The sequence below is a fragment of the Centruroides vittatus genome, unplaced genomic scaffold (assembly GCF_030686945.1).
Source record: "Centruroides vittatus isolate TY-2023 unplaced genomic scaffold, ASM3068694v2 contig_337, whole genome shotgun sequence".
Lineage (NCBI taxonomy): Eukaryota > Metazoa > Arthropoda > Arachnida > Scorpiones > Buthidae > Centruroides > Centruroides vittatus.
Window position 1 is genome coordinate 90,091 of NW_027122161.1, and position 72,089 is coordinate 162,179.

The 72,089-nt window shown below is 32.8% G+C and overlaps 1 protein-coding gene across 1 annotated transcript; it reads left to right on the forward strand.

Moving 5' to 3' along the window:
- The first annotated feature begins 1,870 nt into the window (after positions 1–1,870).
- Uba3 (Ubiquitin-like activating enzyme 3) lies at positions 1,871–50,698 on the forward strand. Its single transcript, XM_067268789.1, has 15 exons — positions 1,871–1,923; positions 7,099–7,189; positions 7,726–7,806; positions 13,303–13,385; positions 13,462–13,542; positions 14,727–14,770; positions 14,868–14,932; positions 22,484–22,642; positions 23,700–23,802; positions 34,197–34,310; positions 40,988–41,078; positions 41,160–41,241; positions 45,705–45,805; positions 47,682–47,800; positions 50,506–50,698. Exons 1-15 carry the CDS (start codon positions 1,901–1,903, stop codon positions 50,607–50,609), a joined length of 1,341 nt encoding a protein of 446 aa, XP_067124890.1. The 5' UTR covers positions 1,871–1,900; the 3' UTR covers positions 50,610–50,698.
- The last annotated feature ends 21,391 nt before the right edge of the window (positions 50,699–72,089 follow it).

Genomic DNA, 72,089 nt, shown 5'->3' on the forward strand with positions numbered 1-72,089 from the left:
TTCAAATACTTTTTCGTTTTTTATATACATAACAAGTTGGGAAAGTAAAAAGGAGTCGGAGTCTGGGGGATTTTTGACGACTCCGACTAAAATACCAAAACTCCATGACTCCGACTTCACAGCTTTGCATTTTAATCAATCTACTGAAAATCTGAAAAAATCCTATAAAAACATTATTAAATAAACTTTAATTTCGTGCAAAAGTAAGGGGTCCGAGCTTTCTGACTTCTCTTACGATACTGGTCTGATAACCGTTCTGTATCGCTCGATTATTAGCTACTACAGTGTTTCCCAAACTTTTATACAAAGGGTACACAGATGTCAATTTTCTTAATGCTGGGTACCCCTCGTCAAAAAAATTGCATATACAGTAGAGACTCGTAAATCGGAACCCCGGTAATTGGAATCGCCGGTAATCGGCATGATTTTCAGTCGGACTGTGTCGTGCTGAATCGAACGTTTTTGATACTAAATTTACTTCTAAAGTATAATTTTCATGTTTTTATATTCTTCAATATATTTATTTTGTTTGTACAAAATGCAGAAATAATTTTTAACGATACGATAGCCTCGATTATTATTATAAAAATTTTCGTTAGGCTTAAAATCGACGAAAATTCAACACGAAGAGTCACGCGACGGAGAAAAATTTGAACATTGGACAGGTTAATATATTTTTTCATACATAAACCGTAATCGGAACAAATCCCTAATCTGAACAACCCCAGTCCCCAATTGATTCCGATTTTCGGTTCACTACTGTACTTTAAATCAAAAACCAAAGATAACGAGGATATTCCATTTCTATATGCTACTGCAAATGAAAAATCGAAAAAGCCAAAATAGCAGACTATGTGGAAAATATTGTTCCTAGATATAGCGATATGGACTTTAGGTCTCATTTTCGTCTTTCTAGAAGCACTGTCAAAATAAGTCTCTGCTAAGAATTGTTAGTTGTAGTAACTAGCTACAGAAAAATTTGTTTATTCGGCATTTTTAGCTTTTTATTAATACTAAAGCACATAACAAACCTTTCCTGTTAGAAAAATCGCACAAAAGCTAAAAATACACACGCGCACATTGTAACAATTCAATGTGTAGATACTGGAGGTTTTTGTGTGACACTGTTGTCTTGGCCATAGAGTGGAGGAATACACAGAATCACAGCACCCGGTGAAACCGCTAAAAAGTAACGAAGTTTTTTATTATTTTTCTATGTTTGTAATCGAAAAAAGTAAACTGCTTGTTGACCAGGAACAGCCGAAGCACGGTGCAGCGTGTACCCCCACTAAACTCTTCCCGTATCCCTGGGGGTACGCGTACCACACTTTGGGAAACACTGAGCTACTAGATAGCAGCCCACCGCTATGAGAAACTGGTTCGGTCTGGCTCGAAATTTCAGAAATTTTCAGAGTTGAATTCATCCGAATACGACCTGTCATGTCTTTCCTCATCCGATCCTCTCTTGACAGCCGGATGGTCGAGCGGTCAAGATGGCAGCTTACCGCTCTGGGGGATTCGGTTTCGATCCGGACGGGTCGATAAATCCCCAGGAATTTTTCGGGGGGTGGTCCGTCCGGATGCGTCTGGCACCGTCCCTTACCACCCGACCGCCCCATTGTAGACCTGGCCGGGCTTGCTAAAAGAGGCCATCTTAGTGCCCACGGAAGAGGGCACTAAGAATTTTTCAACTCCGCCCTTGGCGGAAAAAGTTAAAAAAAAAATTAATTTATCAGATTCAATATATTGTATTTTATCTGTTGGAAATTTAAATAAATTTTACAAACTATTATTTTATTATTATTATTTTTATTAATTAATGATGACAATAAATTAATTATATCATTTTTTATATGGAAAAAAGCGCCATCTGTGATTGTGAAAGGACAAAACATACAAGATGGCGTCGTCCAGCGATGAAAGGTGTGATTTCATAAACTCTGTAATTAAGATTCAAAATAATTAGATTTTGTAGTATTTAACGATAATTTTTATTTGTTCGATTGCAATTGCAATAATTTAAAAAATATTTTTTAATATTTTCTTTTTATTACCGATTTAATTACGAATGAATGATATATATTTGAGGTTAAGTTAGTAGTATATCAACAGAACCGACTTTTGTAACAATTGGTCGAACGGCCTAGGTGTGCATAGCAAACAAACCTTTTCATTTATAGATATAGGCTTACTTCTTTGGCGTATTTATTTATATCAGTTATGAAGAATTATTCCATATGAAGTTATTTAATCTTGAAATAGGGTCTAGGTGGAATAATAGATGATTCTGAAATAAGTGCACAAAACAATGTATTTTGTTGTATTAGAAAATGACAATGTCATTCTCAGCAGGCAGGTAGCCTGCATTATATGGTCTGCTATTTTGATGCTAACATTTACACATGATGCAAGGAATGCATGGAAAATGCAATGGTTTATTGACTCGAAAGAAATATATACAGAATTCAAAACAATTGTTCAAATTACCACTATTTTTATTTGTTCATAACAATTTCCACAAAGTGTTTTCCTTCTCTAAAACATTATGTGGGACAGATTTACCACTGAGTAAACTGCTGCATGTATAATTTCTTACCAAGAAATTATGGTGCAGGAGAGAAGCAAATGCTGATTTCTTATGTAAGAAATCAGCATTTGCTTCTCTCCTGTACCATATTTCCCAATAACAACAAACCTGAGTTGCTGCAGGTATGAGCCCCAGCCACCATGCAATTCCAATCCCGTTACCTGCATTTTGTTTCAGCCATTGTGGCACCTACCATATTGACAAGAAAGTGTTCATTTCACTAACATTCCTTAGAATATGCACACTTATTTCAGAATCATTCTGTTTTAAGAATGGAATAAATGATAGAAGAGTAATAAAAAGAATATTCTGTTCCTGAGTATATTGCATTTTCTGTAATTTAGAATTATTGCAATCACAAAATGAGTTTTAATTATTTATTGTTTTGTATTAAAAAGATAAAAATAAATATTACAAGTATAATTTCTTGATTTTATTCCTACAATTCTAAGACACATTGTGAGCTTTAAATTGAATTTTAAGGCTTTTTATAGAGGATAAAATTTTAAGTTAATCAATTTTATTAAGTTTTGTTAAGTAACAACAAATTATAAAAACTATAGAAATGTTATGAAATACATATTATTTGACAGCTGCATTTCTATGCTCTTCTATATATACAATACCTGACCACCAAATTAGAAACCTTTATTCAATATTAAATTGGGCCACCTTTACAGTTAGGCATGGATTCCACAAGATGTTTAAGTGGACCTATATCTAAAGAATTCCAGGCATTCAGCATATTTGCCTTTAAATTACTCAGATTGGATGGAAGTGAATGTCTGTTGTAGACCTCTTTTTCAAACATGTCCCTTATGTTCTTTATAGGATTTAGGTCTGGACTGTTAGGTAACCAGGGAAAATGCTGGAAGTCACTATCATGCTCCCAGAACTAATCATGAAGAATTCTTGCCTGATGGGAAGTGCAATTATTGTCTACAAAACATCCTTCTCCTTCTGGATAAAAATGTAACAATGTAAAATGCACTTGATTCACTGCAATATTCAGATAAACCTAGAGTTTGCATAATCTTCTAGCAATATCAATGGATCTATTCTGTGCCAGCAGAACATACTTTAGACCAGGAGTGTCCAACCTGCAGCCCAATAAACGTGTAAACAAAACTGACAAATTGTTTTATTTATTTATTTCAATGGCATAAACTCAAAAAAGAAGTTTCACAAAGCTGTAAACCTTTATACATATTTATTTTTGAGTGGAAAGGAAATATTTTCAAATACATGGAAATGTGTGAATGAGGAAGGAATACTAAATAAAGCTGAAGTTGTGACTCAAAGGACCTAAATTTGTGGAAAAGAGTGAAAGGCCAAAAGATAAAAAGTAGTGAGAAAGATTAAATAGACTTCTGTTATGTAAATATTGACCCTTAATTTTCCAACCTTCCTCACTTCTTTATCTTTTGTCCATTCCCTCCTTTCCCCACATTTGGATCTATAATCCTTTGAGTCCCAAGTCCAGCTTTATTTAGTATTTTTTCCAGCATTGCAAGATTTAGCTACTTTATGCCAAATTTGGCTACCTTTTTTTAGTTTGACATAAAAAGTATCATTTGGTGAATTGACTATTTTTTGGCTACATATTATTTAAAAATTTATTAGTTGAATAAAAATGCACTTTAGAATGGTGTTTTGTCATTTTTTATTAATTGGAGACCCAAATAAAACAAATATTTGTTTTCCAAATAAATTTTTGTTTGTTTCCTTTATAATATTTAAATAAGTAATAAATGAATTTATCTATTTCTAAGTAAAAATTGAAAGTGTTTGTAGAAGTAATTTTTTAAAATATCCTTTTTTGTGATAAAGTTTTAATACTTAGTACTATAATCTAGACATGTTAATCCTTAAATATAATTGTATATTTAAGGATTGGGCCATAAGTATATATAATATGCTTGTGGTCCAATGACTTCTTCCAATGTGGCCCAGAGGAACAAAAAGGTTGGACACCCCTGCTTTAGACCATTTACCATTATACCTTTTCCAGACTCTTGAACTGTATGCACTAGGCAAGCTAGGATTCTTGCCAAATTCTGCCAATCATTGGTATGTTACAGATGTAACTTACCATGACTTGTCAGACAAAATGACTTTTTACTAATCATTTATTAAATAAAAACAAAACCTTTAAATATCAATAACAGAATTTTAATGAAACTATGAACGTTTTTGGCCTTCACCAAGGCCTGCCTCAGGTTTTCATTAAAATTCTGTTACTGGTATTTAAAGATTTTGTTTTTATTTGATTGCTCTAGTAATTTGAAAAGGTGATAGTTATAATGATCATTTATTGTTCAATGACTTGGTTTCTGTTCCTCTCTAAATTCTGTGATTTCTATTTGGACTTGTGATTATTTATGCCAATTTTCTGCACATTGTTTGGTATGAAATAGTTCCAGAATCACCTGTATTAAGTGAATCTCAATTGTTGCACACTTAAAATTCTGTTGTTCTTTACAGGTCTCTTCAGATGATGCTGGTTTCGTTCATGACATTATTTTTGGATGACAATTATGCCTTTTAAATTGGCAATGTGAATCATTTTTCCAGGCATTAAACATTCTGAAGATCTCATCTTTTGAAATTCCAAGTCAGCTTGGTAGTTTTTAAAAGTTTTTAAAATTGTGGTTTCAGCAAGCCATGCTCCACAGTGAGCACTTTTTCAAATTCTGAAAGGTGTCATTTTCCCACTGTGAGAAGAAGTATTAACAAATTAATGCTATGCTGCAGTTTTAAATAATAGTGAAGATCATGTGCTGATGCTTGTCAGTTATGTAATTTTCATATATAAGCAGTGAATAATCATAGCATTTATTTACATAAAGGTTTCTAATTCAGTAGCCATATATTTGTGTTTCTTATTGTACACTCTAATAGCTTAAATCTAACAAATTTAATCTGAAATTTATATTACCATCCAAAACCTTTACTCATCCAGCAGATTATTTCTTTAAATAAACACCAATGATCATTTTCAGCTGCCTTCATCGCCCATCTTAAAGTTTACCAAACATCAACGGAGTGAAATGTTATCAACAAGATCTTGTAGATCATCTCACTTTATGATTTGAAAATAATGTTATTTGATGTAGCATTTAAATATAAAATTTTTAAGTACATAATTAAGTTTATGTTCATTATGTTCCACTTGGTTGATGTTTGATAAACCTGAACATAGTTGATGAAGACAGATGAAAATGTTTGTTACTGTTTACTTAAATAATCTGCTGGATAAGTAAAGGTTTTAGATAGTAATAAATGATAAAACATATATCTGTAAGCATTTGAAAGAAATATTTTATGTATAATCTGTATTAAATTTAGATATGATATATTTAAAAAATAATCAAATCAAATACCTAACTATAAATTATATATAAACACATCTTTTCATATGTTTCCAGCAATTCTGTATAGTTCTAAAAACACTTTAGACTTGATTTTACAGGTCTTCTTCAGATTAGGAGCTGTTCTAATTAGATGGAGTTAAATTATGTTCCAAAATGAAACAATTCAAAGTTTCTTTGAGGTTATTTAAATTTCTTATGTTGTAACTTGAGATTTATAAAATTTAAATTTATAAATCTCAAGTTACAACATAAGAAATTTAAATAACCTCAAAGAAACTTTGAATTGTTTCATTTTGAAACACAACTCCATCCAATTAGAACAGCTCCTAATTGGAAGAAGGCATGTAAATCAAGCCAAAAATGTTTCCTATTAAATTTTCTATGGTAGCTGTATTATGTTGATCTAGTAATAGTCTCTTTAATTCGAAAAATATTGACGGTAGACTGCTTCACAGCTTAACAGGTTCCAAAAAACTCCTTTATTGCCTTTTTACAAATGCATTTCGGATCAGTATTATTTTTTCTGACCCCTCTTCAGTGCTTAAGTTTTTCATATACTCCTTAACACTTATACAGTACTTTCGAGTTCTGTTTACATTGCCTTCTAAAAATACGGTTATTTTCCCTTGCAACAGTGCACTACAGCAATAAGGCTTTCTTTAAAAATATTCCAAAACCTTATACATTTTTTTTTTAAATTAAAAACACTGTGTGTAAGGTTTTGGAATATTTTTAAAGAAAGCCTTATTGCTGTAGTGCACTGTTGCAAGGGAAAATAACCGTATTTTTAGAAGGCAATGTAAACAGAACTCGAAAGTACTGTATAAGTGTTAAGGAGTATATGAAGAACTTAAGCACTGAAGAGGGGTCAGAAAAAATAATACTGATTCGAAATGCATTTGTAAAAAGGCAATAAAGGAGTAGTTTGGAACCTGTTAAGCTGTGAGGCAGTCTACCGTCAATATTTTTCGAATTAAAGAGACTATTACTAGATCAACCAAAAATGTTTATTTGAACTATGGAGAATTGCTGGAAATGTACAAAAAGGTGTGTTTATATATAATTACAAAAATTTCTGCTTAATGATTTAATTTGAAATATTCAACAATAAATTTTAAGATAATTCTATATTTTCAGAGGTGATTGGCCTGGTAGATGGAATCATCTTCGTAAAATCCTTGAAAGAACAGGGCCATTAAGTCATCCTCAGTTTGAAGCAGGTCCCCATGTAAATATTTTAATATCTGTTTATTAAATATATGTTGTGTTGAACAATAAGTATTTATAATAGGAAACATAATAATCATATTGATAAAATTAATTTTTTTTTAAATTTGTTCTGAATGATAAATATTTTTAGTTTTTTTGAAACATTTTCCTCAATCTAATATTTTAGTAGCTTTAATACACTATTATTATTATTATTAATTTTTAAATGTTTTAAAAAGTTTTCATCATTTTGATTATTCTAAACTAGATTAAGTTTCTTAATTTAATATCATAAAAATTATTATTATTATTATTATTATTATCTCCTGAAGATATGCTTGAATATATCAAAATTGAAGGAATGAACAACTTATTTTATATTTATTTTATTATATATTAATTTAAATACCATAAAATTTTTAAAAAAATTTCATTTAAATATTTCTGTTGTTGTCAAAAAAACAATTATATTGGAAGACATTATCTTTACTATTTTTGTTTTGTGTAAAATATTTCTTCTGCAGTATATTAACTTTATTATATTTTTATTTTTAGGCTTTAGAATTTCTTTTGGAACAATGTCGAATACTTGTTGTAGGTGCTGGTGGTTTAGGATGTGAATTATTAAAAAATTTGGTAATTATAAAATTTGAAATAATGTTAGGATGATGAATGGATGTTATTAAAAATTTTCCAAACACAAATTAATTATGACTCAAGTACTTTTAGTTAACCCAGTCCATTCGGGAAATCTTTAACATTAAGTAAACAGGTGGAATTTGTTATGCGGTGCATTTTCGCAATTTTTGGATAATTTTTTAAATTGTTATATTTCACTTAATATCAATATTGCGCTATGTTCAATCTGGTTTTTGTGTTTGATTAAAAAACATTACAGTTTACGATTGTTTAATTTTCACTTTTATACAAATTTAAAATAATATTAAAATTTGAAGTTTACAAACAAAGAAAAAATTAATTTACAGAGAATTGCTGAACTTTGTACATCTATTAGGTAGACACATCTGTCTTCTTTTAAACAAAACAAACCGCAGCTGTGTAGCTGGAGCGGGGGAGAAGTTTTGCCATTATTTACACTATGTCTCTAATTACTTAGCGGGGAAAGGAGTTGATTGTTATCATAAAGCGACATGTTAAAGTTTATCATCATATATTTCTGCTTGAAATAGTGAATATGTAACACTTTTTTATATTTTTTCAATGCTTTATACAATTATACTCTAAAACAAGTTATTAGTTAATTTTTTCCTGCAATTACACAATATCCAGAAGTAATGAGTTTCGCGGTAAATTTTTTAGCTGGAAGCTTTTGATAAGAAATCATCTTGTCAAAATAGAGTCAAATAACATAAAAACTAGTAGAATTATGCTTTAAAATAAAGAATATAGCTATATTCTTTAATGTTTGTTTATATTGTTTCTGACTCTAATCATGTGGATTGGTTCTTTGCGGGAAAATCCAGACCAGATGGTTCTGAAAACTCTTATTCATCAAAGTTCATTTAGTCATAATATAAATTACCAATTAGAGTGTAATAGGCATAGAAACAAAAATTTTAAAATCAATTAACAGCAAGATCTTCCATAGACTTACTATAGGGAGGTGGAGTTTTCCAGGATTATTTATTGTTAGATAGTTTTGAGAACATATTTACTCACCTAAATATTGTCGAATCAGCTAATTTAATGCCTAAGTACATTAAATTAGTTAATTAGAGCTAAAAAACGATTTAAAAAGCAAATTTATTGTGATTGTTTACATTTTACTTTGAAGGTTGGAAGTGGGGCTTTTTGCGGCAATTTTTCCTTTTGCAAGTCTGTGATTAGTTAAAGTAATGTCAACAAAGATGGAAGATACCCAATAAAACCTTAGAAGGAGTTTCCCTTTGATTTTTTTTCAGCCAACTGTGTAGTTAACTGCGAAGATTTACTGTAGAATAGTAGGGGGTGTATTTACCGAAATATTTATGGCCCAGGGGTGGTAACAAAATACTTATTGGCTTAAACAAAGTCAATTGATTTACAGAAGAGTGAATCAAAGCTAAGATCGCAGAAAACTCGAATATAATGCAAATTAATCAAATTTTTTGATTGATTACACCTAAAGACATATTTTGCATCACCAATTAATGGCAAGTCACGTGACATACACCTAAAGACACATACCAGCATGAAAAGGGTTAAGTCAATTTAATTTTCTTCAGGCTAGAATATAACAAAAAACATTTTTATGTTAGGCTCTAGAAGCTGAAAGATTCATGATTGCCATACAAGATCATGGTATAAACACCAAAAATTACAGAATATACATGTTAAAAGACAACAAGTTAGATGATACCTACAGAAAATTTCTCATCTGATCTGAGTAGAACACATTACATGAGAGTGCAAGCTCTTAGTAAACAGATTTTTTACATAGATGAAACCAAATAACAAATTTACAACAAAAGGTTGAACATGCACATAAATTATTGCACACTTAGACATGAACATAGTCACAGATAATATCAGGTCAGTCCATAAGTTCATGCATATTTTTATCTACAAAAAAAGCAGCAAAAAATTTTAATTAAATTTTATATCAATCTATAATGTATTCACCATTATTTTGTACAATTTCTTGCCATCTTGATGGTAGCTTTTTAATCCCGTCTTTCGTAAAATGATTTCGGTTTTGAATCAAAATATTCAGAAATAGCCTTTTTTACATTATTCTCATCCTCAAAAGTTTTCCCTTTTAAAAAATTCTGCAAACTGCAAAAAAGATGATAATCACTGGGAGCAATATCTGGCGAATATGGTGGATGAGGTAAAATTTCCCAGTTGTAGTTTTCACGTTTCTGTACAGTTATTTTTGCAGCGTGTGGTCTGGCATTGTTATGCTGCAAGAGAACCTGCTTTCTGTTCATTAACGACAGTCGATTTTTTTTCAATTTTTCAGTTAAACGCTCTAATTGCTCACAATACATTTGAGCTGTAATTGTTTGATTAGGTTCTAACAGCTCAAAGTAAATTACACCTGACATATCCCACCAAACAGACAAAATAAAATTTTTTGGATGCAACCCACCTTTTGCAGTTGGTTTTGGCTGCTTGTCGCGATCCATCCATTGTCTTTTTCTCGTCACATTATTATAGAGGATCCATTTTTTGTCTCCAGTAACCAGCCTACCAAGAAAAGGTTCTAAAGTAATACGGGATAAAAGAGACGTGCAAATGTTTACACGTTGTTGTCAGTTAGCTATTGACAGTTCATGTGGTATCCATTTTCCTAGCTTTGAAACTTTTCTGATTTGTTGTAGGTGTCTATGAACAGTTCCATGGGATGAATTTAAACGTTCCACAATTTCATCAACTGTTAAAGATTGTTCTGCTTCAACTAGTGCAGAGAGAGCATCATCATCAAAGTCAACGGGTCTTCCAGTACGAGCCTTATTCTCCACACTAAAAGCATTGTTTCTAAATCTTTCAAACCACTTCTGCGCAGTCCTTGCACTAATTACAATTTGATTATGTACAGTATTTATTTTTTTGGCTGCATTTGTAGCATTCTCACCACTTAAAAATAAAAAGTATAAAACATGTCTTTTATATTCATCGGTTACTTCCATTTTAACGAAAATAAACAACTGAAATGTTCACAATTGTGAACAGTATTATATGAATGAGATCCAATTTAACACTTTAGTGTAAAAATTATCACATTAGGCTGACATTTTTAATAGCAAAACAAGATTTTTCTCAAGGTCATAAAAATGCTCATGGACTTATGGACTGACCTGATATTAGAAATAATACATACCAAATATACTGTACTAAACAGAACTGCAGATGAAAGCATTTACATCGCAATACACTGCAATCATTCACAAACAAATAAACTGATATTTATCATAGACAACATATGAAACATCCATAATACATAAATTATTCTACACTGAAAAAATTATTTAATATATATAGCACTTTCCTAAGAAATTTGTATCTTTGGAAGATGGATAAATTATTTTTATAGTTCTCTCTTCCACAGAAGTCATACTATATATATTGATCAAAAGTTTAGAATCATTAGATCTTAACAACATCCAAATTATATTACAGAAAGCTGTAATATTAAATTTATTTTATATTATTAGGAAAAATTATTTACTTAACCAGATATTTAGCTCAATAGATAAAATTATGTAGAAAACAGACGTTTTCAACTGCTTTTAGCAATCATCCTCAAGTTAACAACTTATTCAGAAATGTATAATGTATGATGGAATGTAATAATTTCAATTATAACACAAACATCTGATTGATCATTAGGAGTCACCCGTTTGTATCCGGATGTAAATATCTAGATATAACATTAATACTAAATATCCAATAACATCTTGCAAGCTGAGGATAATGTGTTGTCCTTGTAGTTGATAGCCATGTTGATTTTACTAGCCTTGCAAATTTCCAGTATTTCCAGGTATTTAAGTAGAGAAGGCTTCTGTGTGTCGTGAATGACACGTGCATTATCCAGATAAACCCACACATCCTCATTCAAGTATATGTGGCTGAAGTCATAGTGGTTTGCCCATCGTACCTCTGTTGCATATTTCCTGGATATCAACGTACGTATACAGGATGACAGAATTTACACATTGGTGTACCACAAACCCTCATACAATCCAATTTTCATTCCATTGTTGTTGTATGATCATTTCCATTCCATTGTTGTTGTATGATCATTTCCATTATAAGATGGCAACTTTTAGAGCCTTAGTAAAAAGGGTGTTCACACACTCCTCCACTACCAAGGAGAGATCTCATGAATTGCGGTACATAAACCAGTTGGCTGTCCAACACGGGTACCCACCTAGATTAATAAAAAATTTAATCAACAAGTATGAAAAGCAACACCAAAATATAGGAATGATGGAATATAAATTCACGATTGTGCAGTGTAACAAGACACTGATGGCTACATTTAGAGAAATAGGAGATTACAACAACCTTTTCTTGACTTATAGATTAAACTCTACTATCTATTTGCTTCTTAGGAACAGCAAAGACCCTGAGAATAAGTTGTTTTTTCTGGAAGTATACTCCATACTGCTGCAGGACAACAGAGATGGCTGGCATCTACAGTGCATTGAGGCTACAATATGTCATTAAAGCAAATTCTACAAGAATATCTTGTGTTGTTAATAAAATGCAAACCACTATGACTTTAGCCACATATGCTTGAATAAGGATGTGTGCGGCTGGATGGCCAAGTGGTCAAGCTTAGCAGCCTGCCACCCTGAGGGACCCGGGATCAAATCTGGACGGGTCGAAAAATCCCCAGGAATTTTTCGGGGGATGGTCCGTCCAGATATGTTGGTCCCCGTCCCTCACCACCCGGCCGCCCCATTGTGGGCCTGGCCGAACCCATAATGGGCTTGCTATAAAAGGCCCTCTTAGTGCCCACAGGGCAGAAAGAGTTACCAAAAAAAAAAATGAGGATGTGTGGGTTTACATGGATAATGCACGTCTCATTCACCACACACAGGAGCCTTCTCTACTTAAATACCTGGAAATGCTGGAAATTTGCAAGGGTAGTAAAAGCAACATGGCTATCAACTACAAGGACAACACATTATCTCCAGCTTGGAGTTGGTGGATATTTAGTATTAATGTTACATCTTGATATTTACATCAGGATACAAATGTGTGACTCCTAATGATCAATCAGATGTTTGTGTTATAATTCAAATGATTACGTTCCATTGTATGCTTCTATGTTTCCGAATAAGTTCTTAACTGCTTTCAGAAATCATCCTCGAGTTGAAATCATTTGTTTTCTACATAATTTTATTTATTGAGCTGGATTTCTGGTTAAGTAGGTGGTTTTGTCAATTATCTAGTAGTTAGTCATGTATTAATTATTAAGAAAATTTTAAAATATAAATATAACAACAGTACACAAATATAAAACAATAATTTAAATATCTACGCCTTAATTTTAATTGACTACAGCACTCGGCACTGATATCAACAAAGTATCATATATATATATATATATATATATATAACATATATAATAATAATAAATTGAGCAAATTTTATATATATATGTTAATTTTTTCTACACAGGCTCTTATGGGTTTCAGAAATATTGATGTCATAGATATGGATACTATTGAAATATCAAATCTTAATAGGCAATTTTTATTTAGGTAAAATATTTTTGCTATTAGTAAGACGTTAAGATGTTTAAAAAAAAAATGTTAAAATATTGATATGAATTTGCAGGCCACAAGATGTTGGAAAATCTAAGGCTGAAGTTGCTGCAGAATTTATCAATAAAAGAATTCCAAATTGTAGAGTAACTCCGTATCCTTGACATTTCTTGTTCTGTATATTTATGTAATGTGTTTTAATTTATAATCAAAATCATTTTAAATAATACCATTCTTCATATTAAATTTAATAGAAATAACTAACTATTCAAGAAATTACTATTTAAATTATGAAAACTGCTTGAATGTATTTTTAATAGTTTTTCTGTATAATAAGTTAATACTTATATCATTTGTAAGTTAGTTATTTTCTAAATTTGTTCTTTAAACTTTGAAATCACCAAATTAGATTTTAAAATTTATAAAAAGTTTTGTTATTGAACAATTGCATGATACTTGGTTCCCTATTCAAAGATCCAACAATAGAAGACTACTTTAAGGAAACCAGAATATTTATTGGAAAAGAAATGCTTTGGACTAAATTAGCCCAGCATCAGCTTTCCAAATAGCAAAAATTCAAAAGAATTGAGCATAAAATTAACAGTTGAAGCAAACCTCTCATAACGTCAACTGTTAATTTCATACATATTCTATCTTTGAATTGTGTCTTAAGTTCTGTTTGGAAAATTGATGTTGGATTAAATTTGTCCAAAAATCTTTCTTTTCCAATAAATATTTTAATTTCCTTAACCTAGAGGTTTATTTTTGGAAGTTCTATTATACAGTATAAAAAGTTCAACTATTTAAAAAATTATAAAATTATACAATTTTTTTATAATAACTTGAAAAAAAAAGAATATACATGATTATTGATAGCTGTTTATCTATTATAAATGATACAATGGCCATAAATGTGACAGCTACACTAATGTGAACCTTGATCTTCAAAATATCACATAAATCAAAATTTCATAAGACAGGATAAGCTTTTCTATTATACCTTACAACTGAAATAACTTTGTATCTCATTTTTTCAGCATAACTTAATTACCCTATCCATTTTCTCCAAATAACATTAAAGTGCTATAAAACATAAATTTACATAAGTTGAAAATTGTGATATTATAACTCGTACATTAAGAAAAGTTATACAAATAAATATTCATTAAATTTTTAGCAACATTTTGTATTTATATTATGAACATACTGTGCATAAAAATTTGTGTATATGTATATAAAATATGCATAATTTAGTACATAAGTGCAAGTTATATAGGAATGTTTATTTTCACAAGTTTTGTCTAATACATATTATGTATTCCTTAACATAATTTTTAGTCATTTCAAAAAAATTCAAGATTATGATGAAATATTTTATAGTGGTAATATAAATATTATTTAATAATTAAATTTTTAAAATAATAATAATTTTAATTTTGTAATAAAGTAGATATATAATCAAATTTTTTGTTTTCGTAGATTTCCATATTGTTATATGTGGTTTAGATTCAGTTATAGCAAGAAGATGGATAAATGCAATGCTGGTAATTAATATAAAATATCATAAAATTTTGATTTTATTAGACAAACTCATCCAATTTTATCAATTTTATTTTTAATAGTATATGTCAGAGCATTTATTGCAGAATTTGAATGTATATTTTTACATTTTAAAATATAAATAAAATGACCTGTTTTCCTAAAGTCAATATAAGAGAATAATAAACACACACACACACAGATATCTCTATATATCTATATATATGTATGTGTGTGTGTGTGAGGTACTGAAATTGTATCACTTATAAAATCTTATAAAATGTGTTTAATTACAAAAAAAAACAAAAGTATTATTTTGTTGCAGACTTGTAAGAAACCATAAAAATCGTTCTAATGTTTTTATAATGTCCGTGACACAATAAAATATGAGAGTGCTTCTCGTTGGCTGACAAAGTCAACTGCAGCAATGGTTTCAGTGATTGTATCAACCATTGTTATAAAACCCTGCAAAGATGATGTACTTTTATAAGCAAAATGAAAACTTTTTGATAGTTAACTCTGTGTAAAACATTCATAACTGTTACTTAGCTGAAGATTTATCCTATTATGTAATAGTGCAGAGAATGCATTATCATCAATCAACAATTATGCAGTTGTTACAAAATGACGACAAAAAATAAATTACGCTTTTTGGTTCATTCTTCTTGGTTTTTTCTGTCATTTCAAATTCCAATCATAGATTAAATATGCTACTTTGCACATATGTTGAATACTTTCTGGTATATATCATAGGTGATACAATTTGCATAGCCAATAATTGCCAATAAGTCAATACTTTATAATTGTTATACAGTAATTTTTACACTTATAAAATTAATTTAAAAACTATAATAATTGAGCTTTTTGAGTAAGAAAACATTATTATGGCCTGTTGATTCTTGAAATTGCTTTCTTTCAGAATATAATTTTTGATATTCTAAACAATATTTGATACCATAAAAAAATACAAAAAAAAAATATTATTTTAGAAATAACTTTTTTTGTATGGAACCTTAGAAATATTCTAATATTTCATATTCTAAATATTCTAATATAACATTTATCTTTTTGTTTTTATTATTTTATACTCCACTGTTTCTTTGAATAAAAACCAAATAAATTTGCTTTAAACCCAAAACCTTTAAATAATGAAAAACATGGAAATGTATTTTAAATATATATATAATTGAGGAATTTTGTTTGTTTGCTATGTATGTGTAGCCTATTTGACCAATTTCTATAAAACTCAGCAGTTACATTTAAATACTTTTAACTTAGATCATGTTGTACAATTAATCAATCAATCAGTTTATTTGCTGCACAAAAAAGTACAACACCAGTACTGCAAAAAGCACAACCAGTAACAATGCGAGTACAAAAACATATTAAGGATACAATATACAAAATATAAAGTACAAATCCAAAATGTAGTATAAGAATACGAAGATACAAAATTTTTTAAAGTACATAATACAAGTTATGATGTAAAATATAATATACAAAGAAAATTTAAAATGCAAAATTACAAAATGCAAAATACAGAAAATAAAATATAAGATACATATTATACAAATAAAATTGGAATAAAAATATTATACAAATGTTAAAAAAGCTTACAATACAGTGAGAGTATTGAAGGTACAGGATAAATAATATACATGAGTGCAGTAAAGTACAGGAGTTGCTAAAAATCACATCGAATATTCTATACATGGTTATGATATACAATATGCCTAAAATAGCAGGAAGAACAGATGCTGAGTGTAACTGATGGGACATAGACCAAGCGATGAGGTTCAGGGAAGAGAAGTGGCGGAACGATGAGTGACGAGGCTGTGGTACTGGGTGACCAGCTGGACAAAGTGGGTGTAGGTGGTCTGATCATTGACCAGATCGTTGAGATTGCATGGCCATTGAATGCCTCTAGAATTAATGATGGTCTTTAGATGTAACCTCTCAGCTTCAAGCATAGGGCAAATATAATGGTTGACACCATCCTGTATGTCACAGAGAGGACAGGTGTTGGTTGATTGATGGGCGAATCTATTCAGGTAATTAAAGAAGTTTCCATGGTTGGTGTAGAACTGCGTGCTATGATGATTAATTTTAATCCACTTGTAGTTGAATAAATCAGTGATGATGGGGAAGAATTTATTTGTGATAGACTGCCGGGCATTCCACGTGCTTTGCCAGTCGTGAAGAAGGCTGTTCCAGAGTAATTTCTTAAGGGTGGATTTGCTTATTTTATCGTAGGTGATAGAAACAGTAGTGTCTTTAGCGGCAGATTTTGCAAGAATGTCAGCCCTGTTGTTTCTAGGATTACCCTGGTGAGCATGGGTCCAGGTTAAGGAGTAGCTGTTGGAGGATGCCATTGCAGTTTGGTAGATGTCGGTAACCAGTTCGTGAGGTGCTTGTTTTTAATGATGGCAATGGCTACCTGGCTATCAGTAACAATATTAATATTTTGACTTTTATGATTATCATTATACCAGTGGAGGGCAGAATTGATGGCAAAGAGGTCGGCTTGGAAAGCGGAACAGTGGTCAGCCAGGCAAAGTCACCTGTGGTAGATTTCATTGCCATCACAGTATGCTACAAAGCTGCACCCAACATGACTGTCTATTCTGGAGCCATCAGTAAAGACTTCAATTACGGTATTTATGTTGTCATCGAAATTGATTGGATTACACTGACCTGGGTATCGGACAAGATAAAAAGGAGTGTTCACTTCTACATCTTTGGTACAGATGCTTTGGGAGGGGTTGATATTGATGTCGTGTCCCCATTTAAGCCTCCAATGTTTGTGAAAAAAGTCAATGGTTTTCTCAATTGGAGGTTTTTTTGCTATCACCTGCAAACCATCAGTTGGAGCACGGTAAGCCTTTGTTATAAGGAGCAGGGCTTTGCGTTGAGGGAGTTGAATCGATCATGTTGTACAGTGCATCTCACCCCAAATTATCAATTGGATTTCGATATGTTGATTAATTTCTGTGTACATCTGATTGCTCGCTTTATGTGTAGTGCCATTTATTGGAAAAAGTTTAACAAAATGATTAACTAAATATAATTCTTACAAAAAGGATATATATTTTATTCACTGAATTACTGTAACAATGATCTAGTGTGAAATAGATGCACCATTACACCATTACTGTGACAAGTAGCACACAGCACTTTGTCTGCATTGTGTGTAGTAGTGTTTTCCCCCTGCACATCATACTTTTCCTGTTAGCAATAGAATCGTGCTGGTTATGTATCTAACTCCATTCAGAGGAAATTTTTTAATTGAAATAATATGACTTCTAGTACAAATTGGAAATTCATACACAGTTAATCTGGTCCTCTTTTTCTTATGATTTCCATGTCTGGTCTCGACTTTTGTCTATCTAACTCCATTCTCAAGATTAAGGAAGGACAGTAACAGATGGACAACAGTGGGAATTTATAGGTCTAATATTTTTTAAAATTTCAGCCCAATAAGTACCCTCCAGTAACCGAACCGAATGGATAAAAGCACTAAACACCAGTAGTTAGTTGTGGGTTTGTGCATGCCAAAGGACTGGCCACATGGTGTTTTCTGGATTTTCTTTGTGTTGGTAACTCTTAGATCAGGGCCAGCTTTACATAAAAGTCTTTCTGAGATTCATCTTCCTTGGCAGATTGTTCATGTTGTGTTGCCCTTACCAAATAAACCAAAGCAATTCTAATAATTTTTCTATGAACATGACATTTGAGGATATGCTTAACTACCAGGAAACTGGACATCCTGTCCCCTTCCCTAATTTCATCTCCCCTTAGTAAAACCCATCTCCCCTCATAAACCCATTGCTCCAAACTTCTTTCGCTGATACTGCTTAAGATGCTCTAACATTCAGCCAAATTAATGTACAATATGTGCAACAATTTTAAGGCACAAAGTAGAGCTGGAAGTCTTTTTCTTTGCAGATGTCTATTTTTCCTATTTATTATCGCGGCATGTTGTTGTGATAATAAATAGGTTGTTTCGTTCAAAATTTAGTGTAGTTGTCTGTGAAATGTGCACTTTATCCACATGTTGAGTCTCACTGTCAAATCTGCTTCCACTATTCTTATGCCACAACTTTCAAAAGTTTTTTTTACTTACATGCTTTTTCTGAGCTTTATTTTTTCAATCCTTTTTCACCAGTGGGATCACACAAAAGCAATTATTCTTGCATTTTTACAAGATGTTTTTATTTAAACAAGTCTTATATCAAGTCTTTCAGATGCTAAGGTTAGTAACATTGATCACATGCCTATCCAACACAGACCACTTTTCAAATATTAATAGTAGACCAGTATTAAGCAGTAGTCATTGGCCATCTTTTCTTTCAGGAGGAGGTCAACAACTACTTTAGTCGAATTACTTCAACTTCCTTCTGCAACAGTCCCTTCTTTCTATTGGACCAGTGGTATGGTGACATTTGAATAGAAAAATTACATATATAAGGTTACCAGCCTGCACAAAATATAATTTAAGTGGTTTTCGAGGGTGCCGAGTTTAATTATTTGGTTCGTTTTTATGAAATTTGATTTATTGGCAGATCACTGTTTGATAATCAGTTGTGAATGAAACGGTTTGTTAAATTTTTTAAGATATTGTATTTTTAATTGGTGTTTACTTGACCAATGAAATTGTGCCATTTCATACCATCCATGTATTTTGATAAATGTGACAATGGTAGGCTGAAATAACCAAACTCTTTATATGGTTTTTGTTTTAATATTTATTATATTATAGTATTTGATTTATATAACTACAAAGGTTATCTTATATAAGGGTTTATCATTCTGAGTGACCAATCTAACATTTTAAAAATTTTCTCTCTCTACTGTACACAATTTAAAGAATTTTTAAAATGTGTTAGATTGGTCACTTGGTGTGATAAACACTTACGTAAGATAACCTTACAGTATTTACTTTATATAACTACAAATATGATATAATAGAAGGGTTAGAAGTATGAAATAATCTAATGATCTTAATGTTTGTACTTATTTTTTGCCCAGGCTTACCTGCCAGTGTATATGTATATATATATGTGTGTGTATATATATGTTTATACATTCATTGAAAATAATTTTTTAATACCTTATTTTTGCAGACTTGCATGCCACACAAAAATGGGAAGACCAGCTTGCTGGAAATCCCACCCAAGACTACTTGGGGTTTCTGGCATACTGGTAGGGTTTCTCATTTCCCAGTCTTTTGCTTATCCTGGGATTCCGGGATAAAAATGAACTGTTTCCCGGGATAGAATTAATTATTTTTCATTTTTTAAAGTAACTTAATATGTTCTGCAACCTCCAAAATCATATTAATAATGCCATGTAAGATATATATTAAAAATTACCTTTAAATTACATAGACATTTTCACAAATAGAAAAAATTTATTAAAGTTTGCTGGAAACTACATACAACAGCAACAACAAAAATGCTTCGAATTGAGTTGAAAATTTAAAAAAATGAACTTAGATCAAACTTCTAACTTAGAAGGTAATTTTCCTTTTTAAATAAAACATAATAATATTGTAAATTTTGATAATAAGATTTTAAAAAGCAAAGATGGTCAATACTCCGATCACTCAATCTGATTCTTATTTTAGTAATGAAAAGGCCCATGACTGTGAATGTTCTTTTCGATTCAATTGATGTGAGTGGAGTCATATTTAATGCATTTAAGAGAAGACATGTTATGTGTTTTTTCACCTGCAGTCTGGAAGATTTCTAGTTCGTTATCGAGATTGCAGTACTTTTTTTGCTCTCTAGTATTTTTGATTTGTCTACCTCGGCTACTTTAATAGCGACATCAAGCTTATAGCCCAATAATTCGGCAATTCATTTGGCTTTAATAATCAGGTTTATGAAGAAAAACTTCATACTTGCAGACTTTGTACTCATTTGTATCCTTGCTTAATTTGCACAACCTGGCATTATGCAGTTATTGAAGCTACTGGGTATGGTTAAAAATTAAGACAGCATAAGCACAATTATTCCAGATATTACAGGTTCTGACAAATAAAGAATTTTCAGAGTCCTGCCAAAAATAGTCTACATACTGATTATTGACCATTTGTGACATGCCATAACGAGGAAAAATTAAAAAAAAACTAATAAGTAGGTTTAAAATTAATAAATACAAATGTATTCTGACAGCTTGAGTTAACTATGTTTTCTATTTGCAAAATTTTCTCAACCTTAACATAAAATAAGAAAAAAGTAAACTTTTAAGAAATTTGTGGGATTTCCTGGGATGAAAAAAATTTCCTGGGATATTTCCTGGGTTAAAAAAACAACTGGGATACTATTTGAGAAACCCTACATACTGGCATGCCGGTTAAACTGTGACTAAAATATAAAATTAATCAGATCTAACTAAACTAATTGTTAATTAAATGTTAAAGAGAACATTCTTCCAAGTAAAATAAAATAATGACATTGTAATTTGACTGACTTAAAATCAGGAAGAGGGTTTCCTTTACAGACAATAAAACAATTAATGACTTATTGACATTAGTAGTGGTAGTAGTACCCTGTTTCCCTGAAAATAAGACAGTGTCTTATATTAATTTTTACTCTCAAAGATGCGCTAAGTCTTATTTTCAGGGAATGTCTTATTTTTCCATGAAGAAGAATTCACATTTATTGTTGAACAAAAAAAATGAACATTTATTATACACTGTATAGTAGTTATCATCACAAACCAGCACAATCAGACAAACTGTGAATCCTATCAAGAATTTCTTGTTACTATTATGATTTCCATGTACAACAGTCTATGGTGCATTTACCGATTTTGATATTTATGAATACAAAGCAAGATTTATTCAATGACAGTCATGTCATCATCTTCTGGAACATCATCATAGCAATGCTTCATAAAAATCTTTGCTATGTCTTACTTTTGGGGGAGGCCTTATATTTAGCAATTCAGCAAAACCTCTGCTAGGTCTTATTTTTGGGGAAACACGGTACTTAGTAACTGATCATCTACCCCAACCTTAAAAATAACACCTTTCTCTCAAATTTCATACAAAGCTAATGTTAATCCTGTAAGCTGAAATAATTTACAGTGAGTTTCTTAAATTTAATATGTTTACTTTTGTGTTTTTGAATTGAATAAGAATGAAATACACATTTAAAAGAAAAAGCACTTTTGGAATTCCACGAGTAATTTATGTTGTTAGAAAGAAGACAAGGTGAAGAAATTAAACACGTAATTGCAGTTTTTGATGTAATGCTGAGTGTTACAGTTTTAGAATAAAAACCTGCTTGTTTTTACGTGACCTAACTTGTTCATTTGTTTTAATGTACCATCTGGAGAGAGATGTATAACCTCACTTAAACTGGCATGCCGGCTTTTACCGTACAGAAATATCTGATTTCATGGTCTCCCCATATAGATTGGCATGTTGGTCATTCTGTGAAAATGTGGTATAAATATAATTGAATTTGCTCTATTTAATTTTTGAATGAATTTTTATGCAATATTTCATAATACAGCATACATATTATTTGTTTGTTATTGAATTATAGGTGAGTTTATTGAAATATAACAATAATGGAGAATTGGATCCTGATTCCATTATCCCTATGGTTGATGGTGGTACTGAAGGCTTTAAAGGAAATGGTAGAGTTATTATTCCTGGTATGACAGCTTGCTTGGAATGTAATTTAGACCTCTTTCCTCCTCAGGTAAATCATTTTTTAAAATTATTATTGTAATTTTTATCCACTAATTATAATTATGTATTAAAAGTCTATGATAACAAAAAGCAAATCAAAATTGGACAAATAAAAAGAATGTAACAATAAAAGATTGGATATAAGGAAGCTTCATCATAGTAAGCAAGCAGTTGTTATTTGAGGTAGAGAAAAAATAAATTATTATGTAAATGATATTGTAAGCTATAGTTGAGTATAAAGTTTAATTTGAAAGATTTTACAGTAGAGCGTCGATAAGTGGAACCAATTGGGGACTGGGGTCCTTCCAGTTAATGATTTGTTCCAGTTTCCGACTTTGTACGAAAAAATACATTAACCTATCCGATGTTCAAATTTTTCTCTGTTGCGTATCACTTCCTGTTGAATTTTTCTCCGTTGCGTGTCGCTTCGTGTTGAATTTTTGTCGATTTTAAGCCTAACGAAAATTTTTATAATAATCATCGAGGCTATCCGTATCGTTAAAAATTATTTCTGCATTTTGTACAAATAAAATAAATATATTAAAGAATATAAAAAACATGAAAATTATACTTTAGAAGTAAATTTAGTATCAAAAACATTCGATTCAGCACGACACAGTCCGACTGAAAATCGTTCCACTTTCCGGCCATTCCACTTACCGACATTCCACTTATCGACGCTCTACTGTATTAATTAAATATATATGATATGTATATATATAAGTTCCTGGATTAATTGCAATATAGTACTGCAGCTCGGTTTTCAATAGTGAACATCTATTAATTAATGCTTCCATTAGTGACCAGATGAATAGCATTTACATAGTTATTTGTGATGTAAGGAGGATATAACCTTTGTATTGACAAAGGGAAAAAATACACATGTTACAGCAATGAGCTGGTATCAGATACCAGTACCAATAAGTTTACCAATAAGTAAATAAATCTACGTAAAATAATAAGGATTATAAAAAAATAATTATTTAATTTTAAAATTTAATGTATTAATTTATAAAATGATTTCACTCTAAATTTTATTTAAATTATTATGTTTAAATTTAATGTAGGTAAATTTTCCACTCTGTACAATTGCCCATACTCCAAGATTGCCTGAACATTGTATAGAATATGTTCGTGTTTTATTATGGTCCAAAGAATATCCATTTGGAGGTGTGTATTTTACTTATCATTTAAACTATTTTAATGAAAGCTAAATTAATTAAAATATTTAATAGTTTTTCGAATATTTCAAAATACATTAGGTCACAAAAGTATCCAGACACCTATAAAATAGAAGAGTTTTTTTTTAGTTATAACTCATTTTTTGCATGAAATAGAAAAAAGTAATGATAGATGTGAAATCTTCAGACTTTTTTTACACCAGAAGAAATATTTACATGTGCAGAAAAATATTGATCAAAAACAAATACAGCTTTATTTCAAACTGTGAAAATATTCACATCAAAAATGTATCTGGACAGAGGAAATAAAGGATAGAAAGTGTCAGATCATTTGCTTAAAAACATATTTACAACAACTTGCCACAGCAGATGAGTTAAAGTATTTGTTTCGTACTTGAGTTGTTTTATTTTGTCATTGTGAACAATGAAAACATTGTTATTAAGGACTCATTATTAAATATAGCAAAAAGAGTAATCTGTACAAAACAAGCAGAAGAGTTTTACTTTCCAAAATCTACAATTCAAGATACCATTATGAAATTCCTTTTGACAAATAGTGTACTTAATAAAGCTCAACCTGGACTGAAATGTCAATGACACGTTTCTGTCTCGAGACATATATTTCAGTCCAGATTGAGCCTTATTAACCAATTATTTGTAGATTTTTCTTTACTTTTCTGATTGTCAGGAAAGTAAAGAAAAATCCACGAATAATTGCTCCTAAGCTTGCTGTTGAGGCTTCTGTAGAATGTGTATACATCTGCAGAAACTGTCAGAAAAACTTTAAAACCAAGTAGCTATAAAGATTTTGTGGCTATGAAAAAATCAGCAGTAAAGGCTAAAGTTTGCAAATGAGTTTTATACAAAACCGGTAACGTTTTTGAGGTCAGATAATCCAAATTTGATATGTTTGGTTCAAATGATTGCCTAAAATATGAAGAAAAGCTGGAGAATCTTTAAAAATGAAAAATTTGATCCTTACAGGGAAACTTGGAGACGATTTAGTGCTATTTGCAGTTGTATATCTGCAGATGGTGCTGGAACTATGCAATTTGTTGATAGAATAATGAATCATTGTGTGTATAAATAGATTTTAAAAAACAATGTTCAGAAATCAGTAAAAAAATTAAAGTTAGGGTAAGATTGATGCAATGATCCAACTACACTTCAGAAATCAGTTTCTTGATGTGTGCTGTATAAAAGTGCTTCCTTGGCCTCCACATTCACCTTACCTCAACCTAAGTCAGATTTATAAGATCACATTGAACGAACAATCAGAATAGAGTCAATACCAAACAAAACTGATCTTAAAAACATCATCAGAGTTTTGAATTTAATAGACAAAACTTATAAAAATTTGGATGAATCAATGCCTAGTTATTTCCAGAGTAAAATGAGGCCAACTCGTTAATATCTTTAATCATTTTAGTTGATTCAACTAAAATGAATAAAGATATTTGATGGAAAACTTGCCAAGTGTTTTTGGAAAACACACAACATTAGTGTTTACTAAGTGTAAAATATTTTGTTTTATCATTATTTATTTCTTCTGTCTGATACTTTTGTAATGTGAAAACTTTTACAGTTTTAAATAAAAGTATATTTCTCTTTTTGATGAATGTTTTTGTACATGTAAATATTTTTTTCTGGTGTAAAAAAATCTGAAGATTTTACATCTATCATTCATGTTATAGGTGTTTAAATACTTTTATGACCCAGTGTATAATCGACTTTCTTTGGTTCCGAGTGTGTTTGATGAATATTTAATTACTATTTTAACTATGTAGTCTTAACATCTGACATTATAACGTCTAACTTAAAAGGATAAAGATTCATCTGCAGAAAGCAAAATTAGTTTGTCAGCATTGTAACATGACAATTTTTCTAAGAAAATGTATAAAGTATCTTATTTTTTAATGATTATTAAATTGATTATTTTTTTATTAATATATTATTTCAAATTTTAAGGAATTTAATCAAAATTCTTTCATTATTTGAATTTTTTTTAATTTATAAAATATTTTTTCTTCTTATTCTGCTACTCTGGTAACTTGTAATAAAATTGAATTAGTTTTAATTTTGTTTTATGAAAATAAAACTATGACTTATAATTTATATTTATTATGTGTATTAATATTCATGTTTAGTAAGTGTAATTTTAAATTTTTTTGAATTTAAATATACCAAGTATAATATTAAGTGAGAGTCTTGAAGTTGACAGTGAATATGAAAGTTTCTATTGTGTATAATATATTTGATTACAAATAAGTTTTGTGATTATCTTTGTGAAAATATAAAGAGAACTAACTTTTAACTTGTGATACAGCATAATCTAATTATGAAGTTTAATGACAATACAAAAATATTACATTTTTGAGTCCATCCATTCATCCAATTTCACACCAATCACAGAAGTAACAGTCATAATAGCTTGAAGAAAACTTCATTAAAAAGACAATTAATAGCAGAAAAAAATTTACAAAGTTAAAACGATATCTGACGTCAGCCTTTCATTGTAGGATCTGACGTTGTTACATTAAAAACAAAGATATAATTTTCTCACCATACTATCAAATCTTTGGCTTATTTATAACTGGTCTGGGCCTCTAGTGTGGTTCCGAGTTTCTTAGTTTCATTTTCACATGATTACATAATAACTCTTGGATGTCTTCTGTTTTGAAGTTTGATGACAATACAAACATATTACATTTTTGAGTCCATCCTTTCATCCAATTTCACACCATTTTTGATACGAAAATGTAATATTTTGTATTGTCATTAAATGAAAAACAGCTCCTCACAAAAAAAGAAGCTTTTTTCGTTCTTTTTGTTTTATTTGAGTTGCACACCAGTAACAGGCTTTAGAGACATACTTTAATTCACCCCAGTGTTGTTCAGTGTGAGTATTTAATAGTTTAGTGATTCCACTACTCTAAGTACTGTATATATAAAAAATTGTTTAAGAATGATCAAGATAATTTTATATTTTCATGAAATGCCAAATATCAAAAAAAAGACCAAGTGCAAATTACTTGATATTACAGCAGTCTGATTAGATGCAGTGTCAAACTAAATTTTTCATTGGTTTGACTGGGATGTCCTGATATCATGAGTAGTTTTAAAGTATTGATACCAATATTGAAATCGGTCTTAAAGTATCAAAACTGGAAATCTTGCCAGCTGTCACTGTTTATTCTGTCTTGTCACCTTTCCAGTTGTTTTTACTGCCAAGAAGGTACATCTATCCCTGCTTTTTTTATGGTGGATACGTTCCAAAGAATGCCATGTAAAAAGTACTGTAGAAAAATGCTTGGTACGATCCACAACATCAACAGAAAGAATAAAAATAGCTAGTGTTTTCTTTGAAATTTTTTCAATCATCATTTATCATCAGCATTATTTGTATGTAAATATAGTAAACACAAGTAGCATAGGAAACATAAAATGAACATATGACGTTCTATGAAGTGCATATAGTACTGTACTGTGCTGTGCTTAAAAAGATAAAGTAACTCATGATTTCAATAAAAAAGTTACTTTTTTTGTTGAAAAGTTAAATTTAGAAATTTTCAAATAAACTGTGTAGAAAAATTGATGGCATAAAAACGATGATTAGTTTTCTTTTGTTGACCACGTTATTTCAAAATTGCATAAAAATGGACCAGCTGAAAAGAGGGATAGATGTACTGTACTCATTACAATGAAGGCAGAATGGGCCTAGAGCAGCGATTTATATTTTGTTGCTAATGGGTAGTTCAGAAGTCAGTGCATCAGACAGTACTTCAGTTTACACTCATAAGATGTCTGATGTACTGTACATAAAAGTAGCTTTAGATCTAGTCTTGGCTCTAATGGGCTCTGTGGGCACTATTATACATGGGACAGTGGTGGATAAGAAATCATTGATTAAGATGTAAAACAGTGTCTTTACATTGAAAGTTCTTCATTGTATTCATATTTTACAAATATTAGTGCGAACATGTGTATACAAATTGTAGCTCATTTTAAACATCACTTATGGTCCAAGTCGATTAACAAATGAAAGAACAATGCATAATTTTTAACTAAATGTTTGTTTATAAATAGCAATCAGAACTCTAAGCATGTATAGATTCTGGGAATAAAATTTGATATTATACATTTATTGATTTTTGGTTGTTAATATTTTTTATATAAGTTTAACTTAAACAAAAATAGCATAAAATTCCATTTTGAGTTGTGATTTGTCTGCAGTATTTGGTTCCAACACAGACATTACCTGTCTGTGAAAAATGTAACAGTAGCAAATCTGATACCAGAGGAAAACTATTGATACCAATATTGGTATTGGACCAAAAGTATCGAGTACATAAAGTACTTGGTATTGAAGGAAAGTATTGATATGGTATTGGTGTTGACAATATTGGGATGTTCCTAGTTTGAACATCATCAGCATGGTCATCAATGACATCATGCCATTTGATGGAAAGTAGGCAGTCTTTTCAGTGACTGTTGGATCCAATGTGTAAGTATTTGTCACTTATTTCAACTATAAGTTACAATTTCTAGTCCAAAGGTTTTTGACTGATTATTATACATATAAGAATGTCACATTATTTCATTTGTGGCCGCCAGCGCCAGAGATCCCGAATACTGCCTGGCAACACTTGCCAACGAGTTGGCTGGCAACGTGAAAAAGAAGGCAAAAGTTCGCGGGGTTTTTGCCTGGATGTTGGCCGAGGATGTCGGTGACAGTTCTCACCTTTTTAATAAAGTTTTTTTGTTACTGTTCGTGTTTGTCTGCTTAGTTCTAAAGATCAGTAGGATCGAATGACAAAGTGGTGACCCGAACGTGATACGATTAACGAACTACCTGGACTTTCGACTGAATTGGATAGTGAACAACTCTGTGTCTATGAAGGAACATTTTTAACAGGACATGCAGGTATGATCAGTTTCTGAATCGTAAATTCAATAAGACGACTAAGAGTGCGTGACTCGGGCTAAGCCTAATCAAAGACTATCCCGCTTTCCTTGTACCCGCATAGTTAGGCGCCCGAAATGGCGGAACAGAACGAGTTGGAAATCGGACGTGTACAGGCAAAAATGCCTATCTTCACTAAAACCAACATCAAATTATTTTTTGTGCAGCTAGACGCAGCTTTTGCCATTAATCGGATTATAAGTGAGAACACTAAGTACAACTATTTAATCAATTCCCTGGACGCGGAGATTCTATCTAACGTCAGTGACTTAGTATTTGACCATCCAGCCGAGGCTCCGTTTACTAAACTCAAAGATCGACTCCTCGAAATTTTTCAGAACTCCGCTGCTAAAGAGGCTAAAATTCTGCTTGAAGATCTGGCGTTAGGGGATCAGAAACCCAGCGTTTTACTCCGTAAAATGAGGGAGCTTTCAGCGGGCAAGATTACCGAAGAATTTCTTAGAAACTTGTGGCTCCAACGTCTCCCCAAAAATATTCAGACAGTTCTGGCTGTTAGCGGTGATGAACTAGACAAGCTAGCCATCCTTGCTGACAAGGTTGCTGAACTTACAGAACCAACCCAACTGGCCAGCATCAACTTAGAAGCCGACAATCCCGTAATCAAAAATCTCGAAATGCAGATTTTAGAACTCACAACGAAGGTTGCAGAACTTAATGTATCGCGTACTGCTCGTCCCCGTTATCGTAGTAGAGAGAGAAACCGACATGACCCGAATTCGAGGTATCGCATTAGTTCACGCCCTCGAGGAAGAAGCCTCAATCGTCAGGGATATTGTTACTACCATGATAAGTTTGGATCAGCTGCTAGGAAATGTCGTTCGCCGTGTTCCTTCGACCGAACTGCGGATCAGGGAAACGAGCGCAGCCAGCTGCAGTAACGGCCTGTGGATCCAGCCTGGCTCCTAAATATAGCCGTCTGTTTGTGTATGAGAACAAAACTGGCCAAAATTTCTTAATTGATTCTGGAGCAGATTTATTGATCATTCCCAATCGCACTAAGAATCAGCCTACAAAGGTTGAATTGTATGCTGCCAACGACTCTAAAATCTCGACGTATGGAACAAAGGTGCTAGAACTTGACCTCAACTTAAGATGTTCTTTCAGATGGGAATTTACCATAGCTGATGTGCAGAAGCCTATAATCGGTGCAGACTTTTTGGCCAACTTTGGACTCATTCTCGACATCAGAAACAGATTACTGGTCGACCCCCTGACTTCCCTTACTACACGAGGAAGATATTATACAGGACCACCTACTTCAGTCAAAACTATAATCAGCAATTCCCCAATGCAGGATATCCTCAAGGACTTTCCACATCTCACTCGTCCTCGACCGTTTTCAGATAAAGTCAGGCACAACACAGTGCATTATATCGAGACACACGGTCCACCCGTATTTGCTAAACCCCGTAGATTGCATCCGGCTCAGCTGCAAGTAGCAAAGCAAGAATTCCAGCACATGATGGAGTTAGGTATATGCAGACCATCAAAGTCCAACTGGGCTTCTCCCCTCCATATGGTGCCGAAGGGTCGTAACGATTGGAGACCTACTGGAGACTATCGTGCCCTGAATAGGATAACTGTTCCCGATCACTATCCAGTGCCACACATCCATGATTTTGGTCAAAGTCTACACGGAGCCCGAATATTTTCCAAGATCGATTTGGTTAGAGCCTTCCATCATATACCAGTTAACCCAGATGATGTGCCAAAGACAGCCATTACAACGCCATTTGGGCTATTTGAATTCGTTTTCCTCCCTTTTGGTCTCTGCAACGCAGCCCAATCATTCCAACGATTCATGCACGAAGTTTTGAAAGGCTTAAACTTTTGTTTTTCATACCTAGATGACATCCTCATTGCTAGCACTTCGTGGGAGGAACACAAGATGCACATGCGGCAAGTGTTTCAACGCCTTGACAAGTACGGTCTGCAAATCAATGCATCCAAGTGTACTCTTGCTGCTCCACATGTATCATTCTTAGGATACATGGTGTCTTCCCACGGCGTTATGCCACTTCCAGAACGTGTATCTGCCATAACTCAACAGAAGCGACCACAGACCCTCAAACAACTGAGAAGGTTCTTAGGCATCTTGAACTTCTATCGTAGGTTCCTACCCCATGCGGCCCATCACCAAGCTCCTTTACACGACCTACTTAAAGGAGCAAAGAAAAACGACCAGCGTGAGATTAAATGGACTGACAATTCGATTCAGGCATTTGAGTCATGTAAGTCACAATTAGCAGATGCCACCTTACTGCATCATCCTTCACCAAGTGCTACCCTTGCACTTCACGTCGATGCATCCGATTCTGCTGTGGGCGCTGCCCTTCATCAAGTTACAGCACAAGGTCTCCAGCCACTGGCGTTCTTTTCCCGCAAACTGAGTAACTCTCAGCGTCAGTATTCTGCATACGACCGAGAACTTCTGGCTGTGTATTTGGCTGTGAAACATTTCCGGTTTATGCTGGAAGCACGACAGTTCACCATTTACACAGACCATAAACCATTAACGTTTGCCTTCCAGCAACGACACGATAAGTGTACACCCCGTCAGTTGAGACATCTTGATTTTATAGGACAATTCTCAACAGACATCAGACACATAAAGGGAATCGATAACGTTCCAGCTGATGCTCTTTCCCGTATTGAATCAATTAGTAGCCCATCTATAGATTATAGCAGAATTGCAAAAGACCAACAGCAAGATCCTGAGCTCCAGTCTCTCCTGACTTCAAGTGACTCATCACTTGTACTTAAGAAGTTTAAACTTCCTGATAGTGATGTCGAAATTTACTGTGATGTATCGACAGGTCGCATTCGTCCATACATTCCGCCTAGTTATCGTCGCACTGCTTTCAACACTGTCCATAACCTGTCCCATCCAGGTGTAAGGAGCTCAACAAGATTGGTAAAAGCAAAATTTGTTTGGCCATCCATCAGTAAAGACTGCCAGACATGGTCTCGCACCTGCATTTCTTGTCAACGGTCAAAGATCCAGAGACATGTCGCTAGCCCTTTGGAAACCTTTCCTGTTCCAGACGCTAGATTTTTAAATATTCATATTGACATTGTTGGTCCATTGCCACCTTCCAACGGCTCAACATATTGCCTCACAATCATTGATAGATTTTCTCGTTGGCCTGAAGCAATCCCGTTGCCAGATATAGCAGCTGAAACAGTAGCTTCAGCCCTGTACTCAGGCTGGATATCTCGCTTTGGAGTGCCTGCCCAAATAACATCTGATCAAGGACGGCAATTCGAATCTGGCTTATTTAAATCTCTCACTCAACTTCTTGGTACCCAAAGAGTTAGGACAACAGCATACCATCCAATTGCAAATGGCATTGTTGAACACTTTCATCGTTCACTTAAAACTGCCATCAAGTGTCACTCTACTGAAAGATGGACGGAAGTGCTACCTACAGTCTTGTTAGGATTGCGAACTGCGCTCCGTGAAGACACCAATACTACCGCGGCTGAGATGCTCTATGGCACCAGCCTCCGACTGCCTGGAGAGTTTTTCGTCCCAGGTTCTCAGGACGTCAATCCATGTTCTTTCGTCGAAAAACTCAGGACGATGATGGCAAACTTAAAACCAGTGCCTGTGGTGCACCACTCCTACCGCAACCCATTTATCCACAAAGAACTGCAGTCATGTTCCCACATATTTCTTCGCAATGATGCTGTACGGAAGCCTTTGCAGCCTCCATACGATGGACCCTACGAAGTCGTGTCACGTGGTAGCAAGACATTCACTCTATACATAAAGGGAAAAGAAACTGTAGTTTCTATTGATCGACTGAAACCGGCTTTTATTCTCGCAGCGAGTGAGTCGGACCAGTTACCCCCAATGTCTCCAATGCCAAGACCAGTGCCAACTAAACGTACCACAGACAATCCAGCCCTAACGCGACAAACTACCACACGCTCTGGCCGACATGCATCCTTTCCCGCTCGTTTCGTGTCGCAGACACTGGTGGGGGAGTAGCTGTGGCCGCCAGCGCCAGAGATCCCGAATACTGCCTGGCAACACTTGCCAACGAGTTGGCTGGCAACGTGAAAAAGAAGGCAAAAGTTCGCGGGGTTTTTGCCTGGATGTTGGCCGAGGATGTCGGTGACAGTTCTCACCTTTTTAATAAAGTTTTTTTGTTACTGTTCGTGTTTGTCTGCTTAGTTCTAAAGATCAGTAGGATCGAATGACAAACATTAAATTATTAAAACTAAAATAAATACATCACTAAAAATATTTTGCATATTACTTGTTAATTTGTTGTCGGTAAAAAACACACAAGGTTGTTGTACTGTACAGTACATAGCTATAAGCAACACATTGTGATTACTAATTTTCATCATTTTGTAAATATACTCTCATTTTGTAGCTCTAAAGAACCAGTGAACATTTCCTTTATTCCTCTACAAACTAATTCAGTTTGTAGAGGAATAAAGGAAATGTTTACTGGTTTTTTAGAGCTACATCATGAATGATATCTTGAGCTGTGATATTATGAGATATTGAAAGAAAACAGTCCATGACTAATAACATCAGATGAGATTTGTAATCAAAAGCAATGATTTCTACTAGTTTGCACCAGGCTTAAAACAAGTTGTGATTAATGTTGTTACTACTATTACTGTCTACAGAGGTCAATGTACATTTAAGATACAGGCTTTCTGTCATATAGGCCTACTGGGGATGGTAATGAGGGATGAAACTTGACATATCTGAGACATATCATCCTTAAAAAAGTTTTCAAGGATTGCTATGTGAATTTAATCTTGGGTCTCTAGAGTGGCAGGCTGATATCTTTACTGCTATTCCTTGGATTTTTTATTTATTGTATTTAATTACTCTTTATAGAAAAAACTTATGATTGTAATAATGTGTGATATATTTTAATAGCTTAAATATTAAAATTTCTTTTCATGAATTTTAATTTATACAAATGTAAACATCTGTTTATATTTGTATATATCAATTTAGATATAACCATCCTCAGTGAGTAACCAAGGATGGTTATATCTAAATTGAAATGTGCCTGGAAGTGGAGGATTGGATGGAAGTCCCTGGCAATGCATCTGTATGGTAGCAGAAGTTGCAGATTCGAGTCCTGCTTTGAGCTTATTTTTTTCTTTCAGAATATTTTAATTTATTTAATTATATGAATTTAATTATAATTATTAAATTTAATAAGAGATGACACCTAACTCCTACCTCTAGTACCAAATTACTTAATATTTAATTATTAATAGTAGTGGTAAAGTAGCCTGAAAATCTGGCAATTGTTTGGCTTATTAATTTATACAGGACTATTTGGTAGAGAACTTTAGTTTTTAGTAGAAATGTACACTTTTTACATATATAAAAGTAAATATTTGAAAATGTTTAATTTTAGATAATGTAGAAATTGATGGTGATGATCCAGAACATATCCAATGGATTTATGAAAAAGCTTCAGAAAGAGCAAATGAATATAATATCCAAGGTGTCACATATCGATTAACACAAGGTAATATTTTTATTTGAAAATATTGATATTTAGACTATAATGACCAAATTAGAATATTAAACTGTGCTTTATTACATTCTAGAATATAATTGAGTGTTATGAAAAGATATAATTTGAAGCCAATGAATTTAAAATTTAATTCTGTTGGTTTTCAAGTTCATTTGCAATGTAAGGTTAATTGAAAATGCTTCTTCAAAAATATACAATTTAAAGTAGCAATTTTCTTTATTTTTTACAAATAATTAATGTTAAATTATGTATCTGTTACATATTAATGGAAGTTAATGTAACAAATGGTGTAACAGAATTGCTCAGAATTTTTAATATCTGTGGTTTTAACTTTAATGGATTTGTTGTGAAGCTTATTAAATTTAAATATCTTATTTTGTATTCATTACAAAATTTTTTTATATTCTTATATTTTTATTCTTTGTGATTTAACCATGTCAATTTTATTGGATATTTTCTGATTAGAATGATGTAACTGATTCATAAAGTTATCCTTGGAGTAGAATGAATATTTTAAAATCATTTAACATAGTGCTGCATATATATAAAACATACTATATTACTGTAGTGACTCTTATCGGTATTATTTTCAAAATGATGGCAATAAAGCTACATTAAATGGTTCTGAAGATTAGATATTGTAAGATGGACACCATTGCACATTATATGGTCTCTACAAAGTTTGCAGCAGTGGAATTTTCATGACATGCTGTCAATCCTTGCCAAAACCAAGCAAATTGTTTCTTCTAACCATCATTTTAATTGTATGTAACTTTTAACTGAGTATTGTTTGAAGTTAACAGGATCAAGAATGGTTAGCACTCATGCTGAACTGAAAGCTAATATCATTAATGTAATCTCCATGCTATGTATAGCTGTTAAAAGTACTATTGTGATGCTTTCATGCATATCAAAACACATCGATGTTTCATCCATAGCTGTGATTTTTGTCACACAGTCACTATATATGACACTAGCATATTGAGTAGTGCATGAGTATCTTTCAGTGCAAGTGATGTCTTTCATTTCATGGATAAGTGGTTATTAAAATATGAAAATAAATAGATTAAAGATACAAAATTGTCTTCATTTTTCATTGATTACAATTCCCAGGGACAGTCTAACACAATTTTCATTTACGAAGATGACCTTTTATTTGAGGATGTGCCTCTACAAAAAAATAAAAAATGGATAAAAGTGTTCTATGGCAACAATGCCAATGCCATAATTCACAGCATAATTGATTAAAATTAAAAATTTGGCAAGGGTATTTACATTAAAATATAAAAAATAAGACAATTTTGTATCTTTACTATATTTATTTTTTATATATTAATATAAATACTGTCAATCAATTTTTAATTTTAAAGTTTACATTTCATGAATTTTTCTATCCACTCTCTGCTAGCCATGAGCACCGTGTTTGTTTATCATTTTCATCTAACAGAGTGAAGATTTTTCTTGTCTAGTTTATCACCATCTATCTGAAGACATGGTTATTTTTCTCTTGCTGCTCACAGATGAATTACAAAGCATTTTCTTCTGATTCAGAGGAAGTAAAGATACACTGAGTGCAGCATTATTTCAATGTAACATATTATTTAAAATTAAGAAACTAAAAAATTCTTATGAACGTGCTGCAAAGTTCAATTTCACTAGATGTTGTGATGTGTTACAGCACATATGTGGATATAGATCCATGTTAAAGGTGTGATGGCAGACATATATCACTATTTAATTGTTTATATAGGGCAACCTACATGATGGGCAGGTCAAATGTGGAAGTGTTACGTGGCTCCAAGGTTAGTGTGAAGAGAGATTCCCATATAAACATGAGTTTCTGGTCATTGCAGCATCTGAGTAGCATTGTTTGAGCCTATAATGGATTGTAGTTCTGTTCAAGCATCTTTTTGGTGAGCTCTGTGGTACACTTTACTTTCACTACGTCATCCTGGTGCTCAGCCAGGTGGCTAGCAAGCATTCATGTTGTTGTCCCAATGTACCTTGTGTTTACCTCTGTTACAGGATTCTCCAAAGGAACAGCATAGACTCCTAATTTTTCAAAGGTGGAGCATTTATCCCAATCATTGCAGATGAGTCTGCACAAATTCGGTAGCTGGGATAAGGGCAGGAGAAAGTTATGTTGCCTGAATATACAATAATTGTGTGTGGAAAGGGGTCAGTGGTATGATAATGGCAGTTAAACTACTGATACCTCTCTCTTGTTGCACAGTGTTATGATTAATTTTTAGAAATAGAGATTCCCTAACCATGTTAATCACATGTGAAAAACCAACTGTGCATACTGCCAAACTGATGGTGCTTAACTCAATGTTTACAAGTGCTTCTGTTGATACTAATAAGAACTGTTTTCTAATAAGGGCAGCGATAGTGACATTGACATATTGCAAAGGTTGGAAAGCATCTGCCAGGATGATATGAGAAAGTATATTAAATTTATGGAAAACCGAGAATAGGAGCTCTTCAGGGGATCTATGTATGTGCAAATTCAAGAATGTTATTGCTGCATCAACCTCTTACTCCCAAGTGAAGTTAATAGAGGGATATACACTGGACATTAATTTCAAAATAATTGTTTTGAAATTAATTTGCCATTATAAATTATTCTTTAATCATTTAGAATAATATACATATATATTTTGTTTGGGATATAATTTTAAAATGTATATGATTTTAAATTATGAATGCAATGTGTTCCATTTACAAAGTCAATTTGAACACGTGAAGCATTTTTCATGTTCAAATTGACTTTGTAAATGGAATTTGATTTTTACATCAGCTGTTTTTGTTCTGTCATATGTACCTGATGATATCTATTTTAAATAGACAAAAACATTAGTAAATACAGTGGGTGATCAGTTAATGAACATAATCGATTCCAAGACTTTGTTTGCTATCCGAACTGTTTGTTAGCCTATTATCAATTTACCATAGGTTTTTATCAGAATTTGATTAAATTATTCTGGAGACCCCAAAAATAAAAAATATATACTTTCTTACTGCTAACGCTTCTCCCACACCGGGTTGTATAAACAAAATTAAATACCTTCTATAACTGATAATCGGCGTGAAATATTTTCTAACTGGCGAACATTTTCGCTGTCCCTCCTGGGCTCTTCCTCAGGCCAATTTTTTTGCTGGAACCGGATTCGATAATCGAATATTTTAAATAAATGGAACGCGTTCTGCTGCTAAAAGTTCGAGTGCATGCGGCAACCGCATGCCGTTCTAAACATTTAAATTCCTTTTATTCCATTGGGAAAACGAGGTGCACATCTTATGATAATTACGTGTGACTTTTAACGATTTATGATCTTTCTTCCAATAAAAATTGCCAAGCAGTAGAGAGATTCATTTCTTCTTTGAAATTGATGGCCTGAGGAAGAGCCCAGGAGGGGCAGCGAAAACGTTTGCCAGTTAGAAAAGATTTCACGCCGGTTATCGGTTATAGAAGGTGTTTAATTTTCTTTCTTACTGCGTTTATTTATAGGTAATAAGAAAAATACATATACACACAGTCTTGCATTTTTATTAGTCATATTTTTTCTGTTTGTGAGGGTTAAAGAATATGTCTAATGTCGATTGCTTTTCTCTCTTCTTCAGGATTTTTCAGAAGTAATTAATAGCATTATAATTGTACAGATTTCTAAGCCTATTAATTTAACGCCTTCAATCCCGTGTACCTCAACCTGGTTTGGATGCCATTCTAAAACCATTGTTCTGACATCCTCCCACTTCTTCAAAAGATCTTTAATAGCAGATATCAACATTAATCCTCTTTTTCAGAAGAAAACATATCTTGCCGAGTTTCTTGGTGTTGTTCATTCAAGAGTTATTGGCATTCTTCTGTCATCAGATCAGTTTCAGGTTCCATTATGAGCTCTTCAATGTTCTTTATTTCTTAGATGTGATTTTTGTTACTCCTGTGGCTGCTTGAGTCTTCTTGGTTATACTGTATCTTTCTTAGATAGGATTGAACTGCGGCCTACTGTAGACCTGTTTAAGCCATACTGCTCAGCAACATCAGACATGTTCTGCCCACTCTCTGCCTTTGCTATTATACTCTCACCTTTCGAAAATAAAAACCGACGCGAAACTTAATGAGTGCCCTCTCGACAGTCTCACGAATACTATAAAAGAATTGTTTCTGTCAGAAAAATAAAAGGCTGGAATTACGAGGGAGAGTTTCAAAATCCAGCGGAATACTATCCGATCAGTATATACTGGGTTGAGCATCGATGTCGATGTCTCTTGTGCTCCAAAAAGTTTCAGATTATTGCCTGAAGACAAGGGAAGACCAATCAGTATTCATTATTTTACTTCGCTTGTTCTTGTGTTTGTTCTGTAAAGTGTTCGTTATCCGAACATAAAAATCTTTTGCGAAAGTGTTCGTTATCCAATTTGTTCGTTAACTGATCACCCACTGTATTTTCTTTATTTATTAATTACATAGTTGGTGGTATTGGTTTGGTTGTTTGTGTAAATTTTCCACCTTTGAAAGATCAGGAGTCTGCTATTCCTTTGGGGAATCCTGTAACAGAGACGAACACAAGGTACATTGAGGCCACAACATGAATGCTTGCTAGCCACCTAGCTGAGCACCAGGATGACATGGTGAAAGTAAAGTGTATGACGGAACTCACCAAAAGATGCTTGAACAGAACTACAATCCGTTATGGGCTCAAACAATGCTGCTCAGATGCTGCAGTTACCAGAAACTCATGTTTATATGGGAATCTCTCCTCACACTAACCTTGGAGCCATGCGACACTTCCACATTTGACCTGCCCATCATATAGGTTGCTCTATATAAACAGTTAAATAGTGATATATGTCTGCCGTCACACCTTTAACATGGATCTATATCCACACATACACTGCAAGATGTCACAACATCTAGCGAAATTGAACTTTGTAGCATGTTCATAAGAATGTTTTAGTTTTTTAATTTTAAATAATGTGTTCAGCTTACATTAAAACATTGTATTCTATTTTTAAAGTTTCATTTGCTTGATGATGACGATCATATGTTTGTTGAAAGTCCTAGCAAAAATAAAAAACTGTTAATGCTGCACTCAGTATATCTTTATTTCCTCTTATCTGATATTTGGCATGAAGATCAAACTATATTCTATTTCTTCTAATTATTCACTGATCTTGCACCCTCCTCCTAACATCTCTTTGCTTCACTCTTATTTTTGATAGTTTTAAGAGCTTCATGCTTGCTTCTTCACTCATAAATTTGCTTTGGATGCATTTTGAATTACCATGCTGCTGCTTCTCTAGACCAGTGTTCTTCAACCTTGGGTCTGTGGAAATTTCCTGCCAGTCTGCAAAAAATTTTTTTAGACACAGGAAATTTTGTAACAACAAAATAAGATTTTAAACTTGTAATCAGTATAAACAGTTTCTATTTATTTTTTATTATTGAAATTGTTTAAATGTAGTTCACAATATATTGAAATTTTATTAAAATTATTTGATAATACTATAATTACTATATAATAATACAGTAATAATTAAAAGAATTTATCAAATAATTATGTTTATGCATGGCAGTTATTAAATGAGTGTCAATCTTGCGATAATTCCCTCACTCCTTATATTCCTGCCGTCACATTTACAAGAAGATGGCCAGATGTTCACCTCTCTGTTTCTAACAAAATTTGGTGAGCATGTAGCCCTAAACACAAACAGTTTCTTCTCTAAATAATAAGACTTACTTCTCAAGCATTTTTGAGAAATAGGCCTCTGAAAATTGAGTATTTAGCTTTATATGTCTTTGGGGGCTTCTCTTTTTGTGATTATGATAGCCAAGTGCATAAGAGGCTAGGCATAGGAGCTGCATGATGTAGGTTTGAGCTATTGCAATTTTAGTTTTTTTTATATGTAACAAAATTATTCTATTATTTTATCATATCAATAATATTATTATAACTTTGTTATTTTTCATGTTTAAAGCTTATAACATGAGATTCAAAACCATGATGCCGTTTCATATTTAGTGAAACAATCTCTGTAGATTTAACTTATGTATGATGCTAAATAAAATTTATATTTCTTCATATTCATTTTCAGATATTTTTGCTCCTGATCACATACTATTTCATACAAGCATATGTCATGAATAAGCTTCAGGTGTTACTATGGATGGACAAAAAAGACAAGTCTGATATGACAATAGGGTAGAATAGTCACAGTGTTTTTTAATTGTTAATGTTATGGACAATTTCCTCATGCACTTGTGTTTGTTACACTTCAAATATAATAATACAACCCATCTGTAAATTTATGTGTCTAAGAAAATTTATCTTTATCCTTCTGCCGGTCCGCAAAATACTATTTCTAGTTTTGCCAGTCTGTTGGTGTAAAAAGGTTGAAAAACACTGTTCTAGACTGTTCTTTTGCATATACAACTGTATTCAGTGTGAAGGCAAGATTGTAAGACCTCTTGGTACCATTCTGATAGACAATTAGTTCACTGATCTGTGAAAAATTAAGAGTTTGAAAGAGAAAATACAGGATGATGCAACCTACTTGTGTTATTTATTGCATATTTTTAATAAGAATTCAAGTGTATATACACTTGAATTCTTTATATATATAATACTATAAAGAGCGTATTTATAAATAGTTTTCTTTTTTAGGAGTTATTAAACATATAATTCCTGCAGTTGCATCTACAAATGCTGTGATAGCATCAATTTGTGCCACTGAAGTGTTTAAATTAGCTACAAGGTATATAATATAATTATAAGTTTGATTTTATATGTATAGTATATATAATATAGGTTTATTCATTTATTTATTTTGCTTTAGTTGTTGTCCATCTTTAAATAATTATGTGGTATTTAATGATGCTGATGGATTGTACACTTACACATTTGAAGCGTCTAGAAAGGTAATTTTGAATTAATATGAACAACATATTGTTATATAGTAATAATTACTAATAATTTATGTTCCATGAAATATTAAGCACTATATTCAACATGTTTTAAGTTATATTGGTTGATGTATTTAAATTTAAGTAATATTAATAAAGTATCGTTTACTTTTATTTTGTTAATGTTGTGTATAATGAATGATACATTTGTACTACTATTGATATTGCTTAAAGAAAGATTTAATGCTTTTTTTGACAGTTTCAGCTGAAGTTAGTAGAGCGATGATTAAAACTACTAGATATAACTGTCTGACATAGCTAGTGGCAACACTCACGATCTGATTTTTGGCGAGTTGAGTTAAACTGATAAAAAAAAATTTTAATGCAAATACTTTATTGCATTAAAATTTTTTTTATCAGTTCAATCATATAAGGTGAAAATTTAACATTAAATTTTCACCTTATATGATCACTAATTGATAAGTAGTATAGAAATAGAAGACATAACACAATATAAATAAAAAAAGATGAATTTTAATTTAAGAAGAGATTTTGGAAAATTTTCTAGTGGTTTGTTTTTATTTTTTTTGGAGGGTGCCAGGGTCCTTTGATCTTTCCTGAGTGCACCACTGGACCTAGCCACAAAATTGAATCCAAGAGCTGAATATGCATAAAACTTTACAAATTTAAAAATAACTTATTTGCTTGGATTCTGGTTGGTAGTAGTTTGCTATTAATTTTAAAATTACAAACTAATTACATTGTTTAATTTATTGTAATTAGATTGTTTCATTATTAAACAATTAATAGTAATAACTGTTTTTGTAAAACTACAGATTTTTAATTGAAAATAGGATTGTAAATTAGGATAAGAAGTTATTAGGACATCTTACATGGCTGATATCTCACCTGAAACTAGATGGTTGAGATGGTTAAGCCGTAGACCTGCCAGTCTGAGAATCCAGAATTGCATCAGGACATATCAAAAAAAGTAGAAATTTTTTTGGGTAGTCTGTCATGGAAATATCAGACCCCATTCCTCATAACCTTATAATGATCTGAAAAAAAGGCTCTCTTAGTACCTACAGGGTAGAAAGAGTAAACAAAAACTTCTAGTTTCCAATGCACATGTCAACTGTTTTAATTAATTGTTCAGCATGTCACAGTGTAAAGTGTCAACATTTATAGTTGTCATTTTGTACACTTTGACAGTGCTTGAACATAAGAGCATAATAAGATAGTAATTTTTAGTTGGAGTGAACCTCATTGATGTGGCACATGCCCAATGTCTGCATTGTCAGCTATGACAACATTGATGTCATAAGCATTGCTGCTAATATGACAGTAAAAATATGTTCCCCATGGTTATGATGTGACTTGTGGTTTCCCAATTTGGCTTGTATGACTTTTGAGGAAACTGGAAGCAGTGCTTTGTATTATGATATAATATAATTGTTATTTAATTCATAGAGTTTCAACTAGCTGACCCGGCCACGCGTTGTTGTGGCTCAAAATGTATCTATTATAAATGTATAACACTTCCCCCGTGGGGGAATTTCAAAAAATCCCTTCTTAGTGTACATTCTCTTGACGTACCCTATTAAAACGCATCGCATCTAAAATAGTATAATAAAAGCCGAGTTCTTCACAGTAAGCCTTAATCCCGTCACTTTTCCCGCTGGGGAATATCGAAAAATCCCTTTTTAGTGTATATTCTGTTGACGCAATTAAAAACGCAAAAAACCGCATGTAAAATAGTATAATAGAAGCCGAGTTCTTCACAGTAAGCCTTAATCCCGTCCATCTCCCCTCAGTATGGAGAATTTCGACATGTATATTATATAGAAACACGTGCGTATTCGAATGCAACATTGTGTCAAAATTTCAAGGGAATCGGTAGGAACAAACAAACGTTATATTTTATTTATATAGATAGATAGAAAATGATCTGCTTCAGTCCATTCTCACAGAAAAGCAAACTTAGGTCATCGGAAGGTAGCGCCATCTGTTGGACATAAAAGCCTTAATCCATATATAAATATATTTTTGAAAGGGGGGAAATGGTGTAGGGGTATGAAAAATAGATAGTAGCCGATTCTCAGACCTACTGAGTATGCATACAAAATTTGGTAAAAATCGGTAAAGCCGTTTCGGAGGAGTACGGTAACAAAAATTGTGACAGGAGAATTATATATATAAGATAAGCTTTATTTCACGTATTAGACTTACTTCTACCCCGAACTGAACAGTGCTAATATTTCTTCTCTATCTTTCTTTCCTCACTAACGTTTTCGAACCTCTGGTTCTTCTTCAGGTGAACAGACAAGTTATTCGATGGCAAGAATTTTTCAAAAAACGAATTCCGAAAGTTCTACGCTGTCTTCGTCATTCTGCGCGTGTTCAGTTGATGGAAGCATAGCTTTACATTGTACCGTATCATAGACCAGCATTTGCCAGGCCACCAATAATGATAATTCTTCTTTGTTGTTGACACATTTTTCCTCCTTTGCCATTTTATGTATCTATATCGCTTCAATCCATCTTAAATGGTGTGGCCGCGCGTCGTTTGTATTATTTTCGCCTCGTTAAAAAGTGGCTCTATCTCTGGGTCCATAGCATACTGCGCGAGTGCGGTTGTATATCTGTTATGCGCGATGTCCGCTTTATGCTCCTTTACCCTCACATCCAGTGATCTTTTCATGGCTCCTACGTATACTAGCTCTTTATCCCATCTATGATCTTTCATAGGGATTGCGTACACTCCAGCTAATTTGCCCTGCTGTGGGGCATCCTTCCCGTTACTCAGCATGTTAAAAATAGTAGGACATCTTCTATATATGATGGTGGCTTGTCTTCTTTTGGCGATCTCTTTGTATAAATTTTGTAAGTACGGATTGTATGTAACTGTTATCTTGTCCTTATTCAAGCTATCCTGTTGCCTTTGCACCTCCGTTTTCTTCACTCCTAGGGGGTGAAAGGTTTTCTTGCATAGCGCCGCCACCAGATTATTATATCCATGTCGTTCAGCAATGGTGTTAATCGTGTTGATCTCATTCATAAGTGCCTGCAGTGTAGATGAGTGGGTGTACGCCCTTTTGACTAGGCTATTAAATGCGGCTATCTTATACTTTATTGGATCACATGACTGTGCAGGGATATATAATTGATCTACTTGCGGTTTTCTATATACTTTCGTGCAGATGGCTGATTCTTTAATCGTGATGCTCACGTCGAGAAAATGCACAGACATGTGATCCAATGAAGTATAAGATATCCGCATTTAATAGCCTAGTCAAAAGGGCGTACACCCACTCATCTACACCGCAGGCACTTACAAATGAGATCAACACAATTAACTGATAATGTACATGGGCTGTTTTTTTTTTCAAGCTCTGATGGTCCATAAAAAAAAAGACAAATGTAAATAACAAAATGAATTTATTACCAAAAGTTAGGTACAAACATGGTTACTTTTTGACATAATCACTGTGAAGGTTGGGGCATTTGTCATATTTGTGGACAAGCTTTTCCATCCCCTTGTCATAGAATGTTGCCGCTAATAACTTGGGATGGGCTCTAATTTTTTTTGAAGATTGTCATTAGTCTCAAACCTCTGCCCTCCTAGCCACTTTTCCTGTTCAGGAAAGAGGTGGAAGTCACTTGGGACTATACACTGGGTGTTTAATGGTGGTGAAGACTTCCACCTCTTTCCTGAACTGAAAACGTGGTTAACAGGGCAGAGGTTTGAGACTAATGAACTAATGACTATCTTGAAAACAATGTTGTTAAGGCCATCTCAATTAACTGGCGGCAACATTCTATTACAAGGGGATGGAAAAGCTTGTCCACACATATGACAAATTCCTCAATCTTCACGGTGATTATGTCAAAAAGTAACCATGTTTGTACCTAACTTTTGGTACTAAAATTCACTTTGTTATTTACACTTGTCTTTGTTTTATGGACCATCGTAGCTTGGAAAAAACCACTCTCGTATTAACATGGTTTGACTGTGTATGAAATTCATCTTAAATGTTAGTTTTATATGCTATTTTAGTTCTAACAGGATTTTCTGTATACAATAGATTATATATGGTTATATTTATTTTAAAAAATTATATTATTATGTAATTGCTTATATTGAAATTATATTGATGTTAAAAGTGAAAAAAATCAATGTTTTTAAACAGAAATATAAATATTTTAATATAACTTACATAATTTTGAATATTATTTGGACATTTCAAATAAAATTGACAATAATGCATTCTAAGCTTATTCTAAATATAATTAATAGAAATCATAGTTTATTTAACTGAATTTTCTAACACTATATTGATGAAAATACAAATCAAATCCAATAATTCAAACTGAAATAAATGACACTATTTATTTTTCATTTTTTGTTTTATTTTTAATGTATTTAATATTTATGGATCAGTTCTATTAACATTCTATTATATATTTTCTTCTCATAGGAAGACTGTCTTGTGTGCAGTCAAATGCCTAAATTACTTACTTTCAAAGAAAATTCTAAGTTGCAAGAAGTGATTGAATTTCTTAGTGGAAATCCAGTTCTGTGAGTATAAGTTTATAGTTATTTTAAAATTTGTCTTTATGAAAAATATTTTATACTATTGATTTCAAATGAAAAAATTACTTTTAATTTATAAACTTAAAAACAATTCTATACAAGGATTGTTCAAGCATAAATGAAAGTTCAGGTAAAATTTTAATTCTACTACAAAATAAAGATTTGTTTGTTATAAAAAGGTTATTTTTCCATCTGAATGTGATTATCACTAACATAAAAACACATCTAAATTTTCAACAAACATTACTCTGATGTATTTCCACATTTACTATCAGTTGCAATCATCATTTAAAATGGAGTTTATTATCCACTATATAGCTCTAAGCTATTACCGTTGGACAGCCAGATAGCTTTATGGTTAAGGTGTTAGCCTACTGCTCCCAGGGGGTTGAGGAATGAATCTGAGCTGGCCAATAAACTCCAGGAATATTTTAGAGGGTGGCCCATTCTGGATATGTTGAGCCTGTTCTTTGCCATTGTCTGACTCATTGGTCTGGTTGAACCCATGATAGGCTTGATAAAAAAAGGCCCTCTTAGTGCCCACAGGGCAGAAAGAGTAAACAACAAAAACAAAATATTGAGAAATGTGTAACAAATTCAATTAAGACAAATAGTACAAGGGAAATTTCAATGTGTTCAGTCAATAAAGTGTTTGTCACATTTTTATATTTAATGATCTGCAAAATAAATAAATCTTAAAATAGAATTTCATAATTTAAGAAAATTTGATTCAAAAACAAAAAATGAAATTTGTAATTTTATAATTCAGGATACTTTTTAATTTCAACTATTTTATAAAATATAATTATAATTGTTAGAGATTAATGTGATGCATAATTTTTAAATTTTAAGTACAATTTAATCATTATCAGTATTATTTTATTGCAACTTTAGCAGCAATTTTGAATTTGTTCCATTGTAGAATAACTTTGTTCTAGTTTTGAATACAGTGGAACCTGGCTAACTGAAATTGGTCAAGGAAAAAAGTCAGACTTTGAGTTAAAAAGTTTCCAGTTATGGAAGTTTGGCTATAAATCAAGATTTTGTGCATCAGTTTATTGATGACCTGTAATAAACTATCCAGATGGTATTTCCACGGTATTATTACATAGAATCATCAATGTAAACTTCTCAGTGTTGTCCAGAAAATCAAATGCTTAACATTCAATTAAGCATTTCATTTAATGGTTAAATAAGCTATTGTGAAGTGCTCTCCCAAATGGTTGATCTGTTCACTCCTAAGTGTTTATTAAGGAGTTTTTTAAATTGCAATATTTTGCACTTAGAATTGATCTGTTTTTTTTTATTTTTTCACAAACATATCGCTCTACAATTGTTATATTTTTTAAAATATTTACATAGAATCAGACTCTAATCTTTTTAAATTAATAAGTAAATAAATTTTTGATAAATTATGTTGGCTAGTTGGGAAATCCATCAGTAATAATAATTAAAAAATGTTTGGAAAAAAGCATGTTTGAAAGTAGTTATAGTATCTAAGTCACAGATTGTCTGGAAGTCACCCCCACTGTCACATGTTTATTTTTAGTGATACATGTTTCCTATGATTTTTAGAAAATTTCTGATTAGTTTATTCAACAGATAAATGTTAATTATTTTATTTAAATTAAAATTTCAGAGAGTTTATGAAATTACTGTATCAAAACTCCGTTCAAGTTAAACAGTTTAACAAATTTGAGTTAATAAGTTTTGATTTAACAAGTAAATCCCTACACTGGAACAATCGGGGAAAGAAAATGACTTTGAGTTAACCATGTTCCACTGTATTACAATCATACAGTATATTTTATATTCAAAATTTATAAAATATGTTAATAATTAATTTTGGTTCTATAACTAGACAAATGAAATCTCCTGGAATTACAACTGCCATTAATGGAAAAAGGAAAACTCTTTACATTCAATCAGTAGAAAGTTTAGAAAAGCAAACTCGACCAAATTTAAAAAAGTCATTAAAAGGTTGGTTGATATCATATAGTTGTAAATAATATACAAATAATATTGCTAGAATTTATATTTTATTACTTATTACATAGTGAATTTGAAAATATTGTTAATATTTTAAATGGTGAAGTATTATTAAATGACAGTAATGTAAAAATAAAGTAAGGATGTACATATATACAGTAGTGTAATCAACATATATCAGACTCACAGGTGTTGGATTACTAGATTTTGAATAAAAAAACAAGCAGGACTACAGTACATACAAATACAAATCATAGCTTAGCAAAACTAATCACACAGTACTTATGATGAATAGCTGTTAGTTATTAGTTATTAAGTCCATCTTCAATATCATTTCATTGTACAAGAAATTTTAATTTTTGTTTGCTTTTAAAGACAGTTTCAGAACTTTTTCTTGCAGTCTTAAAACCAGTATATCAACAGCTGATACATCATTTTTTTCAGCCCATACGATGTGTTAAATGCACTTACTGTGCTACTGTGCTTTATGACACGAACATGTACACTTGATTCTTCTTGTTCCTTGTCATTGTCATTCAAAACATCTAGGATGATCTCTTCATCAGTCATTAGTTGGAAATTTTTTTTCATTTCCAGTGAGCCAATTGTTTACATCATCTACAGTCAGCTTTTCAGGTTCATTAGTGCACAGCTCAGCAATGGTTTCTTGAAGTTTGCAATTTTCATATCATTAATGTCAGATACTTCTTGAACTTTTTTTTTTTTGTACTGAGCTAACAATGGCAGTGTAGGCTATAATTTGATCCAAAAGATTACCAACACTTTAGTGGATACTTTTCCCACACATGAAGTAAATTGTAAATGACAATTGTAAATGTTAAAGTTAATGGCCTTCAGAGAATCAAAGGTGCTTTCCTTTGTTGCTTACAACACCTTTTTTCTTATTTGAGATCGTAACAGTTTTTATCACATTTTGATCCATTGACTATAAGAAAGATGTTACATTTGATCATAAGAAAATCAATTTCACAAAGCCATCTTTATACTTTAGTTCATCTTCATTCAGATGGCCCAGGTATTTATCTAAAAGTAACAAAGCTTTCTGCAGAAACTTTTGCCATTGAAGAAATTTTTTATCTGATGGGACAAACTGCTTAAAAAGCCAGTCAAGTTCTTTTGTCATCCAAGCATGGCTTTTGGTTTTTATATTTAATTGAAAGATTTTCGACATTTTGAAATGCCTTTGAATTATTAGACGAGCCTGTAACTGATAACTTAATCTTTTATATACTGAAGGCATAAATATGATTTGATCTTTTTCATTTTTTTATCGGGAGCACCAATTTTACTTGGTGGACAAATATTTTGCTGGAAAAAAGTCTTCTGTACAATTCACCTTCATCAGTATTATAGATTTGATCAGGACTAAGACTTCTATTGTTTTCATAAATTTTTCATCATAAAGTTCAATGACTTCAAAGTCAGAAGAGAGTTTCTCATCCGTTGTGCTTAGCAAACAGAATCCAAATTGTTCTTTGAATTTATCAAGCCAACCAATACTGGCATGAAAATTGTCATTTTTTCACATTTTTCTTATAGAAGAATTTTACTTTTTCTTTAATAAATTCACTGGAAATAGGAATGTATCTGCTGCATTTCTGGAGAAAACAGGTGTCAAGAGCATCTACAACTAAAAGATACCATATCGTACAATTTTCTTATCACTGGTCTTGCTGTTCAAATCTTTAACAAATCCCTCAATTTTGTCCTGGTTATCATGTTACTGATTAACTTGTTCGTGATTGTGTTTTCATATTAATCAAGATTGTGACCATGTATGCAACAAACAACTAGCAACTTGACAGTATACACATACATCAGTCTCTCTCTCTCTCTCTTGCATATATGGACAAGTGTTAGGAGTATTGGATTACTGGTCTCATCAGATTGATGAGTGACACCGTAGAGATTTTACTGTATTATGCTTTTAAGATAGCTTCTAATCAATGAATAAACAATTTGAAAAAGTTCAGATATTCTGTTACTTTTTCTTGAAGTGATCAAAATTTCAGAATATAAACTTTAGACATGAGCTCTATTACAAAAGACAAAAAGTTTTTTTTTAGGTATTTATCATTTATAACTTTGAACTATAAAAACAAATGATAAGTATCTAAAGGAAAGTTTTGAAGCATAAAGTTATAGGATATAGCACTGGATTTAATTATCTGTCAGTACTCCATACATAAAAGATGTTTAAGTAAATAAATCAAATATATTATTACTTTTTAGATATAAATACATTTGTAATGAGTAAGGATGATTTTATTCATATTAATTTTATAATTTTTTATTATTGTTATTCTATAACTTGAAAAAGCAAATCTTGTTCAACAATTTTTTAATTACTGCTATTAACTGCTATGATATTTTTATCATTATTGGTTATAAAACTTTACAATACTATTGATAAACACATGAAATAGGCCTATTTAAATTTGATTCTGTTTAATTTCTTAAATTTTTAATTCCTTCAATGCAAAATTCATTCCTTTAATTTTGAAATATAAATGAGTGATATAGGATTAAACTAACTGTTTAATGAGAAAATACAATTATGCCATATTTAATTAAGAAATCTAATCTAATTGATTCACTACAATAAGAAATTTTATCTTAATAAATACTTTAATTTTGTCTAATCATGCAATTTCCAATTATATTTTTATTTCCAGAACTTGGTCTTATTGATGGTCAAGAAATTCTAGTTGCGGATGTCACCTCACCAAATTCTTTATTATTTAAGTTACATTTAGTGGACGAAATGCAAGCAGATTAAAATGTTTAAATGTGGTCCTGTAAATATATTGTTTGTAGGACGGTAGCAGTATATGTTAAATTAAATGAAAAGTATAAAAATTTGAGAAATTTTCTTTTATTTTAACTTTAGAAAAAATTCAAGTTTTTAAATATTAATTAACAGATATATTGTACTCTTAAGCTGCATTCAGACAGGAACATACAACATAAATGACATAACATGACATTGTTATTTACCAAGAAGACACTTTGGGGTTAACAACATTGTTAGGCTTGGAATTAATTTCATCTTATTTTGATAGAAGGAATCTTACATTCAGCCAAATAAAATTGTAACATCTGTGGGTGCATAAGAATGACAGGAGAGGAAAATGGAGTAAATCATGTTAGAGGATATAAATTACCAAGGCTGTGGAGTCGGGGTCGTCGAAAGTCCACCAAATCGGGACGTGTGGGGCACAATTTAGTTCGACCACTTCAAAACTTAATAACTCCTGTGTTAAACCATCTTACCGGGATTCAAAACTCACAGAAGTTATTAAGCTTCAAACAGGGTGAACAACATGTGCCACACATACACACAGTCTAACATCCACACATATGGGAAAAAACTCAGAATCTTTTGCATATCTCAACATTTCAAGGTGTCCCGAGTCTAAAAATGTAAAAATTTCAGAATCATGTTTTGACCGATCACTACACTACACACAGTAAAAATTATAAAATACATATTTATATATTGACTATATGACTTAGAGGATCTTTTAGCTTAGAATGTGGAAACTTTTTTATTCCAATCTTTATTAGTATTTATCGAAGTTTTTATTCCGAGGTCAGGTGACAATGTCAGAATTCCCGTACCCATTGTGGTAAAAAGGCCACCCTAGTCGGATTCTGTAGATATTTAAACGACTCCACGACCCCGACAATTACCGAAGTAAAAAATATTTCATTTTATATAGTTCTAGGGAAAAGGATTATAAAAATGTTGATACTTGATTAGTTAACCTAAAAACACTTGCAAAGAGCAAACCTTGACATAACATAATGTAAGAAATGCCTGTCTGAATGTAGCCTTATAATAGTGTTTTCCAAACTTCTAAGATTACTGCTCCCTTTTAGTGCATATATTCCTTATATACCTATGTTTCAAAATAAATTTTTGTCTACCTTGTCTTCCTGCACCCCTCCAGTCCTCTACTGCCCTTAAAAAGTGGTAGCATCCACTTCGGAAATCACTGCTCTATTCCTTTTGCTGCAACTCAGAAATAAATATTTACAAATACAAATAAATAAATAACGACTAACCCGTTACAAAGCTACACATCCACAAGAGCCGAATTATCGGGCTAGAGTTGGCTATAATAAATAAATAATTAATAAGACAATTTGGCACTAGAGCTCGGCGTTAGGCGCCATCTCTTACTAAACTTAATAATTATAATTAAATTAAATAAATAATTTTAATAAATCGTGTTAGCTTATATATACTGGAGGAGGCGATCGGACCGAAGGTCCGGGTAGCGTAACTGGTAACGTGTCTGCACGGATAGCAGAAGTTGCGGGTTCGAGTACCGCTTCGGGCCGATTTTTTTTCCTCCAGTTCCAAATTATTAAAATTATTTATTTAATTTAATTATAATTATTAAGTTTAGTAAGAGATGGCGCCTAACGCCGAGCTCTAGTGCCAAATTGTCTTATTAATTATTTATTTATTATAGCCAACTCTAGCCCGATAATTCGGCTCTTGTGGATGTGTAGATTTACAAATACATTATTTTTTATTAAACTTAAATACAAATGTCATTAAAATGATTACATTGCTTTCTTGCTTAAACATTAAAATTTAAATCATCAACTGTTTTCTCAAAATGTGTTGGACTAATGCAAATGATTCAGTCAAATCAGAGTTAACATTTAACAAAGAAAGTTTATTTCTACGTCTAATCCATTCGAAAACAGGAAAGAAAGTGCGCGGGAAAGTGGACAAGTGTTTACATAAAGGTCATAAGTTATGTCACCCGCCTGACACCTGATCGAGGTTCACATACTTAGAGAAAGGGAGTGCAGGGTGACAACAAATTCCACGAAACTTGCTACAAACAATTGCTACAAATCCCCCCTTTTTGGGGAAGTTTCGTGCTTACATTTATTCTCACTTAATACAATGTTTATTTCACATTGATTCTGTCTAAACAGATTTTCAATTTAAACGCGTTTAATGGTTTTGTCAAAAAATCTGCCGCCATTTCTTCCGTTGGGATGTATTTAATAACAACATTACCTGATCTAACGTTTTCGTGTACATAGGCTATTTTTCTTACTACATGTTTCGTCTTGTAGTTAGGACTTCCGTTGTTGATCAGACTAATCGCAGCCTGGTTATCGCTATAAATCGTGGTTGTTTGGTTAGAACCTTTCTCTTCTAATTCATTTAGGATCATTTGTAGCCATGATGATTCTCTCGTAGCCTCGGTTAATGCCGTCAATTCACTTTCGCATGTTGATAACGCCGTTTGATTTTGCTTCTTGCATTTCCATGATAAGAGGTTCTGTCCTAGTAGAAAAAGGTATCCGCTATTCGAACGTTGACCTGCATTTCCGTCTTTCCAATTAGCATCTGCGTATCCGATTAAGTTGGTGTTTTGGTCACGTTTGTATACGATTCCCTTAGTTTGGGTTCCTTTTAAATATCGTATCAGTCGTTTCGCTGCTTGGACATGTATTTCCTTCGGATTTTGTGCGTATTGTGACAGTTCGCTGATCGGCTGGCACAAATCGGGTCTCGTTGTTAAACTGACATACATCACGCTTCCCAAAATTTCTTGGAAATGTTTCTTATTTCCACACGGTGATCCTTCACTGTCGTCTAATCGTTGGTTGGGATCCATGGGTGTGTTTACTGGCTTACAATCCTCCATTTTGAATTTTCTAAGTATCTCTTTTATTTGTCTCTGTTGCGTCAGTTTTATTCCATCTTCGGATTTCGTTATTTCTATTCCTAAAACGCATTTAGGGTTCCCTAGGTTAACTAAGTCGAAATATTTCGCAATTTTTCCCATGGCTTCGTGTTCGATTCGCTTATTCGAGGATATTGTTACCATGTCATCAACATGTAATCCTAAGTATAGGGTGTTTCCATCTGCTTGGTATTTAAACGCGCAGGGGTCTGCTTTTAATTGTTCGAACCCGTTTTGGCACAGGTGTTCAGTAATCGTCCTGAACCAGGCTCTTCCAGCCTGTTTTAAGCCATAGATGGAGCGATTTAATTTGCATATTTTTGATTCTTTTCCTTCTCTAACGAATCCCATCGGTTGTTCCATATATATGCATTCGTCTAAATTGCTATGCAAGTAGGCTGTTTTAACATCATATTGACTTATCTTCCAATTCTTTTGTATTGCCGTCACTAACAGGATTCTTAGCGTTTCTAATTTCATTACAGGTGAAAATGTTTCTTTGTAATTTATTCCATACTTTTGAGAACATCCCAGGGCTACTAGTCGGGCCTTTTTCGTATTTATAGATCCATCCGGGTTCATTTTGTTTTTGTATACCCATTTTGATTTTATGACATTAGTGTTCGGTTCTCTATCTACTAGGTCCCATACTCTGTGTCTTATTAGTGATTGATATTCATCTTTCATGGCTTTCCACCATGATTTTTGTTCTCGGCAAGTAGTTGCTTCTTCGAAGGTATTTGGTGTGAAATCTTGCGTCATATTTACCACATCCGTATCACTCCATTCGTCTGTATCTGAGAAATTTTCGTCGTAGTTTGGTCTGATTCCTCGTTGGATTTGTTCTCTGATTCTATCTGATCTTCTAGGCATTTGAATATTGGTGTCTTCACTTTGGTTAAGGTTGGGTTCTTCATTTGTGTCGGTTTCCTCATTGAGTATATCGTCGTCCCTTATCCTTTCTGTACTGATGGGTGTGAGGCCGTTGTTTTCGTTCATATCGCCTAGATCTATCTCTATCCATTGATATGTTTGTTTTTCTTTACTAGTTTCCCCGTCTGAGCTGTTTAACAATTTGCTTCCCAATCGATGTTCAATGAATTTAATGTCCCTGGTTTCCTCCACCTTATTCGTTTTTGGGTCGTATACCCTGTATGCTCGTCTGATTCTGGAGTATCCTACAAATATGACTGGTCTCGATTTCGGCTCTAGCTTGTCTCGTTTTACCTTTGGGGTCCATGCGTATGCTAGACATCCGAATACTCGTAAATGTGATGCTGAGGGTTTATTTCCAGAGAATAGTTCCTCGGGGGATGCACCCTTTTCTAGTTTGGTGGGTGTGCAGTTCTTTAGGTACGTCGCCGTTCGTGCGGCTTCGGCCCAAAAGATTTTCGGTAATTGACTTTCTACTAGTAAAGCCCTTGTCCCTTCGAGAATTGTTCTATTTGCCCTTTCGGCGATTCCGTTGCTTTGCGGTGAATATGTTGTTGTTAACTGATGTTGTATTCCATGTTCGTTGCATATACGAATGAATTCTCGGCTTACGAATTCCGTGCCGTTGTCCGTTCTGATGCTTTTTATTTTGTTGTTTGTTTTGTTTTGCATCGTTTTTATAAAGAGTTCTAGCATATCGGCTGTCTCATCCTTTGATGTTAGGAAATTTGTGAATATTTTTCGGCTATAGTCGTCTACTATCGTCATCATGTATCTATCGCCGGTGAGCGATTCGACAGGCATCGGCCCTACTAGATCTATGTGGATCAGTTCTAGGGGGTGTTTCGTCTTATTACCCTTAGTTTCTTTGAACGGTTTTCTAGAGTGTTTGGCCTGTATGCATATTTGGCATTGGACCATTTTTGTCTCCTTGTAGTCGAGTCCTCTAAGTAAGTTTTGTCTTTTCATTATGTCGAGGTATGTTTCATTTACGTGTCCTAGTCTCCTATGCCATAGAAATTTTTCATTCCTCTCTAGCTCATTAGTGATGGCTTGTTTAGCGGAATTTCTTTCATCAGCCTCTAGAATAAAAAAGCCATTTTTTCGGATCGCTTTCGCTATCTGTTCGTTGTTTTTGGAAATGATTTTTCCTCCTGTTTTATCAAGAATGATTGTGTAGTCATCTTCAACCAATTTGTTTACAGAGAGGAGGTGTCCATCTAGCTTTGGAACATATAGGACGTCTTTTAATACTATGGGCATATTGTCTTCCATCACCGTTCCCTTTCCGTTGGCATATATGTGGTCTTTACTGGCTACTCGAATACTTCGTGTGTCCGGATTTATGTCTTTGATCCAGTTTTTATTTGATGTCATGTGTGATGTAGCAGCGGAGTCGATTACCCATTCTTCTTCTTTGTCTTTGTTGGCTCTTTCGTCTCGCGTGAACCAAGCTCTTTCCCGAGTAGGCTTAGCATCGACGTATCTGACTTTGGTTTCCGATTTCTCTCTTCTCGCTTTTGTTCCGACGTCACGCGTGCAATTTCGATATCGGTCGGTTTTCTGTTCGTGTTTCTGTGAGTTTTCTGGGTTATACCAGCATGCTGAAGATTTGTGTCCGAATTTTCCACAAGTAAAACATCCTTTCTCTTTTACGTATTTGCCCTTTTGGGATCTTGAACGAAAAGCTGATTCGCGTTCGTTGGATCGAGAAATGCTTGCTCTGTCTTCTTCCTTTTGGAAGGCGTATTCTAGGTCGTTCATCGTCGCGTCCTTTATGCTTTCGAGTTTTCGGGCAATATCATGAAATTTAGGGGGCAGTCCGTCGGTTATTAAAGTTATCAATTCCGTTTCTTCCATTCCTAAATTTACCATTTTGGCTTCTTCATTTAGTTCGCGAGCCCTTCTAATATATTCCTTCCAGTTTTCGTCCCTCTCCATTTTTAATTTCGAGAGCTTTGATCGACACATTTTTCGTTTAGTGTCTAATCGACCTTCGTATCTTCGTTCTAGGTCTTCCCAAACATCGCGTGCAACGCTTAGATTCAAAATTAGACTAACCTCGTGTTCTTCCATTGTGCATGTGATGATTCTAAGAGCTTCGCTGTTCTTCTTCCGCCATGTATCATAGGCTGCTTTGTCTTCGGGAGTGGCTGTTTCTCCAGGAATTTCTGGTTTGGGTCTTTCGAGTACGTGCATCAGATCTTGACCTTCTAATAGATTCTTTATTATATATTTCCATATTAGGTAGTTCGATCCATTTAACTTGGGTATTGAACTCAATCCTTTAGCTTTCTCGGCCATCTTTCTTTGTTCTCTCAGTATTTTTCTTCGGAAGCCTTACTCGGAAACAAGATATCACTTGGGTGACTTGTTCTTTAAACGTTTCCTGCGTTTTCTGCGTTCTCTGGGCCCATAACCGATTGTTGGACTAATGCAAATGATTCAGTCAAATCAGAGTTAACATTTAACAAAGAAAGTTTATTTCTACGTCTAATCCATTCGAAAACAGGAAAGAAAGTGCGCGGGAAAGTGGACAAGTGTTTACATAAAGGTCATAAGTTATGTCACCCGCCTGACACCTGATCGAGGTTCACATACTTAGAGAAAGGGAGTGCAGGGTGACAACAAATTCCACGAAACTTGCTACAAACAATTGCTACAAAATGCAGTATATTTAAGAACTAAGAGTCAATTTTTAATAAAAATAGACAAATAAGGGTAAAAGTTTGGTTTTAATACATGGCGCATTTTTTCCTAATTTTGCTTTACTAACAGACCTCCCTAGTAGACGTGCCCTAAACAGATAGAAATTTTTGTGGCGAAACGTAAAATAAGAGTGATAAACGAAAACTGATCGGATTACTTACTGACTACGCAAGGTAGAAGCCGTCATTGCTTAACCCTGTTTACATCGCGGAGTAACACATCGAAGGCGGACGCTTACAAACCGTGTCAGGTGACTTGGATTTGACGTCACTAGATCACGTGACATCGCCGACGTGTTTCCGGTCGATCTATAAATTTTTTGGAATTTATAGAATTTCATATACAGCCAACAAGTGTAAAAATTCTGCGAAGCACGTGGTCTCAAATTATACTATTTTTCTTATAAGTCGAATATATTATCGGGAATTATGACTGTCAACACCAATACCATATCGATACTTCCCTTTGATACCAAGCAGTGGCGTGCCGTCATTGGAAGCGATGGAAGCGCCGATTCCACCTTCCAATGACCTTCCCTTGTATTTTATAAAATATAAATTTTCATATTTTAACGTACTTTGAATTAATTAAAATTAATATTTTATTATAATTGCATTACGTATCTTTTACAAATTTCTATACTACACGTGAAAAAAAAAACGATAAGATTGCTATTGTATATTCGAATAATTCGGTGGCGGAAGGAATGTCGAAACCGGGTCAGTTTCTAATCAGCCAGATTATATAGGCATTAGCACATGCAGTTTACAGAGCACCAACCTCACCCAATTTAGCTGGTAGAAGCGACACACGCGTACGGAGTCCAACTTTATAACCCGGACCGGTTCTGAGCTGTTAGCCGCCTGCCTATCAACTTCCAAGCAGCCAGATTATAGGCATTGGCGCATGCGCTTTACAGAGCACAAACGTCACGGTTTAGCTGGTAGAAGCGACACACGCGTAAAGAGTACGCGACTTTATATCCCGGAGCGGTTGTGGGCTGTTAGCCGCCTGCTAGATATTCGGCCACCCTCGCCCGATTATGTGAATCGTGAGCAGACTAGATCAACGGCCGGCAACCCGCGGGCCAGCTACGGCTGGCGAAAAGTTTCTATCCGGCCCGCGAGATCTTTAATAGATTATTAAATTGGAAAAATAACTAATTAATAGTTATTTTTCCAATTCTTTGTAATTTTCGAAAACGATAAGAGAAATAAATGTAGTAATTAACTTTTTATTTATTTATTTCATATTTGCAGACTAAAAAAATTATGAAGTCACAAGAAGGCGTCAATTAACTACTACGGCGCGGAAAAAAACGTAAAATTTATTCTGGCCCATGTTATAAAATGGGTTGCCCACCCTAGACTAGATTTATAACAACCCAACCGATAGGAGTTTACTGGCACGTTTTTATGATAGTTCTGTATAGTTGACAGGAGTTTAAAAAAACTCCATTAAAATATTTGATATATTTATTCTGCGTTTATTCCGCTCTCCCATCTTATATTACTTACGGATTTCGATGTTAAACTGGTGATATTACGATTTAGTATGTCCCATCTGTAAGGGGATGCAGAAAAAACGTGTACAATTCTAGTACAGTGTTAAAAATTAACTGTTACTTTGGCAGCATCATTTACAACCAAATTTAATGAATGAGACGTACAGTTCATACAATGGTACAAAAAAAAAAGCTCTAGAATTTATTTTCCTTAAATTTACGATTTATATATCCGTTGTCATAAAAATTTGTCTTTCCACTGTTTTCCCAAGACTACAGATATTCAGGTACAAAGTAACCGGTTTCGACTTATTTCTACTTAAGAAGTGACTAAATAATTAAGAGATTAGGGAATGGGGACATAAATAAAACCCTGTTGAAAGAGCCAGAATTTTACTTCAACAAAAGCTTAACAGAACCAATCACTCGCTCAGTACAGTGGGAAACTGATTTCCGTGTACACCTGGTATTAAAACGAATTAGTTAGAAAACGAATGACTATTAAGTTTAACATAGTTAGATTTTTACAGCTACGGTGAGAAACGTTTAAAATTTACAACAGCCCTGTGGCGTCCTTTGAGATATACTAGTGATGCGACAAAAGAGGCATTTGACATTGACCGGTATCGGCACCCTCGGGATTTGGCACGCACACACTCACTACTCACCTACCTGGACCGTCACTAGTTCCATCCATTAGCTACTCGTATCAAGATATTTGACAAAGTGGATTGTTTTAAGATTTAAAAAGTAAAGAATATTTTATGTTATTTTTATGTACGTTTCTTTACAAAGCTATATTTTAATTATAATTTTCTTTAAAAGTATATTAATACAATCGAACAATACATTGTACCAGGTATGTATATCCACCGCACATTTTATTTCACCGAGTAAGTTTTTATAATTTATTTTTAATTTTAGCCCTTATATCGTGGCTAGCGATTCGGAATGTAATTGTGATATTAAAAATACATTTAGAGAAGTCTACAGTTTTTACTGGCTTATCGAACAAATGAATACGAATGGACCCTAGACCAGTGATTCTTAACAGGGGGCCGCGGCCCCTGGGGATCCATAAGAAGTTTGCCGGGGGCCGCCAAATTATGCAAAATTTCCTTCAGAATATAATAAAAAAAAAATTGATGTATAATCCGAATATCGTATTGAAAAGTGAAATAAGAAAGATAAAGTTTTCCTATTTAGTTTTTATTTATTTATTTTGTATTTTTTCCTACATACAACTTTGTTAGTACAGAAGAAATAAATGTAAATATGCTACTTACACCGCAGTATTTACTTCTTTTATTCCAAAGCAATTTTAAGAAACTATTAATGCTTGGAATTTTAAAAATAATTAGGAAAAATAGTAGGCTTTGAAAATTTAAATATTTTTGCAAAAGTTATGCAAAATCCTTACGACAAGTGGGCGTTTTAGTTTTAGTTTAGTTTTAGCATCCGACATTGGATCGATTTATCGACATGTTTCTTATTTTATTTTCTGTTAAAAATTAATGAGTTTTCGTGTTTAATTGTGAAGTTTGAATGTTATTTAAATAGATAATGAAATAATAAAGTTATGATTTACATTTATTATATAAAAAATAAAGCAATAATAAAAAAATCAATTTATTATAGATAAATTATCAAATTATCAAATATAAATTATTATTAAAAATGGGGGTCACAAAAAAATTATGAAATATTTGGTGGGCGACGAGTATAAAAAGGTTAAGAACCACTGCCCTAGACCATCACTGACGCGCAATTAACTGATTGCCCCTGGAAGTCGGCTTCTTACAGAAACACAGCTTCCCTGTCATCAAATGTCACGGCACGCCACTGATACCAAGTACTTTTGGTATTGGACTAAAAGTATAGAATACATATATTGGTATCAGATTACCTGTCTGTGTTGAAACCAAATATTGCAGACAAAGCACAACTCAAAATGGAATTTTATGCTATTTTTGTTTAAGTTAAACTTATATAAAAAATATTAACAACCAAAAATCAATAAATGTATAATATCAAATTTTATTCCCAGAATCTATACATGCTTAGAGTTCTGATTGCTATTTATAAATAAACATTTAGTTAAAAATTATGTAGTTTTTTTTTTTTTTGGTTTGTTAATCGACTTGGACCAAAAGTGATGTTTAAAATGAGCTACAATCTGTATACACATGTTTGCACTGATATTTGTAAAATATGAATACAATGAAGAACTTTCAATGTAAAGACACTGTTTTTCAGTAGTATATAAAATGTTACTTCTGGACCAGGGTATTTGGCACGTTAAAAACGGCAGAATCCTAAAAATTTAACTGCTTTCCGAAATTAAAGAACCGAAGACCTAAAATCTTTCAAAAATCCCTAAATTTTATGCACCCCAAAAGTACCCAAAGATCTATAGACCACCAGAAATTAGGTACACGAAAAAACCGTTGGAAATCATCCAAAATCAAGCATAATTGCCTTAAAAACACCCAAAATACATTACAAATTCGCTTGTTTTTATGCTTGTTTTTATTCAACCCAAAATACATTTTTATTTCTGGACCAGCTCAATTGGCACATGCAAAATCATTGGAAAACAACCGGAAAAAAAGGATATGAAACAACTGAAAAGAGCCCAAAATCCTTCAAAAATCTGTAATTTTTATGCACCCCAAAAGTGCCGAAATATCTATAGACCACCAAACATTGGGCACACGAAAAAATCGTTGAAAATCACTCAAAATCAAGGAAAGTTACCTCAAAAGCAACCAAAAAACTATATAAAATCTCTTGTTTTTAGACTAAAATGGATTTTTATTTTTGGGCCAGATTATTTGGACACTAAAAAAAATCCAATAAAAAGTCATAAAAATTAGTCTTAAAAGTCATTAAAATTATTGAAAAGGAGTTGAAAGTTCCTCAATTTTAAATACCACAAAATGGCTTTTCATTGATGGACCACGATAATAATTGGTAAAATAAAAAAATGTATCAACAGCCTCGTTGTCTGAATATTCCAGTGGGTCTAGATGGAACCGTTGAAAAATCAGAAGATCCAATATCTACTATTACTTTTCAAGACAAAATATTAGTTCTGGACCAGGACAATTAAGCCCTTTAAAAACTTAGTTAAACGACCAAAAAAAAAGAGCTAAACTCCTTATTCAAACTCCTCGGTTTTCAACACTCTAGTATTTACCGAGTTAATAAAAAAAGTGCAAAACATTCCCCATTTTTGTTCCGACTACAATCCAATCTATTCTTACAAAATCTCCTCTTTCACCACAGCTTTATAATAAAGCAGCGATACTCAACCTTCTTAGCTCCGTGACCTCCCAAATAGTAAATATAAATAAAATTAATATTTCGCGACCCCCACCCAAAGGAATAACAACAGTAAGCCTTACTATTACTAACTGAATTTGGACTGTAATTATAAATGTAATTTTTTTAAATGCTAAGTTACCAGTTGAGATTCACGACTAACTCGTCGAAATGTCTGCCGACAAAACTCTACAACGGCAATTTACATATGAAGATTTAAATACGTTTTGGCTCGCTCGTCGACACGAATATGGAAATTTAGTCACAGAAGCATTGAAAATATTAATACCTTTCGCCACGTCTTATCTCTGCGAAAAGGGTTTTTCGTCGATGGTTGCGCTAAAAAATAAATACAGGAATCGTCTTTTATCACTCGAAAACAACTTGCTTTTGTGTGTTTCTAACGTAGATCCGGGTATAGAGAAAATTTTAAATGAAAAACGAATGCAACCATCGTATTAATTTCTTTTCTTTACACGTGTACTTATTGTAAGTAAAATGTTTATAATAAATGATTTTTTTTTCATAAAATGATTTCATTATTGTTTCGCGACCCCGGGTTGAGAAACGCTGCTTTTTAAGTGTCTATCGAAAAGAATCATTGGCAAGACCATCAATCCTAAATTAACTGGACAGGTCTTTAGTGTGTATTAATGTTAAACACATTATTGTTCCATATCACTAAGTCCCGAATGGATGGAAGAGTCCCAAAACCGAGAAATCTTTTGAGAATATTTGGCAGCACTCAGTTGCCCCGTTGCCCGTCAACCTTCGTGGGTCATTAATCTCTATGGCCACTCGAGATCTCACCGGTTCAGATTTAAGAACTGCATTCTCAATTAAAAAGGCGGCGATAGGAATTGAACCTAAACCTTTTATAATTAAATGTCTAACTTTTTACCAACTGAGCTATTTTGGTCTTGTTCATTATAATTTTTAACCAGCTATAATAATACATCAAATAGCGCAATATTACAAAATTTGAATAATAAGTTTGCATGAATTCGAATCAGACCCCCCTTGGATTGAACGCGTATTTTACCATTCGCCTATGGTGGATTTTATAAAGGCGCTTTCGTATTCAACATATACTGTCTATGGTAATTTTTGATAGTTATTGATTAAAAAAATGTAATTTCATTTACCTCTTATCTAATACAACAACACATTTCCTGAACGCGAATATAAAAGTTATAAACAAAGAAATTATAGTGTACCTACATAACAGGTATCTGAATTGATTTTTTTAAAAATACACACACCGTAATACGCCTGGTCGTGCTTCGTTTAATTTAATAACGAATGAGGAAAATCGCTTTGGAATGCATTTTGACTTTTGAGCGTTTTACATAGACTAAGATGTTCTATTTTCGACCGCTCGTATGGTCTATATAAAAAATGCTGAAGTATCAGTTTATTCAAAAAACCGAATTTACTATATAAAACATTTTTTTTTCTGTTATAGAAATTGTTCTTATTTAAAGTAAATATTAGCTGACAGATATCATGTCCAATATTCAATTTGTTTAGTTTGCATATCTAATTGAATACTGGACGTGATATCAACCTAATTTTTACACGATGTAAAATCGTAACAAACTTATTATTACACCTAAATAATAATGCAAACGTAAAATTTGTTGTTTTTTTTAATTTCATGCTATTAATCCTACATAGATTTTATTATTATCCGAGAGTATTTTACATTTTGCGAAAAATTAGAAGCAGCAAAGGTTTTTATCTTAAAACGTTAAATTGAATGCCACCAAAACACACACACTGGTAAGATACAATGTTTTATTTAGAATTTCACAAATTTACCAAAAATTGGCAAAATAAAACCAAACACTTAAAGAATTATCAATTTATAAATCAATATTATTAGCTACATGTTTAAACACATCTTCCATTTTACAAGCGACGTCAGTTTTGATAAGCCTTGATATCTCTTCCTTAAATATTTCTCTCATATTACTATTTAAATTAGAAACATTACTGTTTAGTTCAGTGACAGCTGTTTTTAATTCAGCCACCTCCATCTTTAAATCATCAATGGACATTTCAATGTTCTCTAACACCTCATATGGTGCAGATCGTTCTTGTTCAAGTATTTGGGTTTGGTTTTCTATACGCTTCAAACAAGCAACCTGTAAAAATAATAATGTAACACATAATAAAGTAGACATACAGAAACAGACACGTAGGGAGTGAGGGGGAGACCACTCAACAAAACGTACAATGCATTTCCAAGTATGGAAATATTTCCAATTGTTTCTAAATATTTCTAATGATTTTACATTTCTTTTAATTTCGATTGAGTTTTTTTTAAATTAATTTTGTTAAATTTGTATTTAAAACAGTAACTTCGCAGGCAATAAAAACTAATTAATAACTAATAGGCTTGAGCTAATAGCTATATATATTTTAACTAAGACAGCAAATACGCGAGTTAAATTATTCTTTCAAATATTTACTTTCAATTCTAATGTAATTCCTAATTTCCCAAAGTATTTCACAGTTGTACAGGCACTATTTCCACAGTAATCACTCCTCGGTTAGAGACAGACACACAAAAGACATAACAGCCAAACTGAACATAGCATATAAACACAGTGACTTACATTTGGCGTTTCGGTTCCACTTAGGTTTCTTTCATCTTCTGATACCAAATTATCCTGCTGACGGGTTCTAACAACGCTTCATTGGAGTAGTCATTTTTTTTTTAACAGGAAAGCTGAAACAGGAAAAATTAAGATACGTATACAGTAATTATAAACATGATTTAATTTAAAAGGTACTATTCCCAAGCTGACAATCTAGATGAAGTTATACGTAAAAATACGCTTGTTTTTTTTTATTTCCTGCTTGTAATTATTTATGATTTTTTTTATATTCTAACAAAAAAGTAAAATTAAAGATATCTTTTTATTGGGATTAATAAGCTATTAATATCAGTGGCGTGTTCAATACTTTATCGGTTTTAGAAAATAAACGCGTTATCTTTTATTAATTTTTTAGTCGCTGATCAAGTCTGTACGGGTTGATTTGGCACTATGGTTAGTTATTTTGTATAAATAACTATTTATATTTAAACCTTTTAACTTTATTAGTTAATTGTATTAAATAATACATTTTACTAAAATGTATTATTTAATACAATTAACTAATAAAGTTAAAAGGTTAATATTATTTCAAGTGGCGTGTGTTTGTATACCTCAACAGTAACATTTTCGTTTTGTTGACAGGTCGATCTAATATTACAGTATAGATACGGTGATGACTATTTAAAAGTATGCTGGGAACTTTCTAAAACACTTTTGATGCTACAACTTTTGACAGTTTAACAGTCTGGAATATTGTCCACACCAGCAATTCCAGCATCAGTATTTGTACCATTATAAAATAATGACAAACCTATCTATCTAAATGGGAAAAATAAACACGTGATAAATAATGTTTATTTCTATTATATAGAAGTAGGTAATATATTGCTTATACAGGTAGGCATTCATTTTAACGCGAGCTTTGTATGCATATTTCATGTATATGTAGAAAAATTAATCACCGATTAACGCTTAATTATATGATTTTTAAAACACTGACGAATTATCGTGTACAAGTAAATTTTTTACAATTATAAAACAAATGTTATAAAAAATGTGTTAATTATCGATTAACCATCTAAATTTAAACAGGTCGAAAGCGTTGATGAAGATTTGGAATTGTTAAAAAAAATTTCTATATCTTTTTCTGTTATATGCAAACAATTTGAAAATATAAAATATCAGAAATCATTTTAGAATAAATTAAAAGAATGACAAATACTAAAGAAAGTAAAGTTGTTGCAGAGTATTAGGCCTATACACCATTAAAAACAAGACAACCATCTGAACTCCAATTTAGAAATAGTTACAAATCTTTTACTCGAGATAAAAAAACTGAATACACCAAAAAAATATCAACGAAATAACTCGAATGAGAAATCGTAATTTCGCCATTGAATATCTCAATTCAACCGTAAATGAGAAACAGATTTTTGCAAATCTAAAAGTACTTCCAGAAATTCCCTAAATATGGGGCTAAATTCAGTTGGCATTAAGACTGCGTGTAAAATGAGAACAAATGGGAACAAAAAACAAAACAAAAATTCGATACATTATCATGCTTTGTGTTTTACATTATCGAATACATTCGATAACGTAGAACACAAAGCAAGTAGTCGTAAAAATATAAGTTTAGATGAAGCAGATGAATTAATTAGTAAATCTTTAAAAAAGTCTCAGTCATAAATGGATAAACCTGTTTCATATATTCCTAATGATGAGAAACAAAAAGGAAAGATTTAAAACCTATCGTTACTAAAACAGATATTAGAAGATGGAGCAAAAATAGTTTGTTTCAAACAAGTAGTAGATAAATACAGTATACTGTATGAAAAGCGGCCGATTTATTTCTCGAACAATTAATTACGACTGACTGAACTAGAGTCCGCTAATAATAAAATAGATGAACTGGAATATAAATTAGACAACTAATAAATTACGATCCTAAGAAATTACTAGAATTAAGAAACAAAACAGTAGGGATGCCATCAAACATCGACGATGTAAAGAAAAGAACTGTAAAAACATTTGAAAGGCACACTAAAAATACGAGAACAAATGAAAACATCCAGAACTTTTAAATTAAATGGAAAGTACTGTATTCAAGAATTTCGAAAAAAGTTTTCGAGTCTTATTCAACAAGTTCATAAATTAAATTTATTTTTATTCTTACGTTTATTATCGTAATTGTTATTACCGTTTTCTTAAATTTACTACTCCAACACTAATAAAAAAATAGCGATTTATTCGACAATGTGTCAATGTCGATTTATTCGACAATGTAATTCGACGTGAACGTACCTATGATATATTAGCATACGGACACGTATTAGTATCTGTAGAATTAGGTAAAAGGTGTCTTTTATCGTCTTTCCAACTTAGAGACTTTCTTTACTTCAGTAAAAATATGTTTATTACTCATGATCACTTTCTGCCTATGGAGGTATTCTGTTTGATTAAACAAGCAATTTTTGTAATCGTATTTCTTTTTTGAATACCGCTTTCCTGATTAATTTTTAATTTTTTCGAAACAGGATTTTGTTCTGTAACTGTACATCTTTGACCTACGTATTCTAACATCTTAATACCTTGACGGCCGGATGGCCGAGCGGTAAAGGTGGCAGCCTACCGCTCTGGGGGACCCGGGATCGAATCCGAACGGGTCGAATAATTCCCAGGAATTTTTCGGGGGGTGGTCCGTTCGGATATGTCGGGCCCCGTCCCTCACCACCCGGTCGCACCATTGTGGGCCTGGCCGAACCCATAATGGGCCTACTAAAAGAGGCCCTCTTAGTGCCCACAGGGCGGAAAGAGTTTAAAAAAAAACAAAAAACATAATACCATTTAATCCATCTTTGAACTTTCCTATTACTTTCTTATCAGAATATAATGGATGACCTTTAGGATAATCAGATGTATCAAAATAGTCGGGATTGTTTTTCATAAATTCATAGAAATCAGCCCTTTCTAATCTCATTCACGAAACTATCGTTATCTCCATAAAGAAGTTTTATTTTTTCATTAAATTCTTTTTTTAATTGCAATGGAAGTCATACATTAACAATTTCGATAAATCTAATACAGCTTGCCCAATGTAAACTGGTTTATCAAACGATACAGTAGAGCATCGATTATCCGGAACAATTCGGGACTGGGGTTGTTCGGATAATTGACCATCTACAAAAAAATATATTAACCTATTCCATGTTGAAATTTCTCTTCGTTACGTGTCGCTGTAAGCCTAGCAAAAATTTTTTAAAAATAAAATCCTGGATCCTGGCTATTGTATCGTTAAAAATTATTTCGTTATTTTGCACAAACAAATATGTCGAAAGATATAAAAACAAAGAAATTATATTTTGGAAGTTAATCTAGTATCAAAAACATTCCGATTCGGCACGACACAAAACAATCAAAACTCACCTCTCACGATGGGAAAGAAACTAAGAAAGCCTCGTTGAAATACTAGCGCTTCCTTAAGTACCCTCTCGTGGACGTACCAGTGCTGCCAGCTAAAACACGCACACCAACAAAAATAATATTGGAGTAGCCCAAGACGTAGCCAAATAGCTCAAGCGTAGCTCAAGAGCGAGAATATGTGGCGAGATATGGCGAGACGCGATAAAATCAAACCCTGTCAGATATGTGCGAGAATCAGAAATTCGCTTTCGCCAGCGACATTTCTCGCTTCTCGTTTGTGCGTGGTTTTCCTCTGCGAGAACTATATCGCTCGCTATCCTCATAGTCGCACCCTAACTCTGAAACTCTTTTTAAAAATAAATGTATTTTATATTTTAATTTTTCCTTCCGTTTATCACCATTCCGTTTTTTTTACATTTTTAATTTTTGCATGGTGTGGTCTGATTTCAAGTAATGTAAATGACCTAACATTGCGGGCTTGGAGGAGAAGAAAACAAATCTGGGCAGTGGAAAAACCCCAAGAAGTTTTTAGAGGTGATCTGTCCCAGATATGTCGAATCTCACCCCTCACTTGAATTGCAGTGAATGTTGCCTGGCTGAATTCACTACGGGCCTAAAAAATGGTCCTCCTATTTGTTATCAACAAAATGGCCGAATGGCGGAGCGGTCAAATGTAAACTACCGTTCTGGGGGACTTGGGATCAGTGGCGTAACGTGGGTGTCAGCCGCCCGGGGCGGAGGAAAATTTCGCCCCCCTCTTAAATAAAATACGGGGAATCCCTACAAGTCAGTTACGAGTTATAATCTTGTGATCTATAAGTAGAGCAGGCCTTAATTAATGTAAGATTTTTTTCTACTGCACAAATATCAGTTTTGTTTCTGCTAAGTCGATGAATCCTAGAGTAAATAAGCTGTTCTAAAAGACATAAATGGAAAATTAGGACAACAATAGAAATCTTAATAATTATTAATAATAATTATTTATTAATTTCATTCATCGTTCAATCTTAATCGTTAGACGTAGTACACAGTGCGCACTGTGCGCCTGCATGTAATATAATTTACTATACGATAAGTGCATTGAGGTTGTGGATTATAGTTTTAAATGATAATATTGATGTGCGGTCGCATATAAAAATAACTATTGTATATATTTGATACGAATGATAAATCTTACTAATATTTCTTCCTTAGCTCTTTTTTGTGGATCGAATAGCACACACTGTGTACTTTAGGTAAACGTTTTAACTTTAACATAAGCAGAAGAAAGAAATACTAATATAATCCGGAATTGGGCAAGTAATTACTGCACAAATATAGGATTACCACTACACATTTTGTGTTTAGTTGCACGTTGGAATATGCGCTGAAGTAGAGATTGTTTGCTACAGACATTATATGCATTTGAATATATTCTGATAAGGTCTTCATGAAATGACATCCCTCGTATTAGTCGTTCGGTAACAATGAGAAAGTGCAGAGCAAAACAAGTACTTCCGAGAGCATGCAATGAATTATCAAAGATGATATTCACCAAAGACTAAAGCATGCATATACAAAAATTTTCACGTGTGTTTACATTGTCAGATGATCGGGCAAATGGATTAAACGAACAATGATGATAAATAGAAGCTGTAGATATCGCAAATTAAGCGAAGGAATTGATGGCCGAAGCAGTTATGGTATAAGCCTGACCCGAAATTGAATCCGGGCGAACAAATCCCAGAATTTTTTGTAGACGATAAATTCCAAATAAGTTTCCCCGTCCCTCGTCACTCCGTTGTTCCAATTGTGAGCCTGACCGAACCCACGATGAGTTTGGAAAAAAGACCTTCATAATGCTTACAGAGTGAAGTCAAAAGAAAAAAATTTACCTTTTCATAGTTTTTCTTTTTTTAACTCTTTCCGCCATATGGGCACTAATGGGACCTCTTTTTAGCAAGCCCGTTATGAGAGGTAGGCCCGACATATTCGGACGAACCACCCCAAAAAATTCCTGGGCACCCCTCCGGATCCTTCAGAGCGGCAGCCTGCCATTTTGACCGCTCGGCCATCCTCCTGTCAAACCTTTTCGTATCTCAACACAAAACAGTAAACAAAAAATAAACTGTTTAATAATTAAAAATAAAAATAATTGAAAATAATATACGTTATATATTAATAAATAACAGAGAAAAATAATAAATTCATATATTAAAATAGCAATAATTTTATTGGTATATTTCGAAGCGCCTCGATGTGGCAAAAAAATTAACATTAGCAATTGTATTTACTTAAAGGCGGTTATATCTTCACATGTGATTTTGTTTGAATAATCGAGGTAAAAAAGAAAAATGGATTTGTTGGGGAGTATTCTCAATTCGATGAACAAACCGCCGACAATTAAAAATGAACAGAAAAAATTATTAAAAAGTAAGATTTCGAATAATATCGAAGGATTATTTATTTACATGATACGACCTTTATTCATTCATTAATAGAGTATTTGTGTAAAATGGCCCAATAATTATTATAATGTTTTTTAATTCAGTTTCCATGTTTTGAAGCAAATTAATGTTAGAGATGATTAATATTTATCAACATTATCCTATGGACAATTGCCTGGGGCCCCACCAGAGGGGGTAAATAAATGTAGTTTGAGAGGCGAGATTTGTTTAATTAATTTAGCATGGAAAATACATTACATTTTTATAAGTTGTTTACATGAAGGGAAATTTTTTTCGTCATTTTTGGAGGAAAAGGTGAAATTGACTACTATCTGTCTACACACGTCCTTGCACTGATATTTGTAAAATATGAATACAATGAAGAACTTTCACTGTCAAGACACTCGTTTTTACAGTAGTATATAAAATGTTACTTCTGGACCAGGGTATTTGGCACGTTAAAAACGGCAGAATCCTAAAAATTTAACTGCTTTCCGAAATTAAAGAACCGAAGACCTAAAATCTTTCAAAAATCCCTAAATTTTATGCACCCCAAAAGTACCCAAAGATCTATAGACCACCAGAAATTAGGTACACGAAAAAACCGTTGGAAATCATCCAAAATCAAGCATAATTGCCTTAAAAACACCCAAAATACATTACAAATTCGCTTGTTTTTATGCTTGTTTTTATTCAACCCAAAATACATTTTTATTTCTGGACCAGCTCAATTGGCACATGCAAAATCATTGGAAAACAACCGGAAAAAAAGGATATGAAACAACTGAAAAGAGCCCAAAATCCTTCAAAAATCTGTAATTTTTATGCACCCCAAAAGTGCCGAAATATCTATAGACCACCAAACATTGGACACACGAAAAAATCGTTGAAAATTACTCAAAATCAAGGAAAGTTACCTTAAAAGCAACCAAAAAACTATACAAAATCTCTTGTTTTCAGACACCCTACAATGGATTTTTATTTCTGGGCCAGGACACTTTAAAAAAATCCAATAAAAAGTCATAAAAATTAGTCTTAAAAGGTTATTAAAATTATTGAAAAGGAGGTCAAAGTTCCTCATTTTTAAATACCACAAAATGGCTTTTCATTGATGGACCAGGATAATAATTCGTAAAAAAATGTAACAACAGCCTCGTTGTCTGAATATTCCACTGGGTCTAGATGGAACCGCTGCAAAATCAGAAGTTCAAATATCTACTATTACTTTTCAAGACAAAATATTAGTTCTGGACCAGGACAATTAAGCCCTTTAAAAACTTAGTTAAACGACCAAAAAAAAAGAGCTAAAATCCTTATTCAAACTCCTCGGTTTTCAACACTCTAGTATTTACGGAGTTAATAAAAAAAGTGCAAAACTACCCCATTTTTGTTCCGACTACAATCCAACCTATTCTTACAAAATCTCCTCTTTCACCACAGCTTTATAGCAGCGATACTAAACCTTCTTAGCTCCGTGACCTCCCAAATAGTAAATATAAATAAAATTAATATTTCGCGACCCACACCCAAAGGAATAACCAGTAAGCCTTACTATTACTAATTGAATTTCGACTGTAATTATAAATGTAATTTTTTTTAAATGCTAAGTTACCAGTTGAG

Excerpts from the sequence above, each read along its gene's own strand:
- Uba3 (XM_067268789.1), top strand. The coding sequence starts at position 1,901 with ATGGCGTCGTCCAGCGATGAAAG. Across the intron at positions 22,643-23,699 it reads TAGACCTCTTTCCTCCTCAG|GTAAATTTTCCACTCTGTAC; the intron begins GTAAATCATTTT and ends AATTTAATGTAG. Across the intron at positions 34,311-40,987 it reads CACATATCGATTAACACAAG|GAGTTATTAAACATATAATT; the intron begins GTAATATTTTTA and ends TTTCTTTTTTAG.